Source organism: Capricornis sumatraensis, chromosome X (assembly GCF_032405125.1).
Source record: "Capricornis sumatraensis isolate serow.1 chromosome X, serow.2, whole genome shotgun sequence".
Lineage (NCBI taxonomy): Eukaryota > Metazoa > Chordata > Mammalia > Artiodactyla > Bovidae > Capricornis > Capricornis sumatraensis.
In genome coordinates, this window is record NC_091092.1 from 12,581,020 (window position 1) to 12,644,938 (window position 63,919).

Genomic DNA, 63,919 nt, shown 5'->3' on the forward strand with positions numbered 1-63,919 from the left:
AGAAAAGGCACAAGATCAAGGTGAACAGTCAAAAACAGCAAATTTAGAGTGTCAGTTGGTTTAGACTTAAAGGAATCATTGTGAACTGTTCATGTTGTCAACTCAACAAGTATATTAAGGTCTTATTTATAAATGAGTAGGTAAGCTTACAAGCCAATTTACAAGCAAGTTGCAAAAACGAGATAACTATAATTGAGGGACTGCTTGCGTGCTAAATCGGGTCGGACTCCGTGCAACCCTATAGAATAGAGCATGCCAGATTATGGGAGTGGGTTGCCATTTCTGGGAATCGAACCTGCGCTTCTTATGTTCCTGCATTAGCAGGCAGGTTCTCTACCACTAGTGCCACCTGGGAAGCCTATAACTGGAGGTCTCACCCTTCGCTTCTTTTACCACGTAAGTGTCGGGGATCTCCCCATGGTGCAATCTGCGTGCCAGGGGTCGTCGATAGTCCAACAAACATGGACGTGAAAGGGTCAATGCCGGGGTTTGGGGGTGGAACAAGCGGAAGCGAAGAGGATTGTGGGAGCTCCTTTGTACGTCGCCCCAGGGCATCCGGGAACTATGCAGTGTTTTTTCTATTATGACCGATCCTAAGTAAGGGCCACCGGCTAACTGAGTCTGGCCACTGCCGGTGCAGCTTCTCTCCGAGGCTGGAAAGCAGAGACCGTCGGCCGGCACCAGGAGAGCAGAGGAAGCGGAAGTTTGTAACGCATGTTTTGAGCTGAAGGTGTAGGCACGTTCTGGCCTCCTGTCGCGCTGGAACAGGGGAACCGAAGTGAAAGGGGGTGAGGAGTCGGGGGAACTGACAGCCTGACGGACCCGGCGGCGAGAAGTGATGACAAGGGTGTCGGAAGAGGGTATGTAATTATATTGTGTAGGTGATGAGTGTGTGAATCTTCTTTGTAGTGTTTGGGGATAGGGGAGGTGGCGAACAGATGAATGGAAGGTAAAATCAGCAGAGTGAAAAAACATTTTGTTGGCAGGGCACCAGCACATGCGAATTGTACCTATATGGGATGATTTTATTGGAGTGATTTTATTGAGCCCCTGGTTTCAGATTCTACTTTGGACGAGTTGACTCCCTTTTGACAAATTACCAAGCACTTGCGCTGTTTTGGGTACTGCACTGGAAGCTCTGTATGAGGAAAGGAATTAACCTTTTTCCTCTACAATTACAGCCTGTCAGTAGTATGCATTTTGAGACAGGCAGTTACAATACAAGGAGATAAAGTGTTTTGAAAACCTGTTGGGGGCCACAAACGCTCCTGAGGGTGCCATCTGGTATGATCTTTGATGTGATGATTTGACATATATTTTAAAGATAAAATAAACAGGGCAAAACTATGTGCAGTTTTCTCCAAGCACGTTCCCTTCCTGGTTAGCTCAGCTATTTGGAGTGTGACTGAGTAGCACTTAAGGCCCATACTCGTTTATACCTGGTGAGAGCATTTATCCATCACAGTGGCACTTGCAGGACCCCTGCTGGAGAGTCAGTCTTACCAGAGAGCAAGACCTCCCTTTACATGCATAGCCTGCAAGCTCTGCTGCTGCTGCTGCTGCTAAGTCGTTTTAGTCGTGTCCGACTCTGCGATCCCATAGACGGAAGCCCACCAGGCTCCCCTGTCCCTGGGATTCTCCTGGCAAGAACACTGGAGTAGGTTGCCATTTCCTGCTCCAATGCATGAAAGTGAAAAGTGAAACGGAAGTCGCTCAGTCGTGTCCGACTCTTCGCGACCCCGCCGTCCATGGGATTTTCCAGGCAACAGTACTGGAGTGGGTTACCATTGCCTTCTCTGAGCTCTGGGTAGGACTAAAATGGCAAAACTCAAGGGCTGTCTGGTCTAAGCATTTGAAACGCTTCTGTGGCAGCTGTTTGGTTTTCTAGCAAACTCAGTTCACAGCTGGGAATTGTGGATTTACTTGAAATTCTAAGCAATCTTTTAAAACTTTTGAATCTTCATACCTTCTGCTTTGTTTGCCAGAGAAACAGCAGTATAGCAGGCAGTCCAAGTCAGTGGTTCTCAAACTTTCCTGTGCATCAGAATCAGCTGGAGGACTTGCTAAAGCTCAGATTGCTGAATTCCACCAAACAGTTGCTGATTCAGTGGGTCTGGCATTGGCCCCCAAATTTACGTTTCCTACAAGTTCCCAGGAGACGCTGATACTGCTCATTCTGGGTGTTCTCGGAACACACTTAGAGATGTACTAGTCTAAACAGGACTGAGATTAGTAACCAGAAAGGACATCTCTAGGGGAAAGTAAGCATATTCCTAAAGGTTAAACAAGTCTGAATTAAGCCATGGTAGATATGAAATAAAACAGATGTGTTTTGGTTGTTCATTTGTATGTTTTAAATGGATGAGCAAAGATGAATCTTCTTGAACTAAACAAAGTAAGATTTGCATCAGTTTTTTTTTTTCACTCATGGGGATCAGAGTTTCTTAAATCATATAAAAAACACAATAGTTGTTTTCTTTTCAGATTCCTTTCTGAGTTATATCCAAATAGGTAGTTATTTGTGCTCTTCAGGTGGCTCTGGTGATAAAGAACTTGCCTGCCAATGCAGGAGACATAATATGGGTTCAAACACTGGGTCGGGAAGATTCTCTGGATGAGGGCATAGCAATCCATTCCAGTGTTCTTGCCTGGAGAATCCCATGGACAGAGGAGCCTGGTGGGCTACAGTCCATGGAGTCACAAAGAGGCGGACATTGACTGAAACTACTTAGCATACAGGCACACACACAGCTAGTTATGTATAGAGCTCACACTTGTGTCATCACCAAAAAAAAAAAATGAGGTGTTCTAACTTCTTGTAATTATGTTTGAAGTTAAAAAATGAAAGGACAGTTGGGACAATCTAATCAACACAGAAATAGTTGTATAAGGAGCCAGAATTGAGATAGTGTGATAAATAGTTTATTTTTTATTTTTTCACCCTCAATGAAATCCCTCCCTCTTCAGAAGAAATAATCAGTTTATTCACTCTAGAGCACAACGGGAACCAGAAACCTTCCTGTGCCAGAGATTAACATGAAACCTTCTTTTATAGATTGACCTAAGCAGCCTACTGGAGGGTTGCTTTTGTTAGGCACTAAGTCATGTCCGACTCTTTTGTGACCCCGTGGACTGTAGCCCACCAGGCTCCTCTGTCCATGGGATTCCTCAGGTAAGAATGCCGGAGTGGGTTGCCATTTCCTTCTCCAGGGTATCTTCCTCATTGGGGATGAAACCCAGGTCTCCTGCATTGGCAGGTAGATGCTTTACTACTGTGTCACCAGGGAATGGCAGTCCCTAGTTCTGCCTACCCTCCAAACTCTTCCATGGGCCTGAAAAAGATCAGGACACATTTTTCAGAAATGTCACCATTCTAGACCTGTTAGTGTCGGCTCCCAAATCCCAGGCCATTTATGAAGCAAAACAAAACCTCAAGACCAATCATGCAGACATACATAAAATGCACACAAAAAAGTCCAAATAAACTGGCTTCGGTCTATTGTGAGCTTTTTCAGTGACCAGCAAGATGCTAGGATGACGAGTGACCTGGACGTTTCAGAAGTCTGAAGGTCTTCCATTACAAGGGAATCAGCAGGACACTGTAAGGGTAGGAAAAAGTTTTCCTCTACTGTCTCAAGGTCCCTGGCTATGTCTGCAAATTAAACTGACAAAGACAGATTAACAAGAGAGAAGCATACAAATGTATTTAATGTAAGTTTTACATGACATGGGAGCTGTCACAGGCAAATAAAGACCCAGAGAAACTGAGTTCAGTATTTTATGCTGGCTTCCCAGGTGACATGACTTAGTGGCTAAACAAACAACAAAATTTTATGCTAGGTTTGACAAAGAGTGGGAATTCATGGAGAAATAAGACAAATTAAGGAGTATAAGGGAAGTGTAGTAAACTGGGGGAGACTTAGCAAGTCCTATTTGTTAGGATTTTCTCTGCATCCCTTTGTATTTGGAGAGAAAAATTATCCTCTTCTCTGAATATAAGGAGGGAACCTCTCACATGAGGATTTTATGACCTGTTTCAGGAGAGAAGAGGGGCGAAGGGGTCAAGTGACCTTGTTTCTGCCATTTACTCAAACTCCTTCAGCTTTAAAATATTCAGTATGCCATGGCACCATATTTTGGGGTAGCATGTTCTGAACCCCATCAGTAATCACACACATGACTCTTGAATATCAGTTAAATTTCACATATGGTTGGTGAGTTGTACACTGATTCCTCCCCTCCTCACCAGTCCTCATCTCTGCCTAATTCGCACTTAGTCTTATAGACAGTATAGCTTTCAATGGAATGTGAGGGGAAAAAAAGGAATAAAAGAAACCTGTGTTAGTTTGAACTATGCATCACTGTGTCCTAAGTGATTCCTAAGTAGGAATGATTTAATTTTGTTACTCGAACACTCAGTAGCTTATGGATCCTGAGAGCAGACCAATGGACGCTAAAGGGAATTTGCGGCCAGGTGTGTCAGAGCAGCAAACACATGATCACCCCTGAATTCAGATTCAGACAAGATTTCTTCTAATCTGGACTTCCTGCTTGTTACGGCTGATTCCCTAAGCAACTTTATTTTTTTTATTTTTGGCTGCATTGGTTCTTCGTTGTAACACGTGGGCTTCTCTAGTTGCAGCATGCAGGCTTAGTTGCCTTATGGCATGTTGGATCTTAGTTCCCTGACCAAGGATAAAACCCATGTCCCCTACATTGGAAGGCAGATTCTTAACCACTGGACTGCCAGGAAGTCCCTAACTTTAAATCAGTATGTATCTCTAACCTGAAGTGGAGTGAGGTTTTCAATCCAGCGCTTAACCACAAGGCTATGGATGTCATTGTTTTCTCTGGAATGTTTTTTCTGAGGATGAGAATTCTTACATCAAGTGAATGAGCACTATAAAGTAGAGGAGAGAAGGGTAATTATCATAGTTAATGCCATGTTGTTTCTTTGAAAAATAAGATTAGAAAAAAAACAGGAGGAAGAGGAGACACAAATATATTCTAGAATCTGGAATCTGCAACTGATGAACCAGTTGCTAGGTGTATAACTTACTGCTTTTCCCACAGTAGAGGCCTGAACAACCATGTGCCTGCAGCCAGGTTGCCCTCAGATCCTGTGACTTGTTGGAGACAGGAGAGTTATTGCTACTATGTATCATGATGACTTTTCTGTACTTGCTAATATGATGAAGAAACCCTGATAACCTACTCTCATACACATACACACGTGCGCACACACACACACAGGCACACACACACATATAGTATCTATGGGAGCATTTTAATAGCTTTCAGAGATCCAAAGAACTCATATAATTGTCTTCCAAAACTGCATGTAAAAGTCTTACTGAAAGCTGGAGATCAGAAGATCAGAAATGGCCTTGCCAGAAATGTGTTTTCTAATTTCAAGGTCCTTAGAGGAGTCACCAGTGCACTGCAACTGAAGACCACCAGGAACATACCTGTGTTTGAGCAAGTTGGTTGCTTACTTACTGAGTCGAGGCAAAATGCACACCACAGGGAGCTGGTAGAATATCTCAGAGGGTGTTAGAAAGGACTTATTATAGGATTTGGACTTGTATTAGGTGATTTGTGGCAGAATTTAAAGAAGTGAGGCTTCGTTCTGAATTGCATTCTGTTAGGAAGCAACAGACAATACATAGGGATAATTCCATGATTGGGTATCTTAATTAATCGTATCTAGCAGCAGCAGCAGCAGCAGAATAGACTAGAAAGAGGCTAATTGGTAAAGTAGAAGCTATTAGCCAGGATAGGAGGGTGTTTTGGCCATTTTGTGGTTTGATCAAAGTTGGCGTTTTGTCTCTTTTCAGACATGGATGCAGTGGTCTTGATTTTGTCAGAGTGGCCTTGTTTGATGTTTATGGTCTGTGAAATTGGTTAGATTACACTCATCAGGAGAACACCAAGACGTAGCTGAGGGCCAGGACAGCTCCCATATGTGAGTGGCTGCTTTTCTCCTCAGAATGATTAGTGCCAAGTCCAGCAGCCTATAGGAGACCAAATTTCCTTTCTGCCAGGAGCTGTATATAGCAAAGAAATGGTTAGATGTGTTGAATAGGAAAGATTGAAGGCTGGGTGTAGATGAAAGCATCTAGTTACCCTCTATCAGAACTTAGGAGCCTCAATGAGAAATAGCAGTCTTCTAAGGTGTTTTTCCTAAAAAAAAAGAAAAATCGTCAGAGTATACTTCAGCAGGATAAATGGATGGGAGGGAAAACATTGTCTTTTTCAGAGATGGCCAGAATAGTATGTCTCATCCCATGCTCTCTTCTATAATGTGACCTTGCCACTCTTCCATTGAAAAGTAGGGTTAACGTCCCCTCTGCTTTGAGTCTGGACAGACTTCTATTATCTAAATCAACAGAATAGCAAGAAATGAGACTCTGTGACTTCTGAGGCCATAAGAGGCAGCATGGCTTGTGACTTATCTTCAGGGACATTGATCTTTAGAGTCCTAAGCTGCCATGTAAGAAGTCTGACTTCCCTGAGGCTGCCTTGTTTTGAGGAAGCCTAAGCCTATGGTGAGGCTACCTACAGGTCCTCTGGTCAACAGCCTCAGCTGATGTCCCAGCTAATAGCAGACATCAAATAGAAGACCAGAGAACAAGACACCTCTAGATGATTAGAGTCCCCCAGCTGCTGTGTCTTCCCAGCTGAGACTCCAGACATCATGGAGTAGAAGCAAGACATCCCTGCCATATCCTGAGTTCCCAAACAGAATCTGAGAGCAAATTTAAATGGTCATTTTACACCACTGAATTTTGGATTGGTTTATCACAAAGCAACAATAACCCAAACGAGTAGAAATGTTGGTTAACACCTAAGGAATGGAGTGAAAGGAACAAGGAAGGCAAGTAATTGTAAGAGGGAAAACAGGCTAGTGACAAAACGTTTTGTTTTGCAGTTGCTGCTGCTACTGCTGGGCTCTTTGATTCCAGAGACCCCAGAGTGGACAGAAAGATGGAAGAGTTTCATTCTAAATGAAACTTGTGTAGATAACAGCATCTTCTTTTAAAATAAGATCTGGAACTATTTAGTTATTTCTTTAATTGAACATCTTGATTAAAACTAACAGAAGTATGTGGAGTTTTTTTTTTTTCCCCCTAAGGAAACAAGTAACATTGATTACCAGTACTTTGTAACCATGGGGTGTCCCTGGTGGCTCAGTCCCTAAAGAATCTGCCTGCAATGCAGAAGACGTGGATTCAATCCATGGGTTTGGAAGATCCCCGAGAAAGAAGTGGCAACCCACTCCAGTATATTTCCTGAGAAATCCCATGGACAGAGGAGCCTGGCGGGCTTCAGTCTGTGGGGTCACACAGAGTCAGACACGACTGAGCAACTAAACCACCACCACTTAGTAACCAGAGGATGAGAGATGCTGATCTCCTCTGTATCACTGCATGGGGCTGAAGGAAACCACAGTGTTATTTCCAATGACATGTATAGATGTTTTATTCTTTTAATCTGACAGAATATGGTTCACTTTTAAAGGTTCCGTATTTGTCTATATGTTATACCCATTGCATAAGTCATTTAATCTGTAAGTTAGAAGTCCTAGTATTTTGTTGGAATTGTGTAATTGGTGAGCCCTCAATGATATTATTGGTTGTAAATGTTGAGTAAAACCATCAGCTGACCTCATGGTTATGGGTCAAGAGCAGAATGTCTCAATCTCTTGGTTCCTTGGAAAAATACATGTGAATTTGGTGTTTGACTCTTTCAGTGTGTTCCGGCGACACTGCACGCCCTTACTGGAACCTTGATCGTCCATTTACTATTATTTGTTCTGCTTACTCCCTCTGTACATTCTTCCTTGAAAACTATCCCTATCTGTTCACACATACCCCAATCTTTTGTGTTACTAAAGGCCCAAGTCAGACAGTACCACTTGTTTGGAAACCTAGATCTCGTGTTCTCTTGGTCACCTTTCCCTGTTTCACTTTTCTGTGACCTTCAGTTTTGCATTGTAGTTATCTGGAACTGTGTCTGACCTTCCTACTAGTCTGTGAGCCCCTGGAAAACAGAATCTATATTAGATTCATTTAGGAGTTCCCCACAACTCCAAGATGGATGTTTTGTTCATCTTTAGGGACTGCAGAGAGGACACCTGAGTCTGGACATGCTAATGAAGATCATACATCTAATTTGTAGCAGAGCTAGGGCCAGAACCCAGGTTTCCTAATTTACAGCTTGATGTTCTCTACTAGATGAAGAAGGAAAAGCGGGGAGAGGAAAAGAGGGACGAAGTAGTATGCTTCATGAGCACAAACCTTTGTATCTGTTTCATTCACTGCTGCAACCCCACTGTGTAGAACAGTGCCTGGCACGTAGTGCACACTCAAAAAATATTTACTGAAATAATAAGTGATTGGGGTAAATAGGCATTCAGGTACAGGGATGATGTACAATGACCTTAGGGGGCATAGGTATTGTTTACTTATCACAAGTTCTATCTCATGTGTTGTCCTGATGCAAGAAAGAATAAACAGAAAGCCCCCAAAACCCAGCTTTTCCTGCACTGGTATTTTCCCACTGCTCTCTTGTACCACTTATCTTTCCCTAGTAGCAATTCTAAAGACTATCAGTCAGCTCCCACTGAGCTCTTTCATCAGTGTTCTGATAAAAGAAAAATATGATGTACTGGACACAAAATGTCTTCATTTTATGTAAAAACCTTCTTGGGAAAGTTAGTATTTCTTTAAAAGAAAAAAAAAAGACATAGCTCATTACTAATGGCTGCCTTTTATTGGCCTTGCTAGGGACATCCCAATGGGACAATGTGGCTGGAGTCTAGAGTTGCCCAAGAGGTCCTGCTCTCTCAGTAGAGATGACCCCAGGTAATGGAGGCCATAGGTGTGGCTGAAAGACAAGAAAGAGGATGGATAAAACCACATACCTTTTAGTCCCCTGTACTCGCTGGCCTGTGGTCATCATCCTGGTAACTCTACCTCAAATCTCACTAAAGAAAATCACCTGCTGTCCCCTCCCAATCTGACTTCTTCCTCCTTGTCTTTGCTTATTGTGTTCTGAAAAAGGTATCTTTTCCTTAGCTCTATTCCAGTCTTTCTTCTTAATTCTCACCCCCAGGCGAAAGTGATTTTGTACAGATTTATATAGGAAAATCATCTCCTTCTCTGTGATACCTGAAAGTACAGTTTCTAAGATTTAAAAATCTAAAGCAGGTATTTCCCTGGTGGTCCAGTGGCTAAGACTCCATGCTTCCAATGCAGAGGGCCTGGGTTTGATCCCTGGTCAGGAAACTATTAATAGATAGCACATGCCACAACCAAGAGTTCACATGCCACAACTAAAGATCCTGTGTGCCACAGCTAAGACCCAGCACAGCCAAATAAATGAATTAATTAAAATAAAATTTTAAAGTGACTAAAATCCGGGGCAGAGGGAGTGGGACTAGGAAACACAGTTTGGCCTCAGTCTAGTCCAAAGCGACATGGTTTATAAGAACCCTCGATATGAGGAGTTAAGGGTGCTTGCTCAGATGAATAACACACCCTCTGGGGGAAGGCTGCCTGTTTTGCAGTTTGGGGTCCATGCTTTGTAGGCTTTGGTGACTCTGGGCAAGTTATTCAACCTGTCTGTGCTGTAGTTCTCTTATCTGTGAGATAGAGATGTGTTAGGGGGATTTGCAGAGTTAATATAGGTGAAGCACTTAGGATGGTGCCTGGCAAACAGTAAGTGCTACTTATTTTTGAATATTAGAGTATAGTTGATTTGCAGTGTTGTGTTGGTTTTGGGTGTACAGCAAAGTGATTCAGTTATACATATACATATATCCACTCTTTTTCAGATTCTTTTTCCATATAGCTTATTACAGAATATTGAGTAGGGTTCCCTGTGCTATACAGGAGGTCCTTGTTGATTATCTATTTTATATATATTTTATACAGCAGTGTGTATATGTTAATGCCAAACTCCTGATTTATCCCTCCCCAGCCTTTCTCCTCTGGTAACCATGTTTTTGAAGTCTGTGACTCGGTTTTGTTTTGAGTTGTTTGTTTGTTTTGTTTTGGCCACACTGCGTGGCATGCAGGACCTTAGTTTCCTGACTCGGGATCAAACCTGTGCCCCCTGCAGTGGAAGCACAGAGTCCTCACCACTAGACCACCAGGGAATTCCCCTGTTTCTGTTCTGAAATAAGTTCATTTGTATCATTTTTTTAGATTCCACATATTAGTGATATCATATGATATTTGTCTTTCTCTTTCTGATATATTTCACTTAGTATGTTAATCTATAGATTCATCCATGTTTAAACAGTAAGTACTGTTTAAATGTTAGGTGTTATATCTGTCATTATTATTATTATCAAAGTTATTAAAACAGACTTTTGTCTGTATGTGCCATCAGGAGCTTAAGGGAAGATGTAAGTGGCACCCCACATGTAATAAATAAGTGTTGAAAGTGTTGTGTAGCTCAGTCGTGTCCAACTCTGTGACTGCATGGACTGTAGCCCACAGGCTTCTCTGTCCATGGGATTTTCCAGGCAAGAATACTGGAGTGGGTTGCCATTTCCTTCTCCAGGGGATCTTCCCCACTCAGGGTTTGAACCCAGGTCTCCTGCATTGCAGGCAGATAGGTGTTAGAGAAGCCAAAAATGCTGAACAGACCTAAAGAATTAAGAAATTCTATCTAAGGGTGTTTTCAGGAGTTTTAATCTTTTACTAAAAACAAATCTGTTACAAGCCATTGCTTGTAATTTTGGAGTTATTCAAGGCACAGTTGCCTAATCTAAGATTGGGAAGATTGATACCTGTGTTTTTCTCTAGTTTTATAATTTAATCTCTTACATTTGGCCTTTGATCAGTTTGGAGTTACTTTTTACATACAGGCTTCCCTGGTGGCTCAGAGGTTAAAGCGTCTGCCTCCAATGCAGGAGACCTGGGTTCGATCCCTGAGTCAGGAAGATCCCCTGGAGAAGGAAATGGCAACCCACTCCAGTATTCTTGCCTGGAGAATCCCATGGACGGAGGAGCCTGGTAGGCTACAGTCCACAGGGTCGCAAAGAGTCAGACATGACTGAGCTACTTCACTTTCTTTCACTTTCACTTTCTTTACATACAACATGAAGTGGGAGTCCGACTTCATTCTTTTTTTTTATTCGTTTCATATATGATATTATACATGTTTCAATGCCATTCTCCCAAATCATCCCACCCTCTCCCTCTCCCACAGAGTCCAAAAGACTGTTCTATACATCTGTGTCTCTTTTGCTGTCTCGCATACAGAGTTATCGTTACCACCTTTCTAAATTCTATATATATGCATTAGTATACTGTATTGGTGTTTTTCTTTCTGGCTTACTTCACTCTGTATAATAGGCTCCAGTTTCATCCACCTCATTAGAACTGATTCAAATGTATTCTTTTTAATGGCTGCGTAACTTCATTCTTTTACATGTTAATATCTAGTTGTTCCAGCACCATCTGTTGAAAAGGCTATTCTTTCTTGAGTGATCTTGGCACTCTTGTTGAAAATCAATTGCTGTAAAAGTCTGAGTTTATTTCTGGACTCTCAGTTCTATTTCTCTGGTCTCTCTGTTTAACCTCCCCCAGTACCAGTCTTAATTACTATAGCTTTGGGGTATTTTTTGAAATCATGAACTGTGAGTCATCTTTTTATTTTTCCAAGATTGCTTTGGTTGTTCTGGACCCTTTGAATTTTCATGTGATTTTAGGATCATCTCATCCGTTTCTGCAAGACAGCTAGAATTTTGATAGGGATTACAGTGAATCTGTAGAAAAATTTATGGAGTATTGCAGTATACTTGCCTGGAAAATCCCATGGATGGAGGAGCCTGGTGGTCCATGGGGTTGCAAAGAGTTGGACACGACTGAGCGACTTCACTTTCACTTTTCACTTTCATGCATTGGAGAAGGCAATGGCAACCCACTCCACTGTTCTTGCCTTGAGAATCCCAGAGATGGGGGAGGAGCCTGGTGGGCTGCCGTCTATGGGGTCGCACAGAGTCGGACACAACTGAAGCGACTTAGAGCAGCAGCAGCCATGTTAACAATGTTAAGTCTTCTGATCAGTGGGCACAGGATTCTTTATATTTGGGGTCACAAAGAGTCAGGCATGACTGAGCGACTTTCCCTTTCATACTTTCATACATATACAAGTCTTGCACATCTTTTGTTAAGTTGAAAGTGAAAGTCAGTCATGTCCAACTCTTTGCGACCCCATGGATGATACAGTCCATGGACCAGCTGAGCCACCAGGGAAGCTCAAAAATAGTGAAGTGGGTAGCTTATCCCTTCTCCAGCAGGTCTTCCCGACCCAGGAATCAAATGGAGGTCTCCTGCATTCCAGGCAGATTCTTTACCAGCTGAACTACCAGGGAAGCCCCTTTGTTAAATTAGTTCCTAAGTAATTTTTATGCTATTATAAATGGAATTGTTTCATTAATTTCCTGTCCGGAGTGTTCATTGCTAGTACAGTTGATTTTTGTATGTTGACCTGAAACCTTGCTGATTTTATTAGTTATAATTGTATTTTTGTGATTCCTTTGGATTTTATGTATAAAATATCTTTCCACCTATAAATACTTCTTTTCCAACATAGATGTTTTATACATCTTTTTCTCCCTTCATTGCCCTGGCTAGAACCTCCAACACAATGTGAAATAGAAGTGGCAAGGATGGAAATCCTTGTCTTGTTTCTGGTTTTATGATGTGTCTAGGTGTGATTTTCTTTGAGTTTATCTTGGAATTTGTTGAGCTTCACAGATGTATAGATTCATGTTTTTCATCAATTTTGGAGCATTTCAGGCATGTTTTCTTCAAATATACTTTCTGTTCCTTACTCTTTCTCTTTCTCTCCTTCTGGGACTCATTATGTATATGTTGGTATGCTCATAGGTCTCTGAAGCTCTGTGAATTTTCCTTCATTCTTTTTTCTTTCTGTTCCTCATTCTGGTCAGTCTCAATTGACCTGTCTTCAATTTTGAGGATTCTTTTTTCTGCCAGCTCAAATCTGCCGTAAACTCCTCCAATAAATATTTATTATATATTTCAACTCCAGAATTTCTGTTTGGGTCTTTTTAAAATAATTTGTCTCTTTATTGGTATGACCTAAATCAAATCCCTTATGATTATACAGGGGAAGTGACAAATAGATTTAAGGGACTAGATCTGATAGACAGAGTGCCTGATGAATTATGGATGGAGGTTCATGACATTGTGCAGGAGACAGGGATCAAGACCATCCCCAAGAAAAAGAAATGCAAAAAAGCAAAATGGCTGTCTGAGGAGGCCTTACAAATAGCTGTAAAAGGAAGAGAAGTGAAAAGCAATGGAGAAAAGGTAAGATATACCCATTTGAATGCAGAGTTCCAAAGAACAGCAAGGAGAGATAAGAAAGCCTTCCTCAGTGATCAGTGCAAAGAAAGAGAGGAAAACAATAGAATGGGAAAGACTAGAGATCTCTTCAAGAAAGTTAGAGATACCAAGGGAACATTTCATGCAAAGATGGACTCAATAAAGGACAGGAATGGTATGGACCTAAACAGAAGCAGAAGATATTAAGAAGAGGTGGCAAGAATACACAGAAAAACTGTACACAAAAGATCTTCATGACCCAGATAATCACAATGGTGATCACTCACCTAGAGCAAGACATCCTGGAATGTGAAGTCAAGTGGGCCTTAGAAAGCATAACTATGAACAAAGCTAGTGGAGGTGATGGAATTCCAGTGGAGCTATTTCAAATCCTGAAAGATGATGCTGTGAAAGTGCTGCACTCAATATGCTAGCAAATTTGGAAAACTCAGCAGTGGCCACAGGACTGGAAAAGGTCAGTTTTCATTCCAATTCCAAAGAAAGGCAATGCCAAAGAATGCTCAAACTACTACACAATTGCACTCATCTCACACACTAGTAAAGTAATTCTCAAAATTCTCCAATCCAGGCTTCAAGAATATGTGAACTGTGAACTTCCAGATGTTCAAGCTGGATTTAGAAAGGGCAGAGGAACCAAAGATCAAATTGCCAACATCCACTGGATCATGGAAAAAGCAAGAGAGTTCCAGAAAAACATCTATTTCTGCTTTATTGACTATGCCAAAGCCTTTGACTGTGTGGATCACAGTAAACTGTGGAAAATTCTTGAAGAGATGAGAATACCAGACCACCTAACCTGCCTCTTGAGAAATCTGTATGCAGGTCAGGAAGCAACAGTTAGAACTGGACATGGAACAACAGACTGGTTCTAAAGAGGAAAAGGAGTACGTCAAGGCTGTATATTGTCACCCTGCTTATTTAACTTACATGCAGAGTACATCATGAGAAACACTGGGCTGGAAGAAGCACAAGCTGGAATCAAGATTGCCAGGAGAAATATCAGTAACCTCAGACATGCAGATGACACTACCCTTATGGCAGAAAGTGAAGAAGAACTAAAGAGCCTCTTGATGAAAGTGAAAGAGGAGAGTGAAAAAGTTGGCTTAAAGCTCAACATTCAGAAAACTAAGATCATGGCATCTGGTCCCATTACTTCATGGCAAATAGATATGGAAACAGTGGCTGACTTTATTTTGGGGGGGCTCCAAAATCACTGCAGATAGTGACTGCAGCGATGAAATTTAAAGATGCTTGCTCCTTGGAAGAAAAGTTATGGTCAACCTAGACAGCATATTAAAAATCAGAGACATTACTTTGCTGACTAAGGTCCGTCTAGTCAAAGCTATTGTCTTTCTAGTAGTCATATATGGTTGTGAGTTGGACTATAAAGAAAGCTGAGCACTGAAGAATTGATGCTTTTGAACTGTGGTGTTGGAGAAGACTCTTGAGAGTCCCTTGGACTGCAAAGAGATCCAACCAGTCTATCCCAAAGGAAATCAGTCCTGAATATTCATTGGAATGACTGATGCTGAAGCTGAAACTCCAATACTTTGGCCACCTGATGCGAAGAACTGATTCATTGGAGAAGACCTTGATGCTGGGAAAGATAGAAGGCAGAAGGAGAAGGGGACGGACAGAGGATGAGATGGTCGGATGGTATCACTGAGTTGATGGACAGGAGTTTGAGTAAGCTCCAGGAGTTGGTGATGGACAAGGAAGCCTGGCGTGCTGCAGTCCATGGGGTCACAAAGAGTCGGATACAACTGAGCAACTGAACTGAACTGAATTCTGTAAATTCTGCTTTTCCTGTTGTGTGTAGCCACTGAAGTCTTGCCCAGATGCATCACTAAGCTTGTAGCTTAGCTGTCAGCTAAAAATTGGTGTGAGTTTTTCTACAGTGTCTTGAACCAATAACCCTCCCACTTAGTACAGACCAGCTCTGTGTGTATTGTGGTACACTCTCAGTGCTCTGGTAAAGTGAAAGTGAAAGTGTTAATTACTCAGTCATGTCTGACTCTTTGGGACCCTGTGGACTATAGTCCATTAGGCTCCTCTATCCATGGGACTCTCTAGGCAAGAATATTGGAGTGGGTTGCTATTCCCTTCTCCAGGGGATAGTCCCAACCCAGGTTTTAAACACAGGTGGCTGAGACGGTAAAGTGTCTGTCTACAATGTGAGAGACCTGGGTTCGATCCCTGGGTTGGGAAGATTCCCTGGAGAAGGAAATGGCAACCCACTCCAGTACTTCTTGCCTTGAAAATCCCATGGACGGAGGAGCTTGGTGCAGGCTACTATCCATGGGGTCGCAAAGAGTCGGGCACGACTGATTGACTTCACTATCCTCCTTTGTAGGCAGATTCTTTACCATCTGAGCCACCAAGGAATCCCCCCAGTGCTCTGGTAAGCAGTTCACAATTCTGTCTTAGCTTTCACTTCGTGTTTTCAGAGACTCAAGGTTAGCCAGAGGTGAGAAATGGGAGCCTTCTATGTCTTTCTTGAGCAGGTACACAGCCCTTGACATGTGTGACTTTTAAATCCTTAGGAATGTATTGTGGCGTTTCAAAGACCTCTGTGGATATCTCATTCCCCAAATCTTAAGTTTTTTAATCAGTCTCTTATTTTCCCACCAGGTGGTGCTAGTGAAAAGAACACGCCTGCTAATGCAGGAGGCGTAAGAGACATGGGTTCAATCCCTGGGTCAGGAAGATTCCCTGGAGGACGGCATGGCAGCCCACTCCAGTGTTCTTGCCTGGATAATCCCCTGGACAGAGGAGTATGGTCCATAGTGTTGCAAAGAGTCGGACACAACTGAAGTGACTTAGCACATTTATCTCAACAGGTATCATGGTTTAGGCAGCTGTGATGTTAAACAATTTTCACTGAAACTGTTTGGCAAATGCCCCCGTAGATGGGGCTTTTCCCACTATCTCATGTCCTGCTGAGTCATGTTAAATAACTGCAAGCCATGGGAAGGAGGCTTTTTCATTGGGAGCTGACAGATCAAATAGTGATAGTGCTCTGAGGTTGGGAGTTTTTCAGGCTGTTTTGAAACAGTAAAGCATCTGCCTGCAATGCAGGAGACCTAGGTTCGATCCCTGGGTCAGGAAGATCCCCTGGAGAAGGAAATGGCAAACCACTGCAGTATTCTTGCCTGGAAAATCCCATGGATGGAGGAGCCTGGTAGGTTACAGTCCTTGGGGTCACAAAGAGTCTGACATGACTAAGCGACTTCACTTCACTTCACTCACCTTGCCCCCACCAGTGACTGTTAGGCTACTGGCTTTCATGGCCTTTTACCATGGGTGTGAGACTGCTGATTTTCAAGACTACCACTGGTCAAGAGAGGGGGATTGAAATAGGGCAAGTTAAAAGGCCTCAAATATCAGTGTTCTTAACAAGACTCAGTAGTTTTCTTGAATAAATGCTCCTCAGATTGGTGTCTGCAAACTTTTGAATCATTTCCAGAGTTCCAAAAACATTTAACACTTTTTGCAAGTGTTCTCATTGCTGTTTTGCAAAAGTGGATTTCCAGAGGTTCCTACCATGCCATCTGAAAGCTCCTACTCATAGATTTTTATTCTCTTTAGGTTACAGTTGGATCTCCATCTAAGGAAGTGTTAGTCACTCAGTTATGTCTGACTCTTTGCAAGCCCATGGACTGTAGCCCACCAGGCCCCTCTGTCCATGGGATTTCCCAGGCAAGAATTCTGGAGTGGGTTAGCATTTCTTTCTCCAAGGGATCTTCTTGACCCAGGGATTGAACCTGGGTCTCTTTCATTGCAGGCATATTCTTTACCATCTGAGTCCCTAGGAAAGCCCTATCTCCATCTAAAATAACAATCTTATGTGGATGTTTGCATCAGAACTTCTTAGCAGTAGACAAGATTTGGATGAACAATGACAATGCTGAAGATGGCCTCTTCCTGTGTCTTGAGAACTCTAAAAGTCTGTTCTGGACTGAGGCTGGGCTGTAATCATGAGCAGGCCAGTGGGTGAAAACTATGGATAGCCAGAGGAGCTAATGTTGTCTTTTCTCCAACTAAGTTGTTTCATTCTATGCTCATAGGCACCTGAAAACCTGGAGGTATATTTGAGCCAAACTTCTCCACAGATGGGCCACTAATTCCTCTTTACTGTTCTCTATATTCTCCAGAAAGTTTATTGGACATGAACCATTCCTTTAGAAGGAATTTGGGAGAGAATGATGTTAAAGGGGATGGGGGTGGGGAAACAAATGCTTATTGAATGAATCAATGAGTAGTGGGCTGGAGAAATCAGGGAAGGCTTCCTGCAGGAGGCATGGGTTTGATCTTATCCTGCAAGAATTGGTGCATGTTGGTTAGTTGAAAAAAATGTGTAGTGAGTAGGAAAGCAGTTTAAATTTAATGCAACCAACTGAAATATCTAATTAATTCTGCTCACTGAGCCACTGTAGGAATATACCTCAGGCTTACCCCTGGGGGAAAGCCAGTGACTAGGCAATGATTAAAAAAAAATATGAGGGAAGCAGTATGTCCTAGTGGTTAGGAATTCAGTTACTGATGTCAGACTGCTTAAGTTCAAGTCCCAGGCTTTCTGCTTATGTGCTTATTAGCTATGTGATCCTGGACAATTTCATCTCTCTGGCCCTATTATCTTTATCTGTGACATAGGAATACCTTCCTGCCTCACAGGTTTGGTGAGAAGATTAAATGGGATAATGCATTAATAATGCAAAATACAGTGCCTTTACTGCTCAGCAAAGGGCAGCAGTATATTTTTTCTTACAGTTTTGAGATATAATAAATTTTAAGGTATACAGTATGATATGATTTATGTATATCATGAAGTGATTATCACAATGTTTAGTGAACATCCATCATCTCATATAGTTACAGAACTAAATTAAAAAAAAAACAATTTTCCTTGTGATGAGAAAATTTAGGATTTACTCTCTTAACTTTGATATGTAACATACAGCAGTATTGTATTTATCATGTTGTACATATATCCCTAAGGCCGGCAGATTTTTAAAAATGTTTATTTGGCTGTACTAGGTCTTAATAGTTGCAGTACTCAAGATCTTCAGTCTTTGTTGTGGCATGAAGGATCTTTTGATTGCATCATGTGGGAGCTTTAGTTTTGGAATGAGAACTCTTAGTTGTGGCATGTGGGATCTAGTTCCCTGACTAGGGCTCAAACCCTGCCTTGGGAGCATGAAGTCTTAGCCACTGGACCACCAGGGAAGCCTGGAAGGTGAGTTTTTTAATTCTGTTTACACATTTAACTGTTTAAATACTGAATTAGTTTTGTTCACTTTTGTGTCTCCCATGCCTTAAACAAATTTGTTGGGTGAATGAATGCCTGCTGGTAAACGAACCTAATACAGCGAGAAGTGCTGTAACAGAGATTGAATACAAGGCACTTTTCAGTACATGAGGGATAGGGTAAGTTATGCTTGACTCTGAGCAGTTCAGGGAACATTTGATTGAGAGGGCTGTTCCCTTCTAGAATTTTAAGTGCAGTCAGATCTATGAGAGTCAACTGCATCCCGGAACTAGGTAAAGCGATGCTGTGGAGCCACCAGGTGGCACTACTACACAGGGATTCAACCTGCTGCTGCTGCTGCTGCTAAGTCGCTTCAGTCGTGTCCGACTCTGTGCGACCCCGTAGACGGCAGCCCGCCAGGCTCCCCCGTCCCTGGGATTCTCCAGGCAAGAACACTGGAGTGGGTTGCCATTTCCTTCTCCAATGCATGAAAGTGAAAAGTGAAAGTGAAGTCGCTCAGTCGTGTCCGACTCTTCGCGACCCCATGGACTGCAGCCCACCAGGCTCCTCCGTCCATGGGATTTTCCAGGCAAGAGTACTGGAGTGGGGTGCCATTGCCTTCTCCCATTCAACCAGCAGAGGAGCCCTTTCCAGCCAAGAGTTCATGTTTCTGTCTGACGCAGTTTTTCTCTCCTCTCCACAGAAACTCAAGCTATGACTTCTTCCATCTTGTTCTGCTGGTTTTGGAGCACTGCCATTCCTACCCAAGGCTCAGTTCAGTTCAGTCACTCAGTCGTGTCCGATTGTTTGCGACCCCACAGACTGCAGTGCACCAGGCTTCCCTGTCCATCACCAACTCCCTGAGCTTGCTCAAACTCATGTCCAAACCCAAGGCTACTTGGGAGCCATCTGATGCTTAAGCTACTCTGTCTTTATCAGGCGAGAGGAGAGAGAGAGACAATGCTGAGTATATTTCCAGTTCTTTGCGTTTTGGACTTCTGACTCCCACACCATTGCCTTGTTTCTCCTGCTCTGCCCTGGATGAAACTAAAAGTAAGGGGAGAAACAAAGCTACCCTTTTTTGAAACAGCAGGCACTATATCAGAAATGTTATATAGTCACATTGTTGACTGGCAGCAGAACCTTGAGAGATCAATTTTGTCATTTATTTTGTCCGTTGCTTCAGCAGTTTTTAACATAGGCTCTGCCAGGCTTATTTCTGCTATACCCCCCACCCAACACCACTGAATTATTTTCAGGCAAATCCCAGATGATTTTTCATTGCATAATTTTATTTTAAAATGCTTTCTTACATTTCTATAAAAAAAATAAGGGCTTTTAAACATCACAGTATCATTATAACGCTTTTAAAAACCCCCAAGAAATAATACCCTAATATTATCAAATATATACCTTCTGTTCAAATTTACCTAGATGTCTCATTTTTAAAACTGTATTTGGTTAATTCAAATCAGGATTCCAACAGAGTTCATACATTTAATTCATTTGATATGTGCGCTATGAGCCATTTTACATAGAGGGAAACTGAGGATTAAGAGATAATCTGTTGAGTATTCAAAAACAATTCTCTATTGAATCAGACCTGGTACCAGTTGTTGGGGATGCAAAGATAAGAAACACCCAAGTCTCTGCTTCAAGGAACTCGGTCTTATGCTCCTATGATGCTCTGTGACTATATCTGTCACAAGACTTAGTATTTTATTAGTGTGTGGTTTTTTCTCTCATACCAGCTAAGTGGCAGAAGGCAGGGACCAGTTTGTGGTCAACATTGTATTCTTAATACCAAGCATAGTCCTTGGTACCTAGTAGGTGTTTAACAACTATGGGGAAAGGAATAATTTCATCAGAGTGGGCAGGGGGAACCAGTGAAGAGTTTCAAGTAGGGAAGCAGCATGTTAAGACTATCACTGTAGGTTGGTGGCACATGTCATCATTGGGATTGAAGGCATGAGAGACTGGAGGCAGAGAAGGGACCTTTGCTGGAGAGCCAGACTAAAGCAATGGTGGTGAGTATGGAGAAGAGAAGAGAGGCTGGAGAGTTACTGGGGATGTGAGTTTGGGTGTACTTGGTAATTTGTTAGATGTAGAGAATGAGTGTTTCTGGCTTTGATGATGGTGGTGCCACAAATAGATGCAGAGCAAAGAGGAGAAGCGAGTTTGGGGTGGAAGATGAGTTCCATTTTGGAGATGCTAAGTTGTGCCTGTGTGATCTTCAGTAGAATGTGGGAGATCAGAGCCCAGGTCGGAGGTCAGGAGAGAAGATCAGGGGAACACAGCATGAAGGTAGAGCTTGAAAGCCTGATGGTGGATGCCCTCACTGGCAAGGGGACCTGCAGGGAGTGGACTCCGGAGGGAACTCTGCCACTTACCAAGGGAATGGAGAATGAGAAGCCCATGAGAAGGATGAAAAAGGACCAGCCAGGGAGATTGGAAGAAAATCAGGAGAGTGTGTAGTGCCTCAGAAGCCAAAAGAGGAAAACGTTGAGGAGAGAGGGAGTGGGAGTGGTTGGCACTCTTGAGGTAGGTCAACAGGTGGTGGCGGAAGACAGCGCAGTGCTGTGGCCAGAGTGTGGCCAGTCGCGAAGCAGTGGCAGGTGGTGGGCATCCAAAGGCCAGGTGGTCCCTCGTCCCAAAGGGGCCTTGGTCACCCACCTATGGAGTTAAGCCTTCATTCTGTAGATAATGGAGAGTCAAGAGGTTTCAAAAAGGAGTGACCTGGTCAGATTGGAGTGTTCCAGAAAAATCAGGCTGAGGCGGGATGCTGCAGAGGACGTTGTGGAGGAATAGGATAGGATCTTTAGCAGGTAAAATTGGCAGGCACTGAAAATGGCAGCCAACACTCATTGAGCCCTTATTATGAGCCAGGCACTACTCTCAGTGGTTATATGAATTATCTCACATCATTCTCACAACCCATCTATGGGCTAGATAATGTTGTTGACCTCATTTTGTGCCCGAGGAAGCTGAGGTAGAGAGAGAAAACAATTTGCAGGGGGTCAGAGAGCTGGTAAAGGAGGAGCCTAGATTCAAGTCCAGGTGGTTGGTTCTAATCCACTCTAACGTGGTTCACTGCATGCCACTCTTAACTTCTAGATTTTGTTTTGCCTTGATTAGATGTCAGGAGTGAGGGGGTTAGGATTAGATTCAGCTATGAGCACTCAGACATCCAAAATAAGAACAGATTAAACAGAGTAGAGGGTTTCTGTGGTGGCTCAGTGGTAAAGAATCTGCCTGCCAAACAGGAGACATGAGTTTGATCCCTGGGTCAGGAAGCTCCCCTGGAGAAGGAAAGATTCTTCCTTCAGCACATACTCCAATATTCTTGACTGGGAAATCTCATGGACAGAGGAGCCTGGTGGGCTACAGTCCATGGGGTTGCAAAGAGATGGACACGACTGAGCAACTAAACAACAAACAGGATAGAAATTCATTTCTCTTTCATTAAAGAAAGAAATTAATTAAAACCTAAAAAGCTTAATGGCCAGTCATCTCCACAATGTGGCACTTGACTCCATGGCACAGGATAGAGCTCCAGCCAGCATGTTCATGCTGTAAGCAGCAAGATGCCAGGTGGAGGGAAAGAAAGAACAGATACTGGGGACAACTGGCAGTCTGCTACAAGAGACATTCCAGAATTCTGCCATGGGTGATTGCAAGGAGGATGGGGTTACCAGCAGTGGAGGTAGAGAATACAGGAAACCTGTTAGGCCTTTAATATTTTTGTTTGCCCAAGGTCTTTCCCCTCCCTTGGAAGCAAAACCCTCTGTTCTAGGGGAGGACTGCTCCTCTCCTGTCCAGCAGTGGCCGTTTTAGTTTGGGCTTCCAATCCAAGTACCCTATCATCTCCCTAGTCACAGTTGATCTGATGGGTTGATATACAGGCATGTGATCTAAATCAGAACAATCTGAATCCTTCTCTTCACCAACTTAAATGGGGGGAAATGCTGTGGCCCACTTTGTGGGACAGCTTGTAGATGTGTGGCCAGAAACTGTTGGTGGCCCTTTTACAACTACAAAGAAGAAGCATGTCTGAGAGAATGCAGTCAGCGTGCAGAAGGAACTGTGCATTCCTATTGGTGTTCAAGTCTCTGGTCTTGTCCTTGAGACCCATCTACAATCTTGCCCTTAGAGACTTCTGATAAATTCCCTCTTGTGCTCAAGCTACAGCTGCATTTCTGTCAACTTGCAATCAGTAAAATCCTGATTAAAGCTGTGTTCTAAAAGTTAATTCTCGAATCAGTGTAGATATGCTTAAGGTGTGTGTGTGTATTTGGGGGTGGTGGTCATAGTAAATAGCAACCAGAAGCAGGAAGATAATTTATGAGGCTGTTTTAATAGTCTACACGAGGAACAATGAGAATCTGAACTAAGGTGATATCAGTGGGTACTGTAGCTTCTGGCTGGGTTTGCCATGTCTCTTCTAGACCTTGAATCAGTTGCGCATATCTGCATATTGATCATCTCTACCTGGATGGATGGTGTCACCAACCACTGGTTGGATGGCATCACTGACTCAATGGACAGAAGTTTGAGCAAGTTCTGGGGGTTGGTGATGGACAGGGAAGACTGGCATGCTGTATGTAGTCCATGGGGTTGCAAAGAGACACGACTGAACTGAACTGGACCTGGATGGAATGTAACATGTTCCTCTTCATTATGAGAAAATTTTCCTCTATGTCTTTTGTTCTTCAGTTGCTGACTTGTGACCTACTCTTTGTGACACCATGGACTGCAGCATGCCAGGCTTCCCTGTACTTCACTATCTCCCAGAGTTTGCGCAAACTCATGTCCATTGAATCAGTGATGCCATCCAACTGTCTCATCCTCTGTCGTTCCCTTCTCCTCCTGCCCTCAGTGTTTCCCAGCATCAGAGTCTTTTCCAGTGAGTTAGCTCTTCACATCAGGTGGCCAAAGTATTGGAGCTTCAGCTTCAGCATCAGTCCTTCCAATGAATATCCAGGGTTGCTTTCTTTTAGGATTGACTGGTTTGATCTCCTTGCAGTTCAAGGGGTTCTCAAGAGTCCTCTAAAACCACAGTTCAAAAGGATAAATTCTTCAGCACTCAGCCTTCTTTATGATCCATCTCCATCCATACATGACTACTGGAAAAACCATAGCTTTGACAATACAAACCTTGTCGGCAAAGTCGTGTATCTACTTTTTAATACGCTGTCTGTTTTTCATAGCTTTTCTTCCAAGGAGCAAGCATCTTTTAATTTCATGTCTGTAGTCACCATCTGTAGTGATTTTGGAGCCCAGGAAGAAAATAGTCTGTCTCTGTTTTGATTTTTTCCCATCCATTTGCCATGAAATGAGGGAACCAGATGCCATAATCTTCATTTTTTGAATGTTGAGATTTAAGCCAGCTTTTTACTCTCCTCTTCCACCTTCATCAAGAGGCTCTTTAGTTCCTCTTCACTTTCTGCCATTAGGGTGGTGTCATGTGCATATCTGAGGTTATTGATGTTTCTCCCGACGATCTTTATTCCAGCTTGTGCTTCATCCAGCCCAGCATTTTGCATGATGCCCTCTGCATAGAAGTTAAATAAGCAGGGTGACAGTATATAGCTGTGGCATACTCATTTCCCAATTTTAAACCAGTCTGTTGTTCCATGTCCAGTTCTAACTGTTGCTTCTTGTCCTCCATACAGGTTTCTCAGAAGGCAGGTAAGGTGGTCTGTATTCCCATCTCTTTAAGAATTTTCCATAGTATGTTGTGATCCACAAAGTCAAAGGCTTTAGCATAGCCAATGATACAGAAGTAGATATTTTTATGGAATTCCCTTGCTTTTTATATGATCCAGTGGATGTTGGCAATTTGATCTCTGGTTCTGCCTTTTCTAAATCCAGCTTGTACTCTGGAAGTTCTCAGTTCATGTACTGCTGAAGTGTAGCTTGAAGGATTTTGAGCATTACCTTGCTAGCATGTGAAATGAGTACAGTTATGCAGTAGTTTGAGTATTCTTTGGCATTGCCCTTCTTTGGGGTTGGAATGAAAACTGACCTTTTCCAGTCCTGTGGCCACTTATGAGTTTTCCAAATTTGCTGGCATATTGAGTGCAGCACTTTCACAGCATCATCTTTTAGGATTTGAAATAGCTCAGCTGGAATTACATCACTCCACTAGCTTTGTTCATAGTAAAAGCATCCTAAGTCTTCACACTCCAGGATGTCTGGCTCTAGGTGAGTGATCAAACCATCGTGGTTATCTGGGTTACTAAGACCGTTTTTGTACAGTTCTTCTATATATTCTTGCTACCTCTTCTTAATATTTTCTGCTTCATTCAGGTCCATATGGTTTCTGTCCTTTATTGTACCCATCTTTGCATGAATGGTATCTCTAATTTTCTTGAACAGATCTCTAGTCTTTTCCATTCTATTGTTTTCCTTTACTTCTTTGCATTGTCATTTAATAAGGCTTTCTCATCTCTCCTTGCTATTCTCTGGAATTCTGCATTCAGATGCGTATATCTTTTCTTTTTGCCTTTGCCTTTCACTTCTTTTATCAGCTATTTGAAAGGCCTCCTCTGACAACCGTTTAGCCTTTTTGCATTTCTTTTTCTTGGGGATGGTTTTGATCACCACCTCCTATACAGTGTTACAAACCTCCATCCATAGTTCTTCAGGTACTCTGTCTATCAGATCTAATCCCTTGAATCTGTTTGTCCTTGGACATATGTGTAATATCTGCTTAAAAACTCCTCTGCCTTAATTCTAACATCTAGATCTCTAGGGGCTGGTTTTCACTGATTATCTTTCTTTCTTCAGTATGGGTCACATTTATCTGTTTCCAATATGCTCAGTCATTTGAATTTCTTGGAGGACATGTTGTACAGAATCTGGATTCCATTGTGTCCCTCGGAAGAGTATTGATTTTTTTTGTTTTAGCAGGTAGTTAACTTGACAGAACTCAGATTCTATACTCAATTAACCCTGCAGTAAGTAGCAGCCAAAATTTCTATTTAGTTCTTTTAGTTTGAACCGGTGGGAAACTGCCCTGTGAGTACATGGCCAAGTTTGAGGAACCTGTGGGACATTCAGTCTGAGTACATATAAGTCTGGATTAGTGGAGAGAGAGCTGGGATGGAGATGTATAATGCAGAATCTCTGGTGGCTAAGTGATAGATGAGTCCATGGGTGTAGATGATATAACCAGATAACAGAGTAAGAAAACAATTGATAACAAGGCTCAGGAGTTAAAGGAAAACCGTTAAGAAATGAGTCACTTTAGGAGACTAAGAAACAGCCAGAAAAATTCAAGGCACACAAGGAGAGGTGGTATACAAAAAACAGGGGAGGAGAATTTCATGAATGAGTTAGTGGTCAGTAGATTCCAGTTCAGCAGAAAAAGCAAGCAAAACAAGTGCTAAGCAGGCATTGGATTTAACAACTAAGAGGTCTTCACCTCAGGGATCACAGTTTCAGTAGCATGGGGCATTGCTACATTGCAGTTTGAGGAGTGTGAGTGTGTGGTAGACTTCATCCTATGTTCCGTGTTAACAGTTCCTCTCAGTAATCATACCCCTGTCTAGTCACCTGGTCTTGAACCTGGTGAGCTCTGTATATAAGTTTAACTGATGGAATGCAAGAAGTGATGCTGCTTGACTTACAAGGTTAGGTCATAAGAAACTTTGCCACTTTCACTTTGGTCTTTTAGGGCTATGAGCCTTCATCACCCTGTTAGAGAGACCACATGGAGAGATTGTGAGACAACATGGACAGAGCATGAAGCCTAGCTGCACCCAGGATTCCAGAAATCTCTACCAAGGCATCAACCATAAAGGAAACCATCCTGGCTCAACCAGATCAACTTAGCCACCAGCTGGACATCACTAGGTGACTCCAGTAGATGCCATATGGAGCCAGAAGATTGTCCAGTAAGACTTGCTCAAATTTCTCATCCACCCAATAATGACAATAATAGAATGCTTGGGGTGGTTTATTAAACAGCAGTGTGTAACTGGAACATTGGGCGTTGAATCCCTGATAGGTCAGTTGGTAAAGAATCTGCCTGCAATGCAGGTGATCCTTGTTCGATTCCTGGGTCAGGAAGATCCACTGCAGGAGGGATAGGCTGCCCACTCCAGGATTCTTGGGCTTCCCTTGTAGCTCAGCTGGTAAAAAATCCACCTGCAGTTGGGGAGATCTGGGTTCGATCCCTGGGTTGGGAAGATTCCCTGGAGAAGGGAATGGCCACCCACTCCAGTCTTCTGGCCTGAAGAATTCCATGGACTGTATAGAAGATTCCATGTCTGTCTCAAAGAGTCAGACATGACTGAGCGACTTTCACTTCACTCCATTTGGGCATTGAAATAATAAAGATTGTAAATGCATGTTATACTTCCAGTAAGCTTGGAAAGGGAAAGACCAGATGGCAGCTAGAAGGTCTCATAAGATTGTGGGCAGATTTTTTTTTTTTTAAGGTGGTAGATATTTGAGAATGTTTGCATGTTTTGGTGGAAGGAGCTAGGAGATTGAGGAAGTTGAAGATACAGAAGAGAGGGGAGATGATTGATCTGTGAGATTTTGAGAAGGGCAGGGATGAGATCCAAAACTCAAGTAGAGGAGCTGATGTTAGGCATAAGGGTAGTGGGGCACTTTAGTCTCTAAAATAAGAGATGTCTTCCCTCTTCTGGATGTTTAAAAATGTCAGGCTTTCTTATTACTGGAATTAAGAGAATATATGAAGGTTAGTTAGACAGTAATGGATCTCCCAAGCATTTTATGACTGTGGCACTTTCTTTGGCTTATTCACTTAACCCAGACCAGGAAATGACTAGAATTTCCATCCTTAGTTCTATTTTCCCTGTTAACTGAGAGTTTATTCTGTCTAATGAGAATGTTGTGAGCAGAAATAGGTATTGGGCTTGAGGATGGTAATGAAGATTTAGAAGAGCTGTTTTGAGAAGTGAGAGCGGGAACTGACTAAAATTTTGTGGATTTTGTGCCTGGTGGATTTCCATGCATTATTGGATTGAAAACCACAAAAATGAGAGAGCGCTGATCATTATACCTATGATATTTTCTTTAAGGATACACACACTGCAGCCCGCTAGGCACCTTTGTCCATTGGATTCTCCAGGCAAGAATACTGGAGTGCATTGCCATGCCCTCCTCCAAGGAATCTTCCCTACCCAGGAATTGAACTTGAATCTCCTGTGTCTCCTGCGTTGGCAGGCAGTCTTTATCACTGAGCCATCTGGGAAGCCTGATATTTTAAAGTCATGGCATAAAGAGAAAAGACTATCCTTGCATGGATTCAGAGCTGATGTCTTAGGTCAAGGTTTGGTGAGAGTATTGGTCAGAGAGGTTAAAGTGATTGATTATAAGATATAAAATAAAAAATAAGGAAATGATAACGCATACTGGGAGAAAACTAAAGGGATCAAGGAGGTCTTGATAAGCTTGAAGAATTAGTACAGTGTGAATAAGAGAGAGAATGAGGTGAAGAGACAGAAGTAGACTAAACTGTTTCAAGGATAAAGAATTCTAGGTGATCACAATGTTCAGGGTATGAACATGGAAGAAAGTCGTTGGAGGCAGACAAGAAAATCAAGAGAATGAGAGGCCAGGGTACTGCATGAGTGAAAACATGGAACTTGAGAAATTACTTTAGGTAATGGAAAAACTTGAGAGTGGAAAAGAAAACATTAATTGGGATGCCATATCCCTCAGTGAAGGTAAGGGAGTGAACAGAGTTCAGAAGCTGACATAATAAGAAGACTGTGATGTGGTTTACAGAGAAAAATGCATGTATTAGATAAGTTTCCTTCAGGCATGAGCTATGGTGATGTTGGCTGTGAGTTCAATTTCTTGATTTAACAATAAGGTAAATCAAGAAAAGGGAAGAGGAAATTTGCTGACCTATATGTGACACCATCCAGAAATCACGAAAATACTATCTGTTGTGTGCAGTGAACCTATGGAAAAGATGGATAACTAGCTAAATTTGTGGATTTGTAAGATGGGAACCAAACTTTACAAAGCATAATAAACAACATTGTTTTGAGGCTGAGAGCCAAAGATATTTAAGATCTTGTTACTCAGGTCAGGAAAATGTTAGATCCTTCTCAGTATGATAAAGGAATAGTGCATATATAATTCATTATTTTAAGAACTATAAAATGAGATGTCTTTAAACAGAAATACAAATGTATCTATGGCTAATGCTTGTTCATGATTGACAGTAAACCACAAAATTCTGTAAAGCAATTATCCTTCAATTTAAATAAATAAAGTGGCAAAAAAAGATTATATGTTGATTGGTTGATGAGAATGTGACCAGGGGTTTGCAGGAACGTCACCCTGTATGTCCACTAGGAGCAGTGGCTCAGTATTTGCTAGTTCACTGTTCAAGGTAATTCTGTTGGATATAACTACCCCATATAATGAGAACTGATGTGTGTGTGTGTTGAAGTATTTTAATGCAAATTTCAGACATCCTAACATTTCCTTTGTAAATATTTCAGTATGTATCTCCAGCACAGTGATTTTCCAAGTGTGGTCTGAGGACCCTGGAGACACCTGACACCTGAAATCCATTCAAAGTGCCTAGGAACTCCTCCTTTTTCCCACTACATATCTCCATAAGGTTAAATTTTCTTCATGTATGTCAACCAAAATAACCACAACCATACCACAGTGATGAAGCAAGTAAGAATCTAGCTGTCTTATATTAAGGCAAACATTACAGAGCTTTTCAAAAAAGAAAACATTTCTAAATTATTTTTTATTTTGGAAAATAGTTATTTTAATAAAATGTATTGTTTATATTAACATGTAGTGGATTTATTGTTATTTTAATGAATTAATAAATATTTTTAGATATTTTCAGTTTTTATTTTGAATATAATAAATATTAGTAGATCTGTAACCTACATAAGTAAAAGTCTTTAGAGTCCAAGAAAATAGTGAAAGTGAAAGTGAAGTCTCTCAGTTGTGTCCGACTCTGCGACCCCATGGACTGTAGCCTACCAGGCTCCTCTGTCCATGGGATTCTCCAGGGAATAGTCCTGGAGTGGATTGCCATTTCCTTCTCCAAGAAAATAGTAGTGATCTCTTTTTACTCTGTTCACATTTTAAACTATATTATAAAAAAGCTGTCAGAATTTTTAAAAAGAAGCACTAGTGTACTTCCTTTGAACACATTTGCAAAACTTGCCAGAAGGAAGAGGAAGTTTTAAACTATTCCAGCTATGCATGAAAAGGAACTAGCATGCAATGAGTCTAGTAATTAAAGTCACCAAGGCTGCTTTCAACTCTGGAAATCCCACAACAACCTTTTAAAAAACCTTTTTTGTTTTTAAATAATTATGGCCTCACAGGAAGTTGTAAAAGCAGTGCTTAGAGATCCATGTGCTCATCATCAGATTTCCCCAATGATGGTATCTTCAGTTCAGTTCAGTTCAGTTCAGTTGCTCAGTCGTGTCCGACTCTTTGCGACCCCATGAATCGTAGCACGCCAGGCCTCCCTGTCCATCACCAACTCGCGGAGTTCACTCAGACTCATGTCCATCGAGTCCGTGATGCCATCCAGCCATCTCATCCTCTGTCGTCCCCTTCTCCTCCTGCCCCCAATCCCTTCCAGCATCAGAGTCTTTTCCAATGAGTCAACTCTTCGCATGAGGTGGCCAAAGTACTGGAGTTTCAGCTTTAGCATCATTCCTTCCAAGGAAATCATGTACCTGTAAAATGTCAAGTCCAGGAAATTGATATTGGTACAATAATGTTAATTAGGTTATAGACCTTACTCAGCTGTCGTCACTTTTTACATTCTTTCATTTTTGTGTGTGCATGTAGCTCTATACAGTTTTACCCCATGTATAGATTTGTACAACCACCACCACAGTCAATATATAAAACTGTTCATTTATCTCATTTATTCCCTCATGGCTCAGACGGTAAAGAATTTGCCTGCAAAAAGTGCTTACAGTGCAGGTAAAAAAAAAAAAGAATTTGCCTGCAATCTAGGAGACCCAGGTAAGATCCCTGGATCAGGAAGATACCCTGGAGAAGGGAATGACAACCCACTTCAGCCTGGAGAATTTCATGGCAGAGGAGCCTGGCAGGCTACAGTCCATGGGGTCTCAAAGGGTCAAATAGGACTGAGTGACTAACACTTTCAGTTATCTCAAAAGTGCTCCCTTGTGCTACCCCTTTATATTCTCAGCCCCCAGCTCCATCCTTATACCCTGGCAACAATTAATCTCTTCTCAATCTCTATAGTTTGGCATTTATATAAATGGAATCCTATAATATGTAACCTTTGAGGATTGATGTTTTTCACTGAGTGAAATGCCCTTGGAGGTCCATCCTAGTCCCTATATTAATAGTTTGTTCCTTTTTATTGCTGAGTAGTATTCCACTGGATGGATATACCAGAGTTTATTTATCCAGTTGCTAATTGAAGAACATTTGGGTTGTTCCCTGCTTTTGCTATTATGAATAAAGCTGCTCTGATTATTCATATACAGGATTTTTAATCTTTTATTTTTAATTGGAAGGTAATTACTTTACAATATTATGATGGTTTCTGCCATACATCAACATGAATCAGCCATAGCTATGTATATGTCCCCTCCCTCTTTAACCTCTCTCCCACCTCCCTCCCCACCCCACCCCTCTAGGTTGTCACAGAGCACCTGATTTAAGCTCCCTGCATCATACAGCAAAATCCCACTGGCTATCTATTTTACATATGGTAATGTATATGTTTCAGTGCTACTTTCTCAAATCATCCCCCTTCTCTCTCCCTCACTGTGTCCAAAAGTCTGTTCTCTATGTCTGCATCTCCACCGCTGCCCTGTAGATAGGTTTATCCGTACCATATTTCTAGATTTCATATATATGTATTAATACATGATATTTGTCTTTCTCCTCCTTACTTACTTCACTTTGCATAATAGGTTCTAGGTTCATCCACCTCGTTAGAACTGACTCAAGTGCGTTCTTTTTTGTAGCTGAGTAATATTGCATTGTGTATACGCACCACAGCTTCTTCTCATGTCTCTGGGATAGATGCTCCAAAGTTTACTTGTGGGGTCATGGTAAATGTGTGTTTAGTTTTATAAGAAACTGCTAGGATGATTCCTAGAGCCTTACTATTTTACATTCATAGCAGTATTATATAGAAGATTGCATTTTCCACAGCTTTGCCAACATTTGGTATTACTATTTTATATTTTACCCATTCTAATGAGTACACTGCTGCTGCTACTGCTGCTGCGTCGCTTCAGTCGTGTCCGACTCTGTGCGACCCCATAGATGGCAGCCCACCAGGCTCCCCCGTCCCTGGGATTCTCCAGGCAAGAACACTGGAGTGGGTTGCCATTTCCTTAATTGTAGCTTATTGTGGTTTTTATTTGCATTACTCTAATTAGGTAATGATGTTGAACATCTTTTCATGTGCTACTTTGCCATCCATATGTCTTCTTTGGTGAGATTCTATTCATGTCTTTTGCTCATTTTCTTACTGTATCATTTGTTTTTTACTGTTGAGTTGTGAGAATTTGTTATATATTCTAGAAACCAATTATTTGTTGGGTATGAGGTTTGCAGATATTTTCTCCAAATCTGTTGCTTATCTTTTCATCCTCTTAACAGGCTTTATTACAGCACAAGAATTCTTAATTTTGGTGAAAGCCAATTAATATTTTTTTTTCCTTTGTTGTTCAATAACTTAAGTCATGCCCAGCTCTTTGCGACCCCATGGACTGCAGCATGCCAGGCTTCCCTGTACTTCACAGTCTCCCAGAGTTTGCTCAAACTCATGTCCATTGAGTCAATGATACATCCAACCATCTTATCCTCTGTCTTCCCCTTCTCCTCCTGTCCTCAATCTTTGCCAGCATCAGGGTTCTTTTCCAGTGAGTCAGCCCTTTGCATCAGGTGGCCAAAGTGTTGGAGCTTCAGCTTTAACCTCAGTCCTTCCAATGGAATATTCAGGGTTGACTTCCTTTAGGATCAACTGGTTTGATCTCCTTGTAGTCCAGGGAACTCTCAAGAGTCTTCTCCAGCACCACAGTTCAAAAGCATCAATTCTTCAGTGCTCAGCCTTCTTTATGGTCCAACTCTCACATACATACATGACTACTGGAAAAATTATAGCTTTGCTGTTTGGACATTTGTCAGCAGAGTGATGTCTCTGCTTTTTAGAACACTGTCTAGGTTTCCAGAGCTTTTCTTCTGAGGACCAAACATCTTTTAATTTCATGGCTGCAGTCACCATTGGCAGTGATTTTGGAGCCCAAGAAAATAAAATCTGCCACTGTTTCCATTTTTTCCCTGTCTATTTGCCATGAAGTGATGGGACCAGATGCCATGATCTTAGTTTTTAGAATGTTGACCTTTAAGCCAGCTTTTTCACTCTCCTCTTTGACCTACATCAAGAGGCTCTTTAGTTCCTCTTTGCTTTCTGCCATTAAAGTGGTGTCATCTGCATATCTGAGGTTATTGATATTTCTCCTGGCAATCTTGATTCCAGCTTGTGCTTTGTCCAGCCTGGCATTTTGCATGATACACTCTGCATATAAGTTAAATAAGCAGGGTGACAGGGTACAGCCTTGATATACTCATTTCCCAATTTTGAATCAGTCCATTTTTCCATGTCCAGTTCTAACTGTTGCTTCTTGACCTGCATACAGGTTTCTCAGGAGACAGGCAAGGTGGTCTGGTATTCCCATCTCTTTAGGAATTTTCCACAGTTTGTTGTGACGTATGTTATGGTTTTTGGTGTCTAGTTCTTAGATCTTTTCAGCAAGATCGAGGTCCCAAAGATTTTCCTCATGTTTTCCAACTAAAAGTTTTATCAGTTCAGTTCAGTCACTCAGTCGTGTCCGACTCTTTGCAATCCCATGAATCGCAGCATGTCAGGCCTCCCTGTCCATCACCATCTCCTGGAGTTCACTCAGACTCATGTCCATCGAGTCTGTGATGCCATCTAGCCATCTCATCCTCGGTCGTCCCCTTCTCCTCCTGCCCCCAATCCCTCCCAGCATCAGAGTCTTTTCCAATGAGTCAACTCTTCACATGAGGGGGCCAAAGTACTGGAGCTTCAGCTTTAGCATCATTCCTTCCAAAGAAATCCCAGGGCTGATCTCCTTCAGAATGGACTGGTTTGATCTCCTTGCAGTCCAAGGGACTCTCAAGAGTCTTCTCCAACACCACAGTTCAAAAGCATCAATTCTTCAGTGCTTAGCCTTCTTCACAGTCCAACTCTCACATCCATACATGACCACAGGAAAAACCATAGCCTTGACTAGATGGACCTTAGTCAGCAAAGTAATGTCTCTGCTTTTGAATATACTATCTAGGTTGGTCATAACTTTTCTTCCAAGGAGTAAGTGTCTTTTATAAAAGTTTTATAGTTTTATATTTTATACCTAAGTCCATGTTTTATTTTTAGTTAATTTTTGTATCTTATGCAAAGTTCAGGTTGAAGGTTTTTTTTTTTTGCCTGTGGATGTTCCATTATTCAAGCACCATTTTAAAAGAGGTATTCTTCTATTGAAATTTTTTACACCTTTGTCAAAAATCAGTCGGGTATATTTGTGTTGGTCTGTTTCTGGGTTCTTTCTTTGTTTCCTCTGACCTGTGTCTCTCATTCCTCTAATATCACACTGTCTCAATTTGCTATATCTATATAATAAATCTTATCATTAGGTAGAGTGATTCTTCTCAGTTTATTCTTTTTCAGAATTGTTTTAGCTATCATAGTTACTTTGAATTTCCTCACAAAGTTTAGAATAAGCTTCTCTATATCTATGAAAAATCTTCCTGGGTGTATGTATGTGTGTACTCAGTCATATCCAACTCTTTGTGACCCCATGGACTGTAGTCTGCTAAACTCCTCTGTCCATGAGATTTCCCAGGCAAGAATACTGGAGTGGGTTGTGTTTTCCTACTCCAGGGGACCTTCCCAACCCAGGGATTGAACCCACGTCTCCTGAGACTCCTGCATTGGCAGGCGGATTCTTTACCACTTGGCCAACTGGGAAGCCCTGTGAATGCTTTACAGGTATTTAATGTTCTAGTGAGTGCACTGTTGTTGTTGTTTATTGACTAAGTCGTGTCTGATTCTTTGTGACCCCATGGACTGCAGCCCGCCAGGCTCCTTTGTGCATGGCGTTTCCCAGGCAAGAATACTGCAGTGCGTTTCCATTTCCTTCTCTAGAGGATCTTCATGACCCAGGGATGGAACCCACATCTCCTGCATTTCCTGCCTTAGCAGGCAGATTCTTTACCGCCAAGCTACTTGTACTAATTGTTTTAAACCTAGAGATCACTTTGGGGAGAACTGATGTCTTTCCTATATTAAGTCTTCTAGTCAGTGAATGCTGCATGTCTCTTTGAAAGGTTGCTGCTGAACCACAAAAGACGCCAGGATTCTTGGCCTCTGGAGGAGAAGAATTAAATCTGGGGCCAGAGATGAGGCTTGATCACTCAAAGCTTTTGTGTAATAAAGTTTTATTAAAGTATAAAGGAGATAGAGAAAGCTTCTGACATAGACATCAGAAGGGGGCAGAAAGAGTGCCCTGCTGCTAGTCTTAGCTGGATATTATATAGCTACTAGCAGTCTGCTAATTAGAGAAAGGAGATGTCTCAAAACTCAGAGAATGTCACCAGGGCCCTCACCCACAACATGCATTGAGATAACATTGGCACCAGGTGAGTCATCCCGGACCATGAAACAATTGACATAAATCTTGAAGAAAGGCAGATTTCCAAACAAATATATAGTTTCATTAACATAGATTAGGAGAACAGTGTATGAGTACAACATACTGGTTTGTCAAGTCAGTTCTGAGCCTTTAGGTGGAACCAAATTGAAGACAGAGTCTAGGATAAATGCATAGTACATTAACATAGCTTAAGACAAACATTTCCGTAAGAAAAATGCATTGGTTAGCTCAAGGTTTGAGAAAAGTTAAGTTCAGGTGGAACCAGGTGTCATTATGGCAACACAGAATTTTAAGAAAAGCCTCTTTTTAAATTTGTATAAAGAAGGGGGAAAATATAACATTAGTTTGTTTCCTCCTGCCATTTAAGAGAGAGAGAAAAAATGTCTGACACTTGCAGCTTATTTCCTCTGTTTGGAGACCCCTGGCCTTCCTATCTGTTATCCTCTCATCTCCATTCATTTAAATCTTTGCTTTTTTCCTTGCTTGCTTTCATCAATTCGGCAGGAAGGGATATAGTTATAAAACTGCTAGGTTCTCGGTGGCTTAAGATCTGTAAACCCTGCAGCCTTAGTTGCCTCCTTTGTGGTGACAGCTCCCTCGTAAGGTCATGACGAGGATTTAAAGAGACATTGCAGATGTAAGTCCTGCCTCTGACATGTTTATGTTCCTTCTTATTGATCCTGTTTTTAGCTTTGGGGCCTATCACATCCTGTCTGTAAACCCACATGGCAATAATAGTGGGACTGACTTCCAAAGGGTTGTTGTGAGAAAGTAATGTGAGAATTGAAGTAAAACACTGAAGGGACTGCCAGATACAGAGTAAGGGCACCGTGAGCAGTGGCTGTATTAATATTATATGAATGTAGGGAGGTAAAACTGTAATTTCTCCCTGATAGTTTCACTGAAAGAAACTGTTGACAGAAATCAAATATCTAGTCCAAAGACCTGCCAGCACAAGGCAGGTTGTAGGATCTTGCTGATGGTTTGGGAGACTGTAGGAAGTTCATCTCAACACAGCAGACAACATGAAAAAAAATCTCAGAGCCAAGTGCCTGCTATGACCTGATTTTTATATGTTTGTTTTTGTATAAAAGCAGATCTGGAAGAACATAGACCAGACTAGACTGTGAGGAATCAGATTAGCTTTCACTTTTACTTTGTTCCTTTCTGTATTTGAAAGCTGTTTTATTTTAATTGAGCATATGCTACACTGAACAATGTTAAAACAAATTATTTATTTAAAGGCCAGCCAATAAATTAGCCAATCAGCAAATTACACAAATGAATCTCAGGGCAGTTTCACTCACACTTCTCTTCCATTCAGCTTCCTGCCTGGCTCTTGAGCTCCTGGTCTCCTTGGCTTAGCAGCTCCCATTTCCCAGAGTTCCTTCTGCAAAGAAGTAAAGCTGCTATCTTCGTCTAGATCCAGGCCATCTCAGCTGGATCCTCACTCCCTTCTCCAGCTAAACAAGCATCCCTGCAGGTGTGTTCCTAAGCAAAGACAGTTCTGTTCCAAGAGGAACTATTTGGTTAGCTCTTAAAGGATTTTTATTCTCACCCTCTTCTACATGGGTAAAGGAGCCTAAAGCTACTGAGTTTAATAAAGTTCCCTGTGAAGAGGCTGAGAGGGAGGGCTTAGGTAATCTGTCTACAAGCTCGTTCAGAAAGTTTGGAGAGAAGCATTTGATGCAGTTGTAATGGTATTCTGTGGCACAGTGCTTAAAATGCACTGGGCACTCTTTAAAGCTTTGCAAATGCTCACACATTTAATTCTTACCACAACCCTTTGAGGGACTTCCTGTTATTACTCCAGTTTACCGATGAGGAAGGTGAAGCACAGAGCACAAATTCATACAACTTGTAACAAAAAGAGCCAGGGTTTCAAGACTGTCCAAATCATGTCCCTCCTCTCTTGATCAAACTGCCCAACCCCTCCATAGGGAACCTGACTGGCCACTTTTATACAAAGTACAATATTCAGATTGGAATCACAGTATCACTACTCAAAGAGCTCAGACAGTGCTCAATCACCCAGCCAGTACCCAACTCCCAAAAGCTAGATTCAAGAATATGGTTTAGTCAGTACAGTATAGCAACATGTCCTGCTTGAAACTAAATTTCTGATTATCTTCTTTTTCATCCATATGTTATTGAGGGTAGTTGCATTTTCACAAAAGGAGGATGTAGCATGGCCAAACAAAAAAGCCAAAAAAATTTCTCATTCCAGAAAATGCAAGTGAGGTCATCCATTTTTTGATTTGAGTACCTCAAGATGTGATATTTAGCTAAGGTGATGGTAAAATGGTTGGAACTTGTGGATCTAGAAGTCTACAGAAACCTGTGACTGTCTTGAGGCTGAATTCTGCCATTGGTCTTCAGCCAGAGAAGTACCTGAAACTGCTGGAAATGGATAATTAAACATGTAGAACTGAATGATAATGAAAGATCTGAGTTTCAGCCAAGCTTGTAGAATACACCTCAAACAACACTCGAAAGCAAATTTAAAGCTAAAGAGTATATATTTTAAATGAAGACTGCAAAAGAGACTGAAAATATATGCAGCATATGTCCAATATAATAATTTAGTTAAGGTATAAGGGAACATCTGGTGAAGATAAGAGTAGAAATCAAAGAAGTGGACAACAAACAATAGAAAAGTCAGCTAAACCAAATTTGTCTAAAAGACTAGTAAACTTTTGGAAAAATCTACTGAGAATAAAGGAAATTAAAAAAAAAAAAACGTATTCCAAATGCCACTAGATTGTACACTTAAAATGGGAGATTTTATGTTATATGAATTTAACCCCAATAAAAAATATTCAGAATGGAAAAAGGGGAAATATAAGTATGGATAGAGTACAGAAGAATCATAGCATTTAATATGATATTTAGTAAGTGCTGTAAAAATAACCCATTAAAAATATGAAGGATTATAGATGAATCAAGAGTCAAAAATGTTGATAATTCTTGAAGCTGGGTGATGGGAGATGGGGGTTCATTATACCATTCGATATACCTTTGTGTGTATTTGAAAAGTTCATTAAAGAAGTTTAGATACAACTCCCCAAACTATTTGAAAGTTTAGGTAATTTTGTGATTTCTTAGAAAGCTGAGTGCCAAAGAATTGATGCTTTTGAACTGTGGTGTTGGAGAAGACTCGAGAGTCCCTTGGACTGCAACGAGATCCAACCAGTCCATTCTAAAGGAGATCGGTCCTGGGTGTTCTTTGGAAGGAATGATGCTAAAGCTGAAATTCCAGTACTTTGGCCACCTCATGTGAAGAGTTGACTCATTGGAAAAGACTCTGATGCTGGGAGGGATTGGGGGCAGGAGGAGAATGGGACGACAGAGGATGAGATGGCTGGATGGCATCACTGACTCGATGGACCTGAGTCTGAGTGAACCCCGGGAGTTGGTGATGGACAGGAGGCCTGGCGTGCTGCGATTCATGGGATCACAAAGAGTCGGACACGACTGAGCGACTGAACTGAACTGAGAGCTAATTGGCCTTTAAATATTACATGTTAAAGTCTATAGTAGGTCAGGGTTAAAGAGTCTTAGGGGCACATTAAGAAATGAGGAAAGCTGATGATTAAGATTCCCAAAACATCACACTATTACTTCACCACCAACTAGTCAAAAGCAAGTCATTGAGCTGTAGACTTTACCCCAAGTGTTGCCTTTAACCATTCCCTGCAAGCCACTGGGAAGTTCAGTCTTTGAGCATGAGCTGCCCGTTTTCCTTGCATGGTGCCCTGTAATAAACACTGTATTTGTTTCACAACCAGTGTTGGTAGATTGGCCTTGCTGAGTGAGTGAGAGGCAACAGAGACTCGAGTTTGGTATCATTAGTTCTGTTTAAATAATGTTAAAAAAACAGTGTTGGAGATTCATATTTGAGTTGTAAAGCTCTAAAGAAAAGCCATAAAATAATAATTAATAATAAAAGTAATAGCTATAACTATCATGAGAGTGGTTTCCTTTAGGGGAAAGTCAACAGGTTACGATTTTACAGTGGCTCACAGGGATTTCAGGAGTTCTGCTAATGTTTTATTTCTTGATCTTTGTGGTGGTTTGCTGTACAATAATTCATTAAGGTGTATATTTACATTTTATGCTTTCTGTTTTTTCCCCCTTAAATAAGAATGTTTTAGAACCTGGAGATAATATTAGGATCTATATCAGGGTTTATTATGAGAATGAAATGAAACCATGTTGAGCTCTTAGAATATGCCTGGTACTGTGTAAGAGCTTAGTAAGTGTTAGCTATCTACAATAAAAGTTTGCTATTATTATTGTCTTATTATTTGTTCTCAATATTTCTCAGCTTGCTGTTAGTCTTTTATTTCTGCCAATGCTATCTTTTGTTATTGGCCTTTACTGTATAATTTCTTTCATCACTCCTAACCATAGAAAGTCTTCTGCAGTCCAGAGATTTAATAAATATTTATTTTCTTGCAGTTTTAAATGGTGTTGCTTTTGAACATTTGATTCTGTTCATTCCCTTCATAACAACAATATATTATTAAAAATTAGTGCACACATGCATAAAATCTGCATTTATTTCTCAAATTTATCTGGAATTCATATTTAATGTCATGGTAGAAAGTAAACAGATCTTTTTTCAAATCAGGTAATTAAGTCCCCCCAGTACCACTAATTGAACAATTCATCTCTCCCCAACTGACTTCTGTGGCTTTCACTTCTTGCATATGTTAAATTTACAACCGTTTGCACTTAAAACATAGAAATGGTATGTGACTGCAACTGAGGAGGGGGAGGGGATGTTGCCAGGCAGTTGCCACCTGGAGAGAAAGGGAAAGAAAGGGTAGAAAAGTCTTTTTTTGTGTCAAAGAAAGGTTCCTTAAAGATTCCATCCCTGAGTGTTACACACAAGCCACTTACTCTTATGACGTTTGGCTAATCACTTCCTGTGCATAGACCTCAGTCTCCTCATGTGTCATGCACAGATAGTGACCGCATCTACATCATACAGGACAGTGCCTGAGAGCTAACCTGAATAAGCTTTGGAGTCAGCCAACCAGGAGTGTCATCCGCGGTTCATCATGAACTAGCTGCATGATCCTAGGTCATTTCCTACCTTTCCAGCTTGTTTCCTCATCTGAAATATGTGGTGTGCATGCATGCTCAGTTGCTCAGTTGTGTCCAACTCATTGTGACCCCATGGTCTGCCAGGTTCCTCTGTCGATGGGATTCTGTAGGCAGGAATACAGGAATGGGTTGCCATTTCCTTCTCCAGAAATATGTGGCAGTTAATAGTAATTAATATTAATAGTCAATTAGAAATAGTGATAGCTACCCTCTGAGATTGCTATGAAGATTAAAGAGCTATATTCCATTAAAGGGCTTAGAACAGGAGTTCCTGACACCTAATATGCTTTTAGTAAGTCACAGTTGTGGTGATTTTAATTTCTGTCACTATTATTATGGAACAGTCAGGAAGAGAAAGAAGTTGCAGCAAAGAAGACTGAGAGGCATCAAAAAGATCTTAGAAGGGGAAACTATGAGACTGGGGTGTCAGAGAAGATCATATCTAGAAGGAGGGAGATAATGCAAAAGAAGGTATTTCAAAGGCTAGCATCTCCTGGCAAAACTCATTTCATCTCGCAGCATCTAATAAGATTAGGGAGAAAGAAAGGAAGAAAACCCATAATCTTAAATGAAACCTATCAGACAAAAAATTATCTAAAAGCTTTCTTTTGGCTATTACCCTCAGTCTGATCTGAATCCCCATGTCTCCCATGTATTCCAAACAGGGAAAATACATACTTCTTGCATAAAAGAAAAGCCAGTGTCATGTGAAATGAAATAAACTCACAGATTTGCATCATTTTGTAGAAATAAAATTTAAGACAATTTCAGCTTTAAATGACATAGAAGAGGATAGAGGCTGGAAGAAAGGGGGGATGAATTAGAGGTTATCAAAGAAGTGGTCTATACTGAATCCCCAAGCTAACTCCACTGTAAAGGAGGGCATTGGTTGGTGTAGCATTTATTTATTTTTCTTTATACTCTGTCTGGTCCCAGAGAGAAATTATGACGGCATAAACTTAATTTGTGTAAATCAGTCAACAAGTGATTATGGAGTAAAATTGAGAAAAGGTGAGTAGAAAGAGGAGTGATATTTTAATCTTGGATAAATAGGGGGCAGATTCCTTCCAAGGGCAGATTTAGAGGATAGGATGGAGGCTCTAAGCCTATAAGAGTCTGAGAATGTTGGGCTCCCCCATGGCTTTGGGGGCCTGATTGGAGCTACATCTTGCCCCGTGGTGGGACAGGGATCCCCTGTATTTTCACATGCCCTGGCATCCAGATGGTTTTTCATCTTTCCCCAGTGATTTCAATTTCTTGGGTCAGAGGGAGTTTTGCTGGGAGTTCTTGGGCTTCTGGCGTCCCCTAGTATGTAGCTAGGGTGAAGCCAGAGTCGTCCCAAGCCTCCTGGTACTAAACTCTCATGAGCAGCTGCTTTTTCTGCAGTTGAGGGGGAGGCAGAGGGTAGTGTCAACCCAAAGGGTAGTCTTGTTGCCACAGGGTGTTGTTCAGAAGCATTAGTAGTAGCAATTTAAGGAATCTGCTCAGGGAAGGGAACACCACCCCTTCCCAAAGTGAACAGGAATGGAGCCCCTGAAATACAACACCCATTTCCTATTATTGCCCCCTCCCCTGTCTTTCATCAGATTTCTCAAGATGTATTAGCTAAGAAAGCACTGGGGCATTATTTTTAATATATATATATTTATTTATTTATTTGGCTGTGCAAGGTCTTAGTTGCAGCACGCAGGATCTTTTAGTTGAGGCATGTGAACTCTTCGTTGTGGCATATGGGATATAGTTCCCTGACCAGGAATTGAAACCCAGGCCCACTGCATTGGGAGCACAGAGTCTAAGCCACTGGACCACCAGGTAAGTCCAATGGACACAGATTTAGTTCAGTGCCATAGGTCAGTTATGATAGGGGACTCTTTGGGAGATAGCTCCTTTCAGCTTACATTTTCCTCATCTGTAAATGAGGTTGATAAAACTCCACTTCGCAGTATGAGTTCCCCCATTTATAGCTTCTGTATTTAGTTTTCTTATTATTTTCCTTCTGTATTCCTAAAAGTAATCTCACACAGAGACAGAAAACTTGATGCTTATAAATTGACATAGAAGTCCACAACATATATTGTTTGGTGAAAAAATACACAGCATAGAACAACAGTTATATTTGATCACTTTAATCTGTATAGCATATCTATCTTGGTACACAGGAATAGGGAGATATCTAGAAGGCCATTCATCCAAGGACTAACAATGGTTATGCAAGAGTGGGGAGTTTCAGGTAATTTGTACTTCAGTTTTTATAGTTTCCTTCGGTCCTTGAAGGTTTAATAATAACTTGTACTCCTTTCACAAAAGGAACAAAATCATCAAGGAAATAGACACACACATAGACCCTTAGGCAGATGGAGGGAGAAGCAGGGACAGAGGTCAGGCTGTCTTCTTCATTTTGCTGGTATCTACAACCTCTTCTTCCCCAAAGAAAGCCACTTCGTGGATTAATTCATGCACATAGAAGCCTCCCCCAGCCTACCCTAGTTTTCCCCACCAGCAGTCTCTGAATACAGTTAAGTGTTCACTTAGGGCTGGGTCTAGCACCTTACTGTGGCTCAGAGAGGTCACTGTGTTTGCCTGGGATCTCTTTTGATGTCTCCTCCTCTGTATGTGTCAGCTCTTGCAGGGTGATGATCAGATTCTCAAAACACCTGGCCCTTGTTGCTCTTACTGTCACTGGTTTCCTTTGAGTGGCCCTCCTCACCACAGTATATTTTCTCTTCCTGGCTCTACGTATATCCCCAGGACCATCATTCTTACATGCAGAACCACCACTGGTAGAAGGAGATTGAGCTTGAGAACTGTTTATGGGATCAATGACCAGTATTTGATCCTGAAGTCTGGCCCTGACCCTGAGGGGAGGGGCACCTATGGATGTAAGTGGAAGGTTCTGAGACTCCACCAGGATCACATCCTCATGTAAGTCATTAAGGGTATCATCTACTTCTATCACAGCACAATCAGCAGTGCTGATGGCTCTTGACTGGGGGCCCTGAAATGCCATGGGGCTTACTGCCCTCTCCGTGATTAGCTCAGATCTTTTGGGCCACTTCCGTTTCATAGAAGTATCATTCCAATCCTCTTCCTCCCTTATCGTCCTGATTAGCTACAGGCAATTGGGGAGACACTCCTGCTCATTTGCATACATCCTGAGAAGATTCTTCAGCCTGAAGAACAGGTCCCCATTCAGCTCAGCCCCTAAAAGGAGATGGTGCAGGCGTGTCTGATTTGCATCTTTCTCAGCTATGATCCCTGCCTGAATAGCATTCTGGAGCTGCACTTCTAAACGGATCACATAAAGGGAGGCTTTCTCCCCTTGTGCCTGCAAGGTGTTAAAAAATTTGCCATGGGCAGTGAGACTGGTTTCAGAATCCCCAACACCAACTTCATGGCATGCAAGAAATTTGCCACACTGAGGTTGGGGTTGGCTGTCTGCAGTAAACGCATCACCTCCTGTGCGGGGCCCCTCAGAGTTTTCATCAAGCACTTGAGCTTTTCCTATTCAGACATATTCCAATCTGGCAGGGCCCCGTTGACTTGTATCAGCCAGTTTTCAAAGGTTTCTTCCTCCTGGGCTGGCACCACCCTCCCAGAGAACAATTTCGTCTTTCCTTCTGCCATGTTGACCCTTGAAGGACCAAGACTCCCCTTCCCCCTCAGGGACCTCAACATGGAATGGGCCCAGGGTGGCAAGGCTGTATTCTGCTGCCAGTTGTTACCCACACGTGCAATGATGCTGGCCATGACTGACGATGATCGTCTATATGAATGTAACAAAATGCTCAGTCTTTCTAGAAAAGCCTAATCTGCAGGAGAAATCCCCAAAGCAACATTCCTGGGCTCCATCTTCCTTGTATCTCAGTAGGGTCTGTAAAGAAAAGGAGAGGGGGAAAGGTTAGTAAGGTAGTCGACTGCATGGAAGCAGTTTGCAGTCGCTTCCTTTATGTTCCTGAACACCCTGTGGGTACATTTTCCATTCGATTACTGCCCTGAAAATATCCTGCAGGAAACTGGCAATTACAACCTTCAGGAGTTAATGGGCGTTCCCGTGCTAGCAGGGTGCTTTTCTGATCTACAACTATCCGGAGAATCCTCCAGGAAGAAAGGCAACAGCAGCTTAGAATTCTAGGTGAAATAGTGCTTAGAGCCCATATTGGGCTCTCAAAATAGAAGGCAGTGGTCTAAGTCTCACAGATTTGTGGTAGCCAATAAGATCTCCATGCAACTGACGGTTTCAGGTCTCAATCACACCCCCTTCTCAAAGTTTCCCCCGTTATTTTTCAGATTCCTATGTGAGCTTGGAAACAAGTGCACGCCTTTATTTCATTATCCGTTTCTGCAACAAGAGCTTGCGTTAGAAAGCTGGATTCCGAGGTAGGTTGACCTCTGTCCACGAGAGATTGCAGAACCGTCTTCAGGCCATGGCGGAGGGCAAAGCAGGGAGGGAAGGGTTAGAAGGAGTTTCATCCCTCATCTCGCTCCCTCGACTCCTCCCTCCACAGTAGTCAGACGGAGAATTCCCTCTCCCACCTTGTGAATACAAGCCAAAGCGACCCCTTATTACGTACCCCCGAACCCACTCCGGGAAACCGTTGTCCTACCAGCCCCGCAATCAGCCGCACAGAAATCTAGTTCGAATTCGAATTGGGTGGCCTGCCACGGAGAGAGGGAATGGGAGTTGGACACACACCCCCACATATTCCTCACCAGGAAGGGATCAGGAGATGCAAAGGGGGTTCAAGGCAGACAGCTTGTGATCCCCCCTGCTTCCCGCCCCCTAACTACCCCCCTGAAAACGTCCTCCTGTCAATCTAGGCAAATCCTACCCATTTGGCATCATTCAGTGGAACCCACTCCCGTCTCTGCACAGCCGGGCCGCTGGAGTGCTCCTTTGGCTGCCTTTCAGCCCTCGCGATTCGGTAGAGAGCCGCCCAGTCGTGATGGAGCTCTTCCCTCCTCTCTCCGGGACAGGCAATCGCGCCCTTTTTCTTTACCTGTTCTCGGCCGGTGGATAGCGAATGCTCCGGCGTGGACAGGGGTGGATGCCCCCTTCCGGTCGCCGTGGCCCTGCAGGGGAAAAGGATGACGCCTCCTCTACCGCTAACCAACTCGGAGCCTCCAGACGGAGCCTCTTTCCCCAGCTTTGGGTAGCTGAGTCGAGGCAGCTCGGTTCCCAAGGCAGCAGCGGCCGTCCCCGCCCACTCGCTGGGCGCTCCCAGCAGCCGCCGCTTCTTTTAACCTCTGCGGGTTGAGACAAAGAGCATGATGAGCCGGTTGGCGAGGCCAATCAGCGGGGCGAGGGGGCGGCCTCCCCGCGCAGCCTCCTGCTCAGGGCCATTGCTAGCAAAAAGGAGTAGCTGGCCGGCGGGGGCTGCGGCACACAGGCGCGGAAGCCAGTGCGGTGTCAAGTGCAGCTCGGACTCTCGGACCCTGCCGATTGGCATTTTACCGTGAGTTTGCTGCTTGCCCCTCGCTTTCTTTCTCTTTCACCTCTTCCACCTCTGCTGTCCTCCACGCTTTGAGACCGGATGTCTTCAACACGAGGTGGATCAGACATCAAGCGAACAGTGAAAGTTCCTCACCTTTGTACAGAGGGAAGGGGGAAAAAGCATTTACCGAGCGCTTTCTACGTGCAAATGGGCTTGCACGGACAACTCGTTTATTCTTCTCAACAGCCTTGCGAAGGAGGTAGCAGTATGCCCTTTTAACAGAGAGGGGACTTAAGCACCCAGTCACTATGCTTAGGAAGTGCAGAGGTAAGAGCTTACACTCAAGTCTACAAGTCTGATTTCAAAGGCTGCCGCCTGCTCCTCTCTACTCTCAGATTGAGGGTTAGTTGAGAAAAGCCAAAGCCAAAGTGGAGATGGGAAGGCCCATTTGGAACTATATAGAATTAGCGAGCAACGACTATTATCTCCATTTGTCAGATGAGGAAACAGGCACAAGGTTAGGCAGCTTGCCCCACATCACACAGCAAGTAAATATCAGCATCCGGTTTTACTGTTGTTTTCCAAATACCAACTCTTCGCCCATCTGAACTGCCTAGAGGGCATTTTTTTTACATAAGTGGTCTTAAGCCAGCTCAGCTGCAGTCTTAGTGTGCTGGTAGTGCTGAGGAAGGGCTTGGAGAGGCAACGCAAAGAGGGATAGGGGAAGATGTAGGAAACTTGCATGGTACCCATTGTACAGAATAAGAAAACTGAGGCCTTTTTCTTTCTCTGCTTTACACTACAACAAGCTGCTTGCTTTTTCTTTCAGTAAAACATTATTTTTACAGCTTATGACCTGAAAGGAGACAAGATTCAGAGAGGTAAAATGACTTGCCTGAAATTAAAAGGTGAAGCCAGAACTTGGATGATATCTCTCTGACACCAGAATCCATGCTATTAACCACAGTATGGGTATGAAGCTGGCTGCCTCAGAATCATTTTGAAAAGTGTGTTAGAAATACAGATTCCTAACCTCTGCCTCTGGGGGATTCAGATTTTCTAAGAACTAGGGCTGGGGAGGGTGATTTATATTTTTAACCAGTGCTGTAGTTAATTCTGAGGTGTAGAGTGGTTTGTGAACCATTGCTAGAGACACTACGTTATGCTTATGGCAATAAGTAAATGAAGATGTGGCCAATGTATCTCTCCATATGGTAACTGTTGTGAAATATAACTTGACAGCAGAGGTTCCTACCTAGGGTCCTTCCTGAAATTGTTTGTGAAGAGTAGAATTTCAACTATGTATATTCTTCTGAGTCCACAGCTTTGTAGATGTTCAAATGAGTCTGTGGCCCAGAAATGGTTAAGAGCCACTCCCCTACAATCTTTCTTCCTAACATTTTCTCTTTCAACTTGTACTTGAGGAAGAAGTATGAGAAACGGAGCATAATTTGATCTAACCCCCTAAATACAGCTCTCTGCCGCTGATATAGCTCTTTCATTTCCTGGCTTGAGGACACGTTGCTAGGTTGCCCTTCTGTGAGCTCTTGAGGGGACCTCTCCTTTGCTGGATTTGGAATCACTGGCTGCAGAGAAGGAGCAACTCCATGGAAACAGCATGCAGGGCTGTCCAGAGTGAATGGGCCGTGAAGCCCGTGACAGAGAAATCTGCACCATTTTCCGTGACTTCTGGTTCTTGAAGAGCAGGTCTTACTTCCCTTATGTAGATTGTGGTTAGGAGGCCCTCTTCCGGACTTGTTCTTGATTCCTGATGTTTGGAAGTAAGTGAATAATCTGATGTCTTGTGATTGCTGTTGGGTTGTGTTCAACCTGCCAAGGAACTTTACCTGTTCCTTTCTGCCTTCTCATTGGCTACCTCAATACATAGAGTTCCTTGGAGTAAACAATGCAAATTTGGAGCTTAAGTACTTTCCATCTGAGGACTGTGCACTTTCTCATGGGTGCAACAGTAGCAAGGGGATGGAGGGTGGAGGATGTAGGAAGTAGAGTGAAGGCTCACCTCACATAATCGGGGGTGATGCTGGCACAGCTCTTGGATTTCCTTCAGACTCTTGCTCTGCTCCCCAATATCATGACACCTGACCCCGGGTCTCTTGCAGACTCTTATTCTGTGTTTAAATTGGCTTCACTGCCAAAGTAGGTGATCTACAGTTGGAGTTGGTAGGGGTGGGATCAAGTAGGACAAAGAATAGATCCTGTAGCTCTAACAAAAAATAGTGGAAAGAGAAAGATTGTAAGCCAGTGCCTTGACTGGGCCCTTAGAACAAAGTGAAGGTCTCTTTGTGCAAGGCTGGGAGGAGGATTTGCTGAACTGGCTCCAGTTAGATAAAGGTATCCCTGATCTCTGGCATCAGTGTGTGGGAATGCTTCCCAATTCATGGCTCTAATGACACCACATTTTCCAACTGTAACAAAGGAACCTTAAAAGACTGAAAATTATGAAGGTAATGCTATTAGTTGAAACAATAATAGCTGCCCTTGGCTGCCTGCCTTCTTGGTGCCAGGGACTTTCCATTTGTTATCTTATTTAAGCTTCTCAGCAATGCTGAGATAGGCATTGTTATCCCATTTTGTAAATAGGCAAACCGAGTTTCAGGGAGGTTAACACACCTTGTAAGCGGTGGCACTGGGACTCCAGTCTGGGGCTGTGTCAGACTCCAAAGACCATGAAAACTCTTCTGTGTTGCCTTCCAAACAAACAATTTAAACAAAAAATCCTTTCATTTTATTTTTAAAATCAATTTTAATTGCTATAGAGTTTATTTACCATCTTGTGTTAATTTCTGCTCTACAACAAAATGATTGCTATATATATATATACACATATATACACATATATGTATAAAGCTTCCCAGGTGGCACTAGTAGTAAAGAACCCCCTGCCGATGCAGGAGACATAGGAGACACGGGTCCATCCCTAGTTTGGGAAGATCCCCTGAAGGAAATGGCTACCCATTCCAGTATTCTTGAATACCATGGACAGAGGAGCCTGGTGAGCTACAGTTCATAGGGTCGCAAAGAGTTGGACGTGACTGAAGCTAGTTAGCATGCACATATGTTCAGTTCAGTCGCTCAGGTGCATGCAACTCTTTGTGACCCCATGGACTGCAGCACGCCAGGCTTCCCTGTCCGTCACCATCTCCTGGAGTTTACTCAAACTCATGTCCAGCAAGTCGGTGATGCCATCCAACCATCTCATCCTTTGTCCGTCCCCTTCTCCTCAAGCCTTCAGGCTTTCCCAGCATCAGGGTCTTTTCCATTGAGTCAGTTCTTCGCATCAGGTGGCCAAAATATTGGAGTTTCATTTTCAGTATCAGTCCTTCCAATGAATATTCAGGACTGATTTCCTTTTATGGACCACAGCCTTGTCTAACTCAATGAAACTATGAGCCATGCCATGTAGGGTCACCCGAGATGAACAGGTCATGGTGGAGAGTTCTGACAAAATGTGGTCCACTGGAGAAGGGAATGGCAAGCCACTTCAGTATTCTTGCCTTGAGAACCCTGTGAACAAACATATGTATATGTATGTATGTATGTATGTATGTATGTATGTATGTGTGTGTGTGTGTGTATATATATATATATATATATATATATATATCAGTTCAGTTCAGTTCAGTTCAGTTCAGTCACTCAGTCGTGTCCGACTCTTTGCGACCCCATGAATCGCAGCATGCCAGGCCTCCCTGTCCATCACCAGCTCCCGGAGTTCACTCAGACTCACGTCCATCGAGTCCGTGAAGCCATCCAGCCGTCTCATCCTTGGTCGTCCCATTCTCCTCCTGCCCCCAATCCCTCCCAGCATCAGAGTATTTTCCAATGAGTCAACACTTCTCATGAGGTGGCCAATGTACTGAAGTTTCAGCTTTAGCATCATTCCTTCCAATGAAATCCCAGGATTGATCTCCTTTAGAATGGACTGATTGGATCTCCTTGCAATCCAAGGGACTCTCAAGAGTCTTCTCCAACACCACAGTTAAAAAGTATCAATTCTTCGGCGCTCAGCCTTCTTCACAGTCCAACTCTCACATCCATACATGACCACAGGAAAACACATAGCCTTGACTAGATGGACCTTAGTCAGCAAAAAATGTCTCTGCTTTTGAATATGCTATCTAGGTTGGTCATAACTTTTCTTCCAAGGAGTAAGCGTCTTTTAATTTCATGGCTGCAATCACCATCTGCAGTGATTTGGGAGCCCCAAAAAATAAAGTCTGACACTGTTTCCACTGTTTCCCCATCTATTTCCCATGAAGTGATGGGACCGGATGCCATGATCTTCGTTTTCTGAATGCTGAGCTTTAAGCCAACTTTTTCACTCTCCTCTTTCATCAAGAGGGTTTTTAGTTCCTCTTCACTTTCTGCCATAAGGGTGGTGTCATCTGCATATCTGAGGTTATTGATATTTCTCCCGGCAATCTTGATTCCAGCTTGTGTTTCTTCCAGTCCAGCGTTTCTCATGATGTACTCTGCATATAAGCTAAATAAGCAGGGTGACAATATACAGCCTTGACGTACTCCTTTTTCTATTTGGAACCAGTCTGTTGTTCCATGTCCAGTTCTAACTGTTGCTTCCTGACCTGCATACAGATTTCTCAAGAGGCAGGTTAGGTGGTCTGGTATTCTTATCTCTTTCAGAATTTTCCACAGTTTATTGTGATCCACACAGTCAAAGGCTTTGGCATAGTCAATAAAGCAGAAATAGATGTTTTTCTGGAACTCTCTTGCTTTTTCCATGATCCAGCGGATGTTGACAATTTGATCTCTGGTTCCTCTGCCTTTTCTAAAACCAGCTTGAACATCAGGGAGTTCACGGTTCACGTATTGCTGAAGCCTGGCTTGGAGAACTTTGCGCATTACTTTACTAGCATGTGAGATGAGTGCAATTGTGCGGTAGTTTGAGCATTCATTGGCATTGCCTTTCTTTGGAATTGGAATGAAAGCTGACCTTTTCCAGTCCTGTGGCCACTGCTGAGTTTTCTTAATTTGGTGGCATATTGAGTGCAGCACTTTCACAGCATCATCTTTCAGGATCTGAAACAGCTCAACTGGAATTCCATCACCTCCACTAGCTTTGTTCGTAGTGATGATTTCTAAGGCCCACTTGACTTCACTTTCCAAGATGTCTTGCTCTAGATTAGTGATCACATCATCATGATTATCTGGGTCGTGAAGATCATTTTTGTACAGTTCTTCTGTGTATTCTTGCCACCTCTTCTTAATATCTTCTGCTTCTGTTAGGTCCAGACCATTTCTGTCCTTTAACGAGCCCATCTTTGCATGAAATGTTCCCTTGGTATCTCTAATTTTCTTGAAGAGATCTCTAGTCTTTCCCATTCTGTTGTTTTCCTCTATTTCTTTGCATTGATTGCTGAAGAGGGCTTTCTTATCTCTTCTTGCTATTCTTTGGAACTCTGCATTCAGATGCTTATATCTTTCCTTTTCTCCTTTGCTTTTTTCCTCTCTTGTTTTCACAGCTATTTGTAAGGCCTCCCCAGAGAGCCATTTTGCTTTTTTGCATTTCTTTTCCATGGGGATGGTCTTGATCCCTGTCTCCTGTACAATGTCCCGAACCTCATTCCATAGTTCATCAGGCACTCTATCTATCAGATCTAGGCCCTTAAATCTATTTATCACTTCCACTGTATAATCATAAGGAATTTGATTTAGGTCATACCTGAATAGTCTAGCGGTTTTCCCTACTTTCTTCAATTTGAGTCTGAATTTGGTAATAAGGAGTTCATGATCTGAGCCACAGTCTGCTCCTGGTCTTGTTTTTGTTGACTGTATAGAGCTTCTCCATCTTTGGCTGCATAGAATATAATCAGTCTGATTTCGGTGTTGACCATCTGGTGATGTCCATGTGCAGAGTCTTCTCTTGTGTTGTTGGAAGAGGGTGTTTGCTATGACCAGTGCATTTTCTTGGCAAAACTCTATTAGTCTTTGCCCTGCTTCATTCCGCATTCCAAGGCTAAATTTGCCTGTGACTCCAGGTGTTTCTTGACTTCCTACTTTTTATTCCAGTCCCCTATAATGAAAAGGACATCTTTTTTGGGTGTTAGTTCTAAAAGGTCTTGTAGGTCTTCATAAAACCGTTCAACTTCAGCTTCTTCAGCATTACTGGTTGGGGCATAGACTTGAATAACTGTGATACTGAATGGTTTGCCTTGGAGACAGAGATCATTCTGTCATTTTTGAGATTGCATCCAAGTACTGCATTTCAGACTCTTTTGTTGACCATGATGGCTACTCCATTTCTTCTGAGGGATTCCTGCCTGCCGTACTAGATATAATGGTCATCTGAGTTAAATTCACCCATTCCAGTCCATCTTAGTTTGTTGATTCCTAGAATGTTGACGTTCACCCTTGTCATCTCTTGTTTAACCACTTCCAATTTGCCTTGATTCATGGACCTGACATTCCAGGTTCCTATGCAATATTGCTCTTTACAGCATCGGATCTTGCTTCTATCACCAGTCACATCCACAACTGGGTATTGTTTTTGCTTTGGCTCCATCCTTTCATTCTTTCTGGAGTTATTTCTCCACTGATCTCCAGTAGCATATCGGGCACCTAATGACCTGGGGAGTTCCTCTTTCAGTATCCTATCATTTTGCCTTTTCATACTGTTCATGGGGTTCTCAAGGCAAGAATACTGAAGTGGCTTGCCATTCCCTTCTCCAGTGGACCACGCTCTGTCAGACCTCTCCACCATGACCCACCCATCTTGGGTTTCCCCGCAGGCATGGCTTGGTTTCATTGAGGTAGACAAGGCTGTGGCCCTAGTGTGATTAGATTGACTAGTTTTCTGTGAGTATGGTTTCAGTGTGTCTGCCCTCTGATGCCCTCTTGCAACACCTACCATCTTACTTGGGTTTCTCTTACCTTGGGCGTGGGGTATCTCTTCACAGCTGCTCCAGCAAAACACAGCCACTACTCCTTACCTTGGAGGAGGGGTATCTCCTTACCACCACCGTTCCTGACCTTCAACATGGGATAGCTCCTCTAGGCCCTCCTGATACACACACAAATATATATATATATATGCACATTCTTTTAATATTCTTTTCCATTATATTTTTTCATAGGATACTGAATAGAGTTATCAGTGTTATATACAGTAGGACCAGAGATGGTGATGGCACCCCACTCCAGTACTCTTGCCTGGAAAATCCCATGAACGGAGGAGCCTGATAGGCTGCAGTCCATGGGGTCACTGAGAGTCCGGCACGACTGAGTGACTTCACTTTCACTTTTTATTTTCATGCATTGGAGAAGGAAATGGCAACCCACTCCAGTGTTCTTGCCTGGAGAATCCCAGGGACGGGGGAGCCTGGTGGGCTGCCATCTATGGGGTCGCACAGAGTCAGACATGACTGAAATGACTTAGCAGCATACAGTAGGACTTTGTTGTTTATCCATACTATATATAAAAGCTTACATGTGCTAACTCCAACCTCCCACTCCATCCCTTCCCCAACTCCTTCCCTCTTGGCACCTACCAGTCTGTTTTCTGTATCCTTGATTCTCTCTGTTTCATAGATAGATTCATTTCCAACAAACAATTTAAAATGCACTCTGCAGATGACCCAGTTTATTAGACTGATTTCAGCCTTTAGAGCAATGTTGTCATCTTACCTATATTCCTGGGATTTCATTTTTAAAATACAACTACTAATATAATGTATGGATCAACTTGTATACTGGGTACCATACTAAGTATTTTGACTAACTATTTTGTATACTTCATCTCATGCAAGCTTCATGACAATCATTTTACAGGTAAGAGTACCTGAGGTTCAGAGAGTGGAAGAGACTTGGCCAAGGTCATAAAGCTAGGAAGTGGAGCAGTGAAATTCAAACCCAGGGCTATCTGATTCTACAGCCTGTATCCTTATGCTATAATACACTGCAGTGGGGCAAACAAATAAGGCCCTCATTATAAACTGACATTCTGTCAGCCGCAGATCTCTCTCCTTCCCTCAGCCTGCATCCAGAACCGGGTGCGACTCATGCTTTTAGGCATCTGTGCTTTAGGCCACTTCCTCAGCCTAGAACTCCTGCCCTCGCTCCTCCTCTAACTAGAACCTGCACATGGGTCAAGAATCAAGTCAGATGCCCCCTCTCAGAGAAATTTTAGACTGCTCCCTATGCTCAGTCAGTCAGTTCAGTCACTCAGTCATGTCCAACTCTTTGTGACTCCATGGTCTGCGGCATGCCAGGCCTCCCTGTCCATCACCAACTCCCAGAGCTTGCTCAAACTCATGTGCAGCAAGTCAGTGATGCCATCCAACCATCTCATCCTCTGTCATCCCCTTCTCCTCCTGCCTTCAATCTTTCTCAGCATCAGGATCTTTTCCAGTGAGTCAGTTCTTCACATCAGATGGCCAAAATATTGGAGTTTCAGCTTCAGCATCAGTCCTTCTGATGACTATTCTGGACTGATTTCGTTTAGGATTGACTGCTTTGATCTCCTAGCAGTCCAAGGGACTCTCAAGAGTCTTCTCCAACACCACAGTTCAAAAGCATCAACTCTTCAGTGCTCAGCTTTCTTTATGGTTCAACTCTCACATCCATACATGACTATTGGAAAAGCCATAGCTTTTGACTATATGGGCCTTTGTCAGCAAAGTGATGTCTCTGCTTTTTAATATGCTATCTAGGTTTGTCATAGCTTTTATTCCAAGGAGAAAGCATCTTTTAATTTCATGGCTGCAGTCACCATTTGTAGTGATTTTGGAGCCCAAGAAAATAAAGTCTCTCACTGTTTCCCCATCTATTTGCCATGAAGTGTTGGGACCAGATGTCATGATCTTCATTTTTTGAATGTTGAATTTTAAGCCAGCTTTTTCACTCTCCTCTTTCACTTACATCAAGAGGCTTCCCTGATGGCTCAGTTGATAAAGAATCTGCCTGCAATGCAGGAGACCCTGGTTTGATTCCTGGGTCAGGAAGATCCTCTGGAGAAGAGAGGCTTCCCACTTCAGTATTCTTGGACTTCCCTTGTGGCTCAGCTGGTAAAGAATCTACCTGCAATGCGGGAGACCTGGGTTCGATCCCTGGGTTGGGAAGACCCCCTGGATATTTCCCTATGCTAGGTGAAATATATTGCTCTTATGTTCTGCTCTGTCCTTGATTAGCATAAGCTTTGTTTTGCCTTCCAGTATAGTTTAGCTCATGGTTGACCTGTCTCCCTCACTAGATTCCCAAGCCCTCCAGGGCTGGTACCAAGTCCTGTTCACCCCTACTTCACAGTGACTTACCCGCAGTGATTGACATGTGTTTGTGAGCAGACCAAAGGACTGGCAGAGGGATGCCTGGAATGAATGGACACATATAGGGCTGGATCCTGGCGTGATCATGCAGGCTGTGCATCTGGGCTAGACAATCCAGGGGAGTCTGGAATCCTTTCCACCCATCTTACAAGGTTATAAACATAGGAGATACATCACAGGGCCCGGGGGCAACTGCTCTAGGCTGACTCCAGGCTTGTTCTGAGCCCCTACTTTGGAATTCTTGTGTAAGGGGCCAGGCTGTCCAGGATTGCTTTTTTAATTTTTTTAAAATATAAATTTATTTATTTTAATTGGAGGTTAATTACTTTACAATACTGTATTGGTTTTGCCATACATCAACATGAATCTGCCACAGGTATACACGTGTTCCCCATCCTGAACCCCCCTCCCTCCTCCCTCTTTTGTAACACCTTTGCATTCACAGAAGAAAGGTCTTCCTCGCCTCCCATGTGGACACAGGATTTGTCCCACCATACCACTTTAAATGGTTCTGAGTGTGCTGCAGGAGCATGTGCAGCATCCGTATAGGTGTGAGGTGGGGAAACATCTTTAAAAAAAATACAGTTGGCTGAGGCCACCATGGATGGTCAACCACTTTATGTCATTTTGTCATTCTTTACAACAACCTTTTGAGGGAGGTCTCTTGTCCCTCGTCTGTAGCCAAAGAAATTGAGACTGAGTGAAGTGTCTTGCCTAAGGTCATACAACTAAGCAAATGGTGGAGGCAGAATTCAGACTCAGGACTGTCTGCTCCCAAAGGCTGGCATTTTAACAGGGAAATACATGGGAGAAAAATTGACTCCCTCTCCCCCATAAAACAGGATGAGTTAGATTTATAAAATTATGACAGATATTTCAGGTAAGGTGCTTCTAAATTATTGTTTACTTTTAATCCCTGAAAAAGATTGGTCAAAACAGAAGGAACCAGGGATAGAAAAGCACAATTCCTCTATCAAATACTGGCCTGAATTCCTCTCCATCAACCCCCTGCCACATGCACAGTATGAGGATGCCTGGAGAGCATCCCCCGACCCTACCCCTCAGTGTCTGCTCATTTCATAATTGAGATGCTTGAGGCTCCAAGATGTTAATATATTTCTAAAGGTCACACAAGAAGTTGAAAAGAGAACTGGCACTGAGAATTGTGGTCTGCCAAATTCTAGCCCAGTTTTCTTCCTGCTAAATCGGCCTGCCTCACAGTCAATCAACACATGTTTACAGGTTACTCAGGAAAATGTGGGGAGGAAGCGGAACATTACTGCATTCTGAGATAGAAGAGGGGACAAACGCTTCCCTCACCACCCATCCTTATGCAGATGCAGATAAAACTTGGAGAGAAATCCTTGGTAGGATAGCTGGGTAATTTTGGGCTCCCCTGTGGCTTTGGGGGCCTGATTGGAGCTCCCCTCCAAGGAGAGGGGTCCGCTTTGGCTCCTGAGACATGGAGGGGCTACCATGGGCCCAGGAGTGCCCTGGAAGGAAGCAAGGAGTGGGCCTCTTGAGCCTGTGCTCCTGGCCAGTTCTCAGCTAAAGGGTCCAAAACAGAGGAGCCTTCCCAGCCTCTTGGCCATGAGGGTTAAGGAGGTGAGCCTTAAGGGCCTGCGAACTGCTGAGGGTAGGGGAGGGCTGGTGGCAGAGCACAGGAGGCTGAGCCTCTACTCCCTCCCCCTAGACAGACTGTGGCTTGAGAGGGGTGTGGTTGTAAGGTCCGGTAGTAGACTGTGGATGGAGCAGGAGCAAGAAGCTAGGGAGAAGCTTATGGGGGTCATTCTGGAAGGAGAAGCACTTCAAGGCAAGTTCTTGAGTGCGGCAGCCCAGGGAAGGCTGCAGTGAGCTTCTTGCCGGGCCTGGCTTCTAGCCCACCCCCAGTTCCTCAGCCTGGTGACCCCTTTGTCCCTATCGGATGGGCTAGTGTAACTAGAGCTCCAATAGCCCTTGCTTCTAGGGACTACACAGCCCAGGGTTCTGTGTGAAACCTCTGGGTCTGCAGTTTCTACCAGGCTTCCTGTCCATCTAAATGTGAGTCTGATGCCCAGTCATGGCACCCTGTGCCCCTCTCCCCCTCTCTCCCACCACACCACTTCCTGTTCCTCTCCACACACCATTCCCAAGCCGCACACCCTGTCCTCTCACCCCTAGTTCCTTCCTGACAACTCCCTCAGGTTCTCAGATCTCCACTGACCATTCATTTCTTCTTGATCCCAAAATTCTTTCACGGGCCCTGGCTCCCCAGTTACCTTTCATACTACTCCATCTGCTCCCAGACTACTCCCAGGTAGGAGCAATAGCTTGGAATCTTTGCACAGCCTCTTCCCTCTAGTATAGTGGCTCTGAAGCAGGGCAGTTTTATCTTCTTCCCTCACCCCAAGGACATAAGGTAATGTCCTTAGATATTTTTGTTTGTTATAGCTGTGCTGTGCTGTGCTTAGTCACTCAGTCATGTCCGACTCTTTGCCACCCCGTGGACTGTAGCTCGCCAGGCTCCTCTGTCCATGGGGATTCTCCAGGCAAGAATACTAGAGTGGGTTGCCTCCTCTTGCTATAACTGGGTAGGTCACAACTTGTGCCATAGGATACCACTAAACATCATCCGACACACAGGGTGGGCACCTGTGATGAAGAATTATCTGGCCCCAAATGTCAATAGCCTGTACATTGAGAACACCTGCACTGTTATACAGCAACAGGTCTACAAGGTTAAGCTCAGAAACTGTCATGTATGGAGTCTTTTCTTGCTAAACTTCCAGGAATAGTTACTCTTTCTGTTCCTCAATTGGGAGAGGGGAGCGGGGTGTTGCCATGAAACAGCTAGCACTTCATCAAGAATCTATGAAAAAAGAAGCAAGGAGCTTCCCTGCTCCCTAAATTTACTACCATCTTTTAGAGAAAGTACTGGACTACAACCTTTGAATGCCTTTCTGCCTGTACAAGATAGTGCCACTTTTTGGACTGGGAAGAGCAACTTATTATTTTAGCAGTTTATCAAATGCAAAGTTTCATATGGTGAATGCAGTAAGGATGGGGAGCCCTACTTCACTAATTTTATTTTCTTCATTCTTCAACCTTCTTTGAATATGAGAATATTTGCTGGGTCAGAAAAACACCCTAGAGGCGACTGTGTTCAGCAAAACTAATTGCCTTTGTTTTAATTTAAGGTGGAGGAATTCTTTCTTAAGAGTGTACATATTTCTCAGAAACTGGCCCAGAAAATTACTTGTTTCTTTAGAGCAGAGTTTCTTGAGCCTCTGTTTATAACTAAGCAATGAAGATGCTTGCCAAAAGATTTCATTGGTCAGTCTAACTTCTTTTTTTCCACTCTTGCCAGTTTCTCCCATCTGCACCCAGGTATCTTCAGCATGGGGGAACAAAACCACTCTCCTGGGAAGGAGCTTCAGCACTGGACACGAAAAGAGGCTGCAGGAAAGAGAAGCTGGCACTCCCACGCCTACGCCCTTGGTGCCATTTCCAACTTTATGTCTACTTTTCTGACCTTTCCTATCTATAAGGTTGTGTTCCGGCAACAGATCCATGCTGTGGCGGTGTCAGAGGCTGTGCGGCAGCTTTGGCATGAAGGCCCTCAATACTTCTACCGGGGAATCTATCCACCTCTTCTCTCCAAGACATTGCAAGGGACTCTGCTGTTTGGGACTTACGATAGCATGCTGTGTTTTCTCTCCCCTGTTGGGCCACACTCCCTGGGGAACCGCTGGGCTGCAGGGCTTATGTCTGGTGTGGTGGAGGCTGTGGCACTTAGCCCCTTTGAGAGGGTGCAAAATGTGCTCCAGGATGGTCGCAAGCAAGCTCGCTTTCCCAGCACGTTCAGCATTCTCAAGGAATTTCACTCTTATGGGCTTTGGGGCCGGCTGTCGCGGGGTTACTATCGCGGTTTCTGGCCTGTCCTTCTCAGGAACAGCCTGGGGAGTGCTCTGTATTTCTCCTTCAAGGATCCCATCCAGAATAGCTTGGCAGAGCAAGGCCTGCCCCGCTGGGTTCCTGCCTTGGTGTCTGGGAGTGTCAATGGAACAATCACCTGCCTAGTTCTGTATCCTCTGATTGTGCTGGTTGCCAATATGCAGTCCCACATTGGCTGGCAGAGCATGCCAAGCTTATGGGCCTCTATCCAGGATGTGTGGGACACTCGGGGCCGAAAGGTATTTCTGATTTACCGGGGAGGTTCCCTGGTCATCCTAAGGTCCAGTGTAACCTGGGGCCTCACTACTGCTATCCATGACTTCCTGCAGAGGAAGTATCATTCCAGGAAAGAGCTGAAAGACTGACTGGCTGCAGGCAGTGTGGTGTGGCCATGGCAACTTGTTATTCTAAGCCTTCCTGGGGTGGCTTAAATAGCTTGCTTCTTTGGCCTGGTCACCTAATACAACTATTCTTCAAAATCTTTCAACTGTCAGTACACTCAAGAAGGTTCCAACTACCAGCCTACTATGTAAAGACAAAACCCAACAGAGTTCCTTGGTTAGAAAAAGAAATTCACCCCTGTTTATCCACAGCTTCAAGCAGACCCAGGAAGGCTTTAAGTAACATGTCACCTGCATGAAATATCATTCCTTTAAGGAATTTGCTGATGTTAAGAGGAAACTCTAAAAGATGACCTTAATCAGACACTGTGAGTTCTGGGACCCCTCCAGTTGTCTTCTGGGCCAAACTGAGTGGAGGACCAGGAATTCCAATTTCAGAGAACTAAGCTTGACTCTTGGTATGGGGATTCCAGAGACTTTTCAGATGGCTACGTTTTCATGACACTGTTCACTACCCCTGCCACCAGCACTCTCCCTTTTCAAAGTTGTGGGTGCTAGTTTCAGGGTAGTGGTTGTGGCTGGAAATCCTGAATTAGACTTGCCTCAACTGATCAGATGCCACAAGAGCTGGTGGGAATGGGAAGAAGTGTGGTCCCTGGATGGATGCAAAGAATAGACTTTGAGGGAAGAGGTTTAGTTACATGCAGAATAGAAAATTCTACTATTGGATTGGTGTTACACGTTGGGACATTTCTGATAGCAAGTCAATAACATTGCCTAGCAACCACTTGAGTTTCCCTAAGAAATCTGGAACTGAAATGACTATATCTCTTCATCAATAATTGCGTATTTTATTGCCATGGATAAATATAATTACTGTGACATAAGTTAAAGATCTGAAATTGTAGCCTGTCATTTAAAGCCATTCAAAATATGGCCCCCATAAAATTTGTAGCATATTATCACACCATTCCCACTTACACAGATCCCATACCCTAGCCAAACTGGAGTATTGTTCTCTCCTCAAACATGCCACTAACTTTCCCGCCCATAGCCATGCTTTGGCCCACTCTGTCTTCTCCGCCTCCAATACCTGTTCTCTACATGCCAGTCCACCAAAATCCTTCCAGTTCCTCAAAGCCCAGCTCAGATGCCACCTTCTCTAAAGGAGCCTCTTCTGATTGCCCCTACTGAATGTGATTGCCCTTACTGAATGTGATTGCCCCTAAGTGAATGTGACGTTAATCTCTTGTGATGTCTCTCTCCAATTACACTTCATACATGGCACTGATTCCATTATGTCACTGAGCTCATGTGGTCCTCTGTTCTTGATGTTCTTCAATACCTCCTACTAGACTGTAAAACTCCTTGAAAGCAGGGATTCTTGTATATGTTTTTAAATCTCCCATTGTGCCTAGGTGCTCAATAATGTTGGCTGAATTATTGAATTGATTATCAAGCTGTGATATGGTCTTAATCCTCAGGGTGCTATCCCTTGTACATGAAGATAATGTTATTGATTCATTGTCATGAAGACATCTGCCTTTAGGGTGTGATTTTTGTTTTATTAGTGGATTTAGTTTTGTGCTAATGATAATGATGCTGATGCCAATAATAATACCAACAATAAGTAAAAGTGACTTTCAACTGGGACATTTGATGAGTTTGTGTTATTGGTGGCATGTTTATTATTGGCAACACTTTGGATCTGAAATTCACAGAGACATTGCCTAATGGCCCAATATTTATTTTTCACTCTGGAATTTTGAGGATTTCCAAGGTGACATACATTGCAGTTTTTCCCTTCTAGATGATATCATGTAATGATCTCCACGTGCACCTCCTTCCTTACCAAACCAAAATTGTCATTTATAATGATCTGACTATAGATCCTGGCTGTGGGGATTCCTCACGGAATATCAGAGAAGTTAAAGACATGGCTGTAAGCATTATGAGATCCGAAAGCATTTGCCAGCAAGGTCAACAAAAAATGGCTGGTCCAGAATTGCTGCAGTTGCATTCCCATGTCTGATCCCTCTGCAGACCTGGATGTGGTGGGTCAGTACTCTGCTTGTAGATTCAGTGACAGGGAGCACAGAGTCTGCACCAGGGAAGGAAAAGTAGAAGAGCAGTTAGTTCTACTTAAAGGCTAGCTCTCAGAATACAAAAAATCATCATTTAGATAATGACTTCAGTGTATAAGCTGAAAAGAAGAGGATAAACTATGGTACTCTCCCACTTTTTTATTCAAGATAAAATATGGTGCTCCCCCGCATTTATTTCTAAGCACACTGTCCATTTTCACTTATGTCACTATGTCAGTCCATGTCTGTTCCTTCATTTTAACTTATTTAGAAATAAGTTCAAGCTTCTAGAAAAGCTGCCGACATAAATAGAGTTCAAAGAGCACTCATATACGCTTTATCCCAAATCACCTACTATTAACATTTTACACCATTTGCTTTATTACTTGAGCACTCATTCTCTCCACACACATGATATTTTTTGCCGAACTGAGTTGCAATTTTTAATATTTCTAGATTCAATATTTGTACATTCAAATTCTTTTAAAAAGATTGAGGGCTTTATGACCCTGGCACAGTTATTATTGAATAAATGAAAGCTCACAGCAGATTTTAAAGGTACATTAGTGGTAATTATTTAAATTTACTATGTTTGTCTTTTAAAAAATTTTACATTTTCATTATGTATGCTAATACTTGAAGTTATGCAATTATAAACATGAGTTTACAACTAAAGCATGTTATAATTGAAATTATTTATTTTTACAAATCGGTTCATATAAAATTTTAAAATTACAGAGGCTGGGCTTCCCTGGTGGCTCAGTGGTAAAGAATCTGCCTGCCAATGCAGGAGACCCCAGTTCAATCCCTGGTCCTGGAAGATCCCACATACCACGGAGCCACTAAGCCTGTGCGCCACGACTATTAAGCCTGTGCTCTGGAGCCTGGAAGCCACAACTACTGAGCCCGTGTACCCTAGAGCCCGTGCTCTGCAACGAGAGGCCACTGCAGTGAGAAGCCCGTGCACTGCAACTAGGGAGTAGCCCCACTCTCCGAAACTAGACAAAAGCCCTTGCAGCAATGAAGACCCAGCACATCCAATAAATAAACAAATAAAATTATATTAAAAACACATAGGCTGATCAACTTTTCCCATTTAAATCTTCTGAGTAAAATTTGAGAGTGTAATAGCTTTCTAGTAGTTTTAAATCTCAATATTTAGTTTTGTGGTGTTAATATTGTTTTCTGACATTTAAAAATTGCTTTTGGATTTAAGATCAATAAAATGAGATAATAAATACCTATGTCTGTTTAAAACTTATAAAATGCAGAATTTAACACTAAAGCTACTTGGTATAAAAAGGTAAAAGAATAAAAATTCCTGTATGAACTCTGTGTATTTTGGTCTAAATATAAACTACTGCAGTTTCCTAAAGCTCAAAGTGAAATAATAAGTAACTAATGTATTACAACTATAATCACAATTATATGGTTTATTAAGACAATTCTGCTTTTAATATTTATTTTTAAACATTAATAGCATTGTAATTTATGCGTTTGAGATAACCGCATATAGTGTAGTAAAGTTAATTAAATAATGGTATGTAGGAGACAAACAGCATGATAATTCAGGAAAAAACTGAAAAGTTTCCCTAAAGAATAAGGTGAAGATGCTGTAGTTCCCTCTTCCGTTCCCTTTCCAACTTCTCTTTGTCTTTCTTTTCCTCAAATCTTCAATGCTTCCTCCTTCACCCTCAGTCCCAGTTCATGACCTTACTTTCTCTCTCACTAGGAAAAGAGAAGGATTCAGAACTACCAGTTAGACGGACATAGTTAGACGGACATTTATAAAGTTACTGCACATGTAATGACCACCCAAGACAAGAAATTCAACATCTTGATAACCCCCACCACTATGCCTCCTGCACTCCACGCCCCTCACTGATGCCATTCCTCCACCCATCCTAGAGATAACTCCTATGCTGACAAATATGATATCATTTCTTTACTTTTCTTTATAGATTTATCTTCCTGTCACTGGGAGGGGAACCCCTTCCAGGGCCCTAGAGTGGGCTCTTGTCTAACAGTCGAAAAGGAATTGTCCGAGGAGACACATGTACTGACAAAGCAAAAGGCTTTATTGGCAAGGGGTGCCCACGTGGACAGAAGCAGGGAAAGGGAACCTGGGAGAACTGCTCTACCACGTGGCTCAAAATCTTAGGATTTATGGTAATGGAGTTAATTTCCTGGTTGTCTCTGGCCAACCATCTTGCCCGTGCCTATATTTGGTCTGATTCAAGATCCTTCCTGGTGGCACGTGCATCTCTCGGCCAAGATGGATTCCAGAAAGAAGGTTTCTGGGAGGTTGGCAGGACATATTATTGGCTAGTGTCTCCTCTCTCCTTTTGGCCCCTCCTGAATTCTTCCAGCTGGTGGTAGCTT

The 63,919-nt window shown here is 42.7% G+C and overlaps 2 protein-coding genes across 2 annotated transcripts; one reads left to right on the forward strand and one right to left on the reverse strand.

The window, feature by feature from the left end:
• Nucleotides 1-826: 826 nt before the first annotated feature.
• Nucleotides 827-59,477, forward strand: SLC25A53 (solute carrier family 25 member 53). The gene is made up of 2 exons (XM_068963366.1): nucleotides 827-860; nucleotides 58,526-59,477. Exon 2 carries the CDS (start codon nucleotides 58,557-58,559, stop codon nucleotides 59,475-59,477), a length of 921 nt encoding a protein of 306 aa, XP_068819467.1. The 5' UTR covers nucleotides 827-860; nucleotides 58,526-58,556.
• On the reverse strand, nucleotides 42,997-44,195 carry ZCCHC18 (zinc finger CCHC-type containing 18). The gene is given in 4 exon segments (XM_068961911.1): nucleotides 42,997-43,098; nucleotides 43,100-43,164; nucleotides 43,167-43,829; nucleotides 43,832-44,195. Coding segments are annotated over 4 exon segments (1,194 nt in total).
• Nucleotides 59,478-63,919: the final 4,442 nt, after the last annotated feature.

Excerpts from the sequence above, each read along its gene's own strand:
- SLC25A53 (XM_068963366.1), top strand. The coding sequence starts at position 58,557 with ATGGGGGAACAAAACCACTCTCCTGGGAAGGAGCTTCAGCACTGGACA.